Here is a 72,089-nt window from a genome sequence, read left to right on the forward strand (position 1 = left end):
GTCCAATTTTCAACATAACAACAACAAAAAGGCATATAAAGAAACAGAAATTATGTCCCATTCAAAGGTGGGGGGGGGGGAATAGGCAACCAAAACTGTGCCTTAGAAAGAGGAGAGGACAGATATCCTAGACAAAGACTTAAAACAGTTGTCTTAAAGGTGCCCGGGAGCTGAAGGAGGTTATGGAGAAAGTCAAAACAATATATGAGCAAAATAGAAACACCCAAAAAAGTGATATAAAACCTTTAAAAAATCCCAAATAATTCTACAACTTAAATATAACTGAAGTGGGAATTTTGCTGGAGAGAATCAAGGCAGATTTGAGTAGGTAGAAGACAGAATCAGCAAACTTCAAGATAGGACAATTGAAACTTCAAGATAGGACAATACTCAACAATTGAAATTGTTGAGTATTAGAAACAGGAATAAAAACTATTTTCAAAAAGTTAACAGAGACTAAAGGACCTATGGGATCAACAAGTGGACAAACATACCTTGTGGGAGTTCTAGAAGAAAAGGAAGAAAAGAAAAAAAGAAAAGGAAGAAAAGAGGAAAAAGGCAGAGAGATTATTTGAAGAAAAAATGGCCAAAATGCATTTGATGAATGACATGCATACAAACATCCAATAAGCTCAACAAACTCCAAGTAGGATGAATTAAGAGACATACACTTAGACACATTATAATCAAATTGTCAAAAGACAAAGACAGATCTTGAAAGTAGCAAGAGAGAAGCAATTTTTCACATACAAGGGATCCTCAAAAAAGATTATTTACAGATTTCCTACCAGAAACTTTGGAAGCCAAAAGGCAGTAGGTTGATATCTTTGAAGTGCTAAAAAGAAGAAAACAAACACCCTGTCAAGCAAGAATCCTATATTCAGCAAAACTATCCTTCAAAAGTGAAAGAGACATGAAGACTTACCCAAATAAACAAAAGCTGAAGGTGTCCATTACCACTAGATCAGCTCTGCAAGAAATGTAAATGGAAGTCCTGCAAGTAGAAATGAAGGACACTAGATGGTAACTCCAAGCTATATGAAAAAATAAAGATCTCAATTAAGGTAAATAATCGAGCAATTATAGGAGCTAGTATAATTGAAAGAAAATTGTAAGTCTACTGTCAGTTTTTCCTACATGATTTAAAAGACTAGTAAGTTTAAACAAAAGCAATTATTTGTCTAAAACCTAAACAAACATTTGCAAATAGTATGTGTGATAAAGAAGTAGTATCTAGAATATATGAATATTCAGAGCCAGCATAGAGAACTCCTAAAACTCACAACAACAAAAGAACAGTACAACACAAAAATGGGCAAAGATCATGAACAGACATTTCCCAAAGAAGATACGCAAATGGCCCATAAGCACGTGAAAAATGTCCAGTATCACTAATGAAAACCACAATGATTTACAACCTCACAACCATTAGGATGGTTACTATGTCAAGAAAAGATAGAAAATGACAAATGTTCATAAGGTTGTGGAGAAATCAGAACCCTGTGTACTCTTCATAGAAAGGTTAATAGTACAGTTCTGTCAAATACAGTATGATATTTCCTAAGAAATTAAAAATTAGAATTACCATATGATCCAGAAATTCCTCTTCTAGATACATGTTCAAAATACTTGAAAACAGGATTTTTGAGCATTATTTATAATGGCCAAAATGTGGGAGCAACTCAAATGTTCATCGACAAATAAATGGACAGCAAAATGTAGTATATACATGCAATGGAATATTATTCAGTCATAAAAAGGAAATTCTGACCTATGCTACAATATGAATAAACCATGAAGACATTTACTAAGAAAAATAAGGCAGGGGCAAAAAGGCAAATATTGTATTTTTCCACTTATATAAGGTACCTAGAGCGGTCAAAATCATAGAGACAGAAAGAGAATGGTGGTTTCCAGGGGCTACAGAGAGGTGGAAGGTATTGTTTAATGGTCATAGGTTTTCAGTTTTGCAAAAAAAGGAGTTCAAGAGATAGAAGTTGTGATGGTTATATAACACTATGAATGTATTTAATACTACTGAACTGTTAAAAATGTTTAAGATGGTAAATTTTATGTTATGTGTATTTTACCAAAATTTTTTAAAAATTAGTTTTTATGTAAATGTAAAGGAAAAGAAATTACATTGGAACAACTAGATATATATGAGGAAAAAAATAAAAATTTAACATTATTTTAAAAAAATAAAAATTTAAAAATAAAAATTTACCTCACTCCACACATAAGCGTTAACTGAAAATGAATCATATGCTAAATGTAAAAGGTGTTCCTTCCCCAGGAGTTAGGTACGTGCTTTCCCTTCATAATTACATAATCTGTTTGTCCTAATCTAGCAACTACTACATCTCCCTTTGCCAACCCATGATTCACTCACCCTCAGACTTTTCATCCAGATGGGTCAGAACCATAGGGGCTAGGGCACCATAGTAGAACTTCCATTGTTCAACGGAATCACCTATTGCTTCACAACTGAGCCAATGTAAGAGTACTCCAGGCTTTACAAATTTTGTCTACTGATTATAATTCTCATGCTGTGTGATGCTTTATATCCAGTTACCAAAACCAGGTAGTGTAGAAGCAACATCCTCTCCATGTTTTCACCAATGATGACACCTGATGATGAAAAGAGTCATGCTTCCCACACTTTAGGGTTAGTTGGAAAAAAAAAAAAGAGCAGTGGTTGGGTTATTAGGGTGGATTCATGGATATGAAGAGCCAATTTTCCCATACCCCAGTATCTTCTGCTTTAATCCTTTCCAAGCAATAGCTTCAAAGGGAATGTTCCTTATAAGCATCACCTGAATTAATGCTCACACTGTCTGGCTATATGAGTAGTGTGCAGTACTGATAACATGGTTTATCTAGAAAACTCCTCCAATCATTTCTTTTAAAGTTTATTCTACTTCTCGATGATGCCACCAGCGTCAGAATGAAAAAGAACATGAAATGTCCATTGAATTAGCTCACTGTCATTAGCTCACTGTCAGAGCCTCTTTGCTATGAATGGAATGACATCATGTGACCAGAAGTGATTCCCATATCTAAAATATATGGCACAGTTTAATTTCCGGTGCTACTCTGGTGTGGCCAGAATCCACCCCATGCACCGGGATGGCAACTCCTTATAGGGTTGTTAAAAGCCGAGAGATGCCAGAGTAGCCACATGATGGCAGTAGAGGACAAATGTGTTCAATTTGCTAGACATGGGCGGGGCCAAGCAGAGACCTGAGTCCTCGTTCACCTTCAGACAGACAGATCAACTGCTGACAGGAGCCAGTCCTGATAAGCCATTTCAGTCTCCTTGGCAAGAATAGGGAGGCCCATCTTTACAGCCTGTTGGGTTATGGCAGATTAGTATGCCCAGTCCAATAATGGGTGGAGATACTGATGCTGCCACATTCCTCCAGTGAGTCTGCTCCAAGCTTGCACCTTCCCATGGGCATCTGCCTGGGGGCATAGAAAATGTCATCCAAGCTTGCAGCAACAGCTTTCCAGAGCACTTAATTCCACAGAGGGGTGCCTACTGAAACTGTTATTGTCACCTACTGACAAGATTGCCATGCCAACCAGAGCCTAAGAAGAGGGGATAAAATGCTTTCCTGGTAGTTGAGTGTTGCCTAAGGGCTGTGGCTTTGAATTTAGCTGCTTGGCTGATGGGCTTCTACCACAGTAGGTCTTACAGAATTGTCATTGGCTTTAAAGGGCTGCTGCTACACCGTGGACACATCATCTTATAGGGGATGAGCCTTCAGTGAACCAGGCCCAGGCCTCCTGAGACCTTCCTGGGAGCCATCTCCAGGTAGCAAAAAGCTCCCGTGTGAGTGATCAAGGGAGATACAATGGTCCCTAAAGATGAGGCACTATCCCCTTGTGTGAAGAGCACCTGTCTGTGGGACCTGACTTGCTGTTCTGGAATGTTCCATTTCCATTTTTTATGAGAAATGTTTGCCTTCCCAGAAGGCAATGGGGAGGGGGCAATGCAGGATGGGGACACCTGGACACAATGATAACTGGCAGTCCTCCCTAAAGCCACTCGCTCTCCACAAGTGCCCAATAGTAGGCCACAGCAGTGTGTCAGGTACAGCACAGCAGGGAGCCATATGGGCAGGAAGTCAGACCCCAAGAAGTGACTCTGGGCAGAGGTGCCTCCACTGCCAGAGGTGCCACTCAACACACTTCCCAGAGTCAGAATCCTGGATTCCAGCATGGTCCTTGGGGTTAACAGGCCCTGGGGTAGCTGACCTGTGGTGCTGCCTTTAACACACCTGCTACCCAGGTCCCAGGAAAACTTGGCAGATTTTCTGGTCCATTTGTACACAGGACTCAACCTCAACAAAATACCAGGATGAAGCTCATATTCACTCTTATCCTAGACAGTCAAACTAAGTCCAGGCTTCCCACTTGGCTTGTGGGGACTGTAGGGGAGTAACTTTTCCTTTCCTGTATCAGGACCAGATCTTCAAGCCTCAGTCCACAAGTCCTCCTAAGACTGATTAGAGGCTGGTCCCTCAGGACTCTTCTCCTAAGTGGTTTCCACCTGCTCTTCCTGGGAGCCCATCAGCTTGAGGTCATCAGTGCAGTCACCCCTGAGGGAGGAAGACCTGTCCCATTACTGGCCCTGCCTTGGTGGCACCGAGTGTGAGCATCCAGGGTCCCTGTGGCAGGACAGGAAATGTGTTTGCAGGTCCAGATGAGCTTGCATACAAATGATCTTTGACACTTTGGGCCAAAAAGATCGAGCAAAAGGCATTAGCCATATTCGAGACAGAATCCGCCAAAATGCATAATCAATTTAGCTGCAGTCACAAAGTCTGACAAGGCCATGGTTCTAGAGGAAACAACTGAATTTAGCTCATGATAATCCACCATGGAAACCCCCATATTGGATTCTTGTGAGGAAGAATAGACGTTTCCGTGTGTGAAGCCTCCAACGTTAGGGTGCTACTGTTATAGCAATGGGCGGTACTCAGCTACTACCCTCTGCTGCTTCACAGACTCTAGGACCTCGTGAGTGGCGCATAATCTGTCTGGGCTTTATATAGGAACATCAGTAAATATTTGTCAAATTAACTGAATTGATAAATTTAAACTGATGACCTTTAACTACATTATCTCTGATACATATTCCTTCTCTCACATTCAATGATCCAAACAGTATTTGAACATTGGGCATTGGGACAATTACTGACCTTTTGAACCACCATCCCAGTATGTGAGGAGCATTTAATAAATGTCTGAGAGAGGTATAGGATCATGGATAGATGTTACTGCTTTGAATAAAATGGCTAAGAAAAATATAAGCATGAGAAGTTCCTTGCTATGTGTCTAGTTGCAAATATATTCAGGTCTCTGAGTTCCAGAATGATTGCAGTTTATAATCAGCTAAAGAAACCCTTTGAAAGATTTTTTTTTAATTTTAATTCCAGTATAGTTAACATAAAGCGTTGTATTAGTTTCAGGTGTAGAATGTAGTGATTCAACTCTATACATCACCCAGTAGTGTTCATCATGATACGTGTATTCCTTAATGCCCTTCATCTATTTTACCCATCTCCCACCCATCTCCCCTCTGGTAACCATTTGTTTATTCTCTATAATTAAACAGCCTGGTTTTTTGGTTTGTCTCTTTTATTTCCTTTGTTTGTTTTGTTTCTTAAATTCCACATGTGAGTGAAATCCTATGGTACTTGTCTTTCTCTGACTGACTTATTTCATTTAGCATAATACTCCCTAGCTCCATCCAGGTCATTGCAAATGGCAAGAAATCATCCTTTTTATGGCTGAATAATATTCCATTGTGTATACATAACACATCTTCTTTGTCCATTAACTTATTAATGGACACTTGGGCTGCTTCAATAATTTGGCTATTTGTATAATGCAGCAATAAACCATAGGAGTGCATATATGCCTTTGAATTACTGTTTTTGTATTCATTGGGTAAATACTCAGTAGTGCAATTACTGGATCATATAGTAGTTCTATTTTTAATTTTTTTGAGGAAACTCCATACTGTTTTCCACAGTAGCTGCACCAGTTTGCATTCTCACCAACAGTGCACGAGGGTTTCTTTTTCTCCACATCCTCGCCAACATTTGTTGTTTCTCGCGGTTTTGACTATAGCCATTCTGAGGTGATATCTCGTTGTGGTTCCCTGATAACAAGTGATTTTGAGCATCTTTTTATGTGTCTGTCGGTCACCTGTATGTCTTCTCTGGAGGAAATGTCTGTTCATGTCTTCTGCCCATTTTTGATTGGATTATTTTCCTTTTTTGTGTGTCGAGTTGTATAAGTTCTTTACTTATTTGGGATACTAACATTTATTAGATATGTCATTTGCAAATATCTTCTCCCATTCTGTAGGTTCCTTTTAGTTTTCTTGATTGTTTCCTTTGCTGTGCAGAAGCCTTTTATTTTGAAGCCATTATTCCATTTTGAGTTTGTTTTTATGTATGGTGTAAGAAAATGATTTAGTTTCATTCTTTTGCATATAGCCATCCAGTTTCTCCAACACCATTTGTTGAAGAGACTGTCTTTTTCTCCATTGCATATTCTTGCCTCCTTTGTTAAAGATTAATTGACCATACAATCATGGGTTTATTTCTGGGCTTTCTATTCTGTTCCATTGAGCTATTTTGTCTGTTTTTGTGCCAGTACAACACTGCTTTGATTATTATAGTTTATAGTGTAAGTTGAAGTCCAGAATTATGATACGTCCAGCTTTGTTTTTCTTTTTCAAGATTGTTTTGGCTATTTGAGGTCTATTGTGGTTCCACAAACATTTTAGAATTGTAGTTTCTAGTTCTGTGAAAACTGCTGTTGGTATTTTGATAGGAATTGCATTAAATTTGTAGATCGCTTAGGATACTATAGATATTTTAACAATATCTGTTCTTCCAATTCTTGAGCATGGAATGTCTTTCCATTTCTTTGTGTCATCTTCAATTTCTTTTATCATGATCAAGTGGGATTTATTCCCAGGATGCAAAAGTGGTTCAGTATTTGCAAATCAATCAACATGATACATCCTCATTAATAAGAGAAAGGATAAAAATTATATGATCATTTCAATAGATGCAGAAAATGTATTTGACAAAGTACAATATCCATTCATAAAAACCCTCAACAAAGTAGGTTTAGAGGGAATATACCTCAATATAATAAAGGCCATATATGAAAACCCCACAGCTAATGTCATACTCAATGGTGAAAAACTGAAAAATTTCCCCTAAGGTCAGGAATAAGACAAGGATGTCCACTCCCACCAGTCTTATTAAATATAGTATCAGGAGTCTTAGCCACAGCAATCAGACATGAAAAAGAAATAAAAGGCATCCAAATTGGTAAGGAAGAAGTAAAACTTTCACTATCTGAAGATAACATGACACTATATATGAAGGACTTTTTCCTGCCTGTGGAGCTCAAGTCTGATCCTGGTGGCATCTGGGAGGTCTTGTGACTGGTCCTTTAATAGTATTTTTTTTTTTACATTCCCCTGAAGTCATATATCTATCAATACTTTAGAAAATAGAGTTGGAAAAGACTTCACATTTATTAAAGACACTGATCATGTCTTTTTGTCCTTTCCATTTCTTTTTTCCTAATAGGTTTTTTTTTCATTTTTATTGAAATATTGTTAACATATAGTATTAGTTTTAAGTGTCCAACATAGTGATTCCACAATTATGTACATTACAAAATGCTCAACACAATAAATGTAGTTACCATTCTGCAGCTATACATAGTTATTACAATCTTATTGTCTGCATTCCCTATGCTATGGTGATCATTCTTGTGATCTATTTATTTTATACCTGAAGTTCAAGCCCCTTAATCCCCTGCACCTATTTTGCCTATTTCCCCAAGCCCCTTCCCTTTGGCAACCACCAGTTTGTTCTGTGTTTGTGAGTCTGTTTTGTTTATTTGTTCATTTGTTTTGTTCTTTGGATTCCACATATAAATGAAATTATATGGCATTTTGTCTTTCTCAGACTTATTTTACTTGGCATTATATCCTCGGTCAATTCATGTTGTCATAAATGGCAAGATTTCTTACTTTTTAATTGCTAAGTAATATTCTATTGTGTATCTATATACCATACCTTCTTTACCCATTCATCTACCAATGAATACTTAGGTTGCTTCCATACCATGGTTATTATAATTAATGCTGCAATAAACATAGGGGTACATATATGTTTTCAAATTAGTGTTTTTATTTTCTTTGGGTAAATATCTAGTAGTAGTATTATTGGGTCATATGGAGTTTCTAATTCTAATTTTTTGAGGAACCTCCATGTTGTTTTCCATATGGTTGTACCAGTTTCACCAACAGTGTTTCAAAGGTTCTCTTTTCTCCACATACTTGCTAATACTTGTTATTTTTTTTGTCTTTTTAATACTAGCCATTCTCACAGGTTGTGAGGTGATATCTCATTGTGGTTTTGATTTGCGTATTTCCCTGATTATGAATGATGTTGAGCATCTTTTCATGTGTCTGTTGGCCATCTGTATGTCTTCTTTGGAAACATTTTTATTCTCTGCCCATTTTCAATCAAATTATTTGGTTTTTGGTATTGAATTGTATGAATTTATATATTTTGAATATTAACCTCTTATCAGATATATCATTGGCAAATATCTTCTTCCATTCGGTGGGTTGTCTTTTCTTTTTGTGATAGTTTCTTTCACTGTGCAAAAGCTTTTTAGTTTATTTTTCCTTTTGTTTTCCTTGCTTGGGGAGATATATCTAGAAAAATACTGCTAAGGTCAATGTCCAAGAATTTATTGCTTATGTTTTCTTTTAGAATTTTTCTGGTTGCATGTCTTAAATTTAGGTTTTTAATCTATTTTGAATTTATTTTTGTATATGGTATAAGAATGTGATCCATTTTATTCTTTTGCAAGCCCAGTTTTCCCAACACCATTTATTTACAAAACTGCCTTTTCCTCATTGTATATTCTTCCCTCTCTTCTTATACATTAATTGACCATATATGTATGATTTATTTATGAGCTTTCCATTCTGTTCCATTGATCTATGTGTCTATGTTTGTGCCAATACCATACTGTTTTGATCACTACAGCTTTACTATAGTTTGAAATCTGAGATTGTGATACCTCCAGCTTTGTTCTTTCTCAAGATTGCTTTGGCTATTTGGGACCTTTGTGGTTCCATACAAATTTTAGGATTATTTATTTTAGTTCTGTGAAAAATACTATTGGTATTTTGATAGGCGTTGAGCATGCTCTATTTTTCCATTTATTCATATCACTTTCAATTTCAATTTCAATTTCATTCATGTCTTACAGTTTTCAGAGTACAGGTCTTTCACCTCCTTGGTTAAATTTATTCCAAGCATTTTATTATTTTTGATGCAATTGTAAATGGAATAATTTTCTTAATTTCTCCTTTTGCTAGTTTGTTATTTGTGGATAGAAATGCAGCAGATTTCTGTATATTGATTTTATGTCTTGCAACTTTACTGAATGCATTTATCAGTTGTAATAGTTTTTGGTGAGTCTATACTGTTTTCTATATATACTATCATGTCATCTGCAAATAGCTTTACTTTTTCCCTACCAATTGGGAAGCCTTTTATTTCTTTTTCTTATCTGACTGGTGCAGCTAGGACTTTTAACACTCTATTAAATAAAAGTGGTGAGAGTGAACAATCATTTTTTCCTGATTTTAGAGGAAAAGATTTCAGCTGTTCACCACTGACTATGATGTTAGCTATGTGTTTGTGATATATGGTCTTTATTATGTTAATTATGTGCCCCCCATAGCCATTTGTTGAGAGTTTTTATCATGAACAGATGTTGAATTTTGTCAAATGCTTTTTCTGCACATTTTAAGGTGATCATATGAATTTTATCCTTCATTTTACTAGTGTGTTGTATCATATGATTGATTTGTGAATATTGAACCATCCTTACATCCCTGTGATAAATTCCACTTGATCATATGACTGTTTCTTTTACTATTTTTTGAATTATTTTAGTTAATAATTTATTAAGGATTTTTCATCTATGCTCACCAAGAATATTAGTCTGTATTTTTCTTTTTCTGTAATGTTTTTGTCTTGTTTTGGTATCAGGGAAATGCTGGCCTTATGGAATAAATCTGGAAGCATTCTTCCTTTTCCTATTTTTTGAAATAATCTGAGTAGGATAGGTGTTTCCTCTTTTTTAAATGTTTAGTAAAATTCACCTGCAAAGTCATCTGGTCCTGGACTTTTGTTTGTTGGGAGTTTTTTGCTTACTGATTCAATTTCATTACTAGTAATTAATTTTTTCAGCTTTTATTTTTCTTCCTGTTTCAACATTGGAATATTGAAATATTATCCATTTCTTCTAAGTTTTATATGTTTTGGCATTTATTTTTTTGTAGTCTCTTATAATCTTTTGTTGTGCTGGTGTAACTTCTCTTCATTTCTGATTTTATTTACTTGAGTCTTCTCTTTGTTTCTTGATGAGTCTGGCTAAAGGATTATCAATTTTGTTTCTCTTTTTGAAGAACCAGCTCTTAGTTTCATTGATCTTTTTTATGTGGGTTTTTTGTTTGTTTGGTTGGTTGGTTGGTTTTGGGTTTTTTTTAGTCTCTAATTCATTTATTTCCGTTCTGATTTTTATTTTCATTCTTGTATTAAATTTGGGCTTTGTTCTTTTTCTGGTTCTTTCAGATGTAAAATTAGATTGTTTATTTGAGACTTTTTGTTTCATGAGGTAGGCCTGCTTGCTATAAACATCCCTCTTAGAAGTACTTTTGCTGTGTTCCAAAGATTTTGAACCATTGTGTTTCCATTTTTAGTTTTCTCAAAGTATTTTCTCATTTCCTCTCTTATTTCTTCATTGACCCATTGGTTGGTTAGTAGTATGTCATTTAGAATCCATGGGCTTGTGGGTTTTTGAGGTTTTGGGTGATTTTTGTTTGTTTGTTTGTTTGTTTGTTTGCTTGTTGTAATTTGTAGTCTTCTGTGTGTGATATAAGGGATCACATCCTTGAATACTGATGGCCCAGTGCTTAATGAAAAAGGAAAAGAGGAAGATCATTTGGTTCCTGCTCTTCCTGAAACACCTGAAGAGGCTTCTCACCTGGACAAAGTGTTTGGGTACTCCTGAGTTCTCCTGCTTATCAACGCACTAAGAGCCTTCTCTTACAACTAAATTGTTTAAAAATAAACCTAACCAAAGATGTAAAAGATCTGTATTCTGAAAACTATAGAAAGCTTATGAAGGAAATTGAAGAAGATATAAAGAAATGAAAAAACATTCCGTGCTCATGGATTGGAAGAATAAATATTGTTAAAATGTCAATACTACCCAAAGCATTCTGCACATTCAATGCAATCCCAATCAAAATTGCACCAGCATTTTCTCAAAGCTAGAACAAGCAATCCTAAAATTTGTATGGAACCACAAAAGACCCCAAATAGCCCAAGTAATTTTGAAGAAGAAGACCAAAGCAGGAGGCATCACAATCACAGACGTTAGCCTCTACTACAAAGCTGTAATCATCAAGACAGCATGGTATTGGCACAAAAACAGACACATAGACCAATGGAGTAGAATAGACATTCCAGGATTGGACCCACAAACGTATGGCCAACTCATCTTTGACAAAGCAGGAAAGAACATCCAATGGAAAAAAGACAGTCTCTTTAACAAATGGTGCTGGGAGAACTGGACAGCAACATGCAGAGGAATGAAACTAGACCACTTTCTTACACCATTCACAAAAATAAACTCAAAGTGTATAAAGGACCTGAATGTGAGACAAGAAACCATCAAAACCCTAGAGGAGAAAGCAGGAAAAAAACCCTCTGACCTCAGCCACAGCAATTTCTTACTCGACACATCTCCAAAGGCAAGGGAATTAAAAGCAAAAATGAACTATTGGGACCTCATGAAGATAAAAATCTTCTGCACTGCAAAGGAAACAGGCAACCAACGGAATGAAAAAAGATATTTTCAAATGACATAGCAGACAAAGGGGTAATATCCAAAATCTATAAAGAACTCACCAAATTCCATACCCAAAAAACAAATGATCCAGTGAAGAAATGGGCAGAAAACATGAATAGACACTTCTCTAAAGAAGACATCCAGATGGCCAACAGGCACATGAAAAGATGCTCAACGTCACTTCTCATTAGGGAAATACGAATCAAAACCACACTGAGATATCACCTTACGCCAGAATGGCTAAAATGAGCAAATCAGGAGACTATAGATGCTGGCGGGGATGTGGAGAAATGGGAACCCTCTTGCACTGTTGGTGGGAATGCAAACTGGTGCAGCCGCTTTGGAAAACAGTGTGGAGGTGCCTCAAAAAATTAAAAATAGATCTACCCTATGATCCAGCAATAGCACTGCTAAGAATTTACCCAAGGGATACAGGAGTGCTGATGCATAGGGGCACTTGCACCCCAATGTTTATAGCAGCACTCTCAACAATAGCCAAATTATGGAAAGAGCCTAAATGTCCATCAACTGATGAATGGATAAAGAAATTGTGGTTTATATACACAATGGAATACTACGTGGCAATGAGAAAAAATGAAATATGGCCTTTTGTAGCAACGTGGATGGAACTGGAGAGTGTGATGCTAAGTGAAATAAGCCATACAGAGAAAGACAGATACCATATGGTTTCACTCTTATGTGGATCCTGAGAAACGTAACAGAAACCCATGGGGGAGGGGAAGGAAAAAAAAAAAAAGAGGTTAGAGTGGGAGAGAGCCAAAGCATAAGAGACCCTTAAAAACTGAGAACAAACTGAGGGTTGATGGGGGGTGGGAGGGAGGGTAGGGTGGGTGATGGGTATTGAGGAGGGCACCTTTTGGGATGAGCACTGGGTGTTGTATGGAAACCAATTTGACAATAAATTTCATGAAAAAAATAAATAAATAAAACCAAAAGCAACCTATCTCAGGGAAAAAAAAAAAAGAAATTGTTGTTTATATACACAATGGAATACTACGTGGCAATGAGAAAGAATGAAATATGGTCTTTTGTAGTAGTAACATGTAGTAACATGAATGAAACTGGAGGGTGTTATGCCAAGTGAAATAAGTCATACAGAGAAAGACAGATACCATATGTTTTCATTCTTATGTGGATCCTGAGAAACTTAACAGAAGACTACAGGGGAGGGAAAGGAAAAAAAAAAGTTAGAGAGGGAGGGAGCCAAACCATAAGAGACTGTTAAAAACTGAGAAGAAACTGAGGGTTGATGGGGAGTGGGAGAGAGGGTAGGGTGGGTGAGGGGCACTGAGGAGGGCACCTGTTTGGAGGAGCACTGGGTGTTGTATGGAAATCAATTTGACAATAAATTTCATATTAAAAAAATAAAAAATAAACTCAGGATTCTGCCACCATTGCTTTCTTTTATGTAGACCCCAGACCCTCTGAGGTTGACTGGGACCCCCTATTAAGGGAGGCTGCCAGTCACAACAGAAGCTACTCAAGACCACTAGGAGCTTATTGGGTAAATACCCAGAGAGGGGGAAAAATGGTCCTCCAGACAGGAGAGGAAAAAAAAAAAAAAAGACAATTTTAGTCTTCTGGAGATATGTCATCCTAAAATATTTTGTTTAAGAGAAAAAAGAGGGAGTAGAGTGAAAGGGATGACTAATTTGCAGGCAGAGCTGCCACAGGGGGAGGATGCTACCTGAAGGCACTGGCCCCTCTCCTTTCCCCTTTTTCTCCCATAAGCCAGAAACAGAAACTGAAAACTGTGGCTGTAAGCAACTAAAAGTTTAAACAAGCAAACCAAAAAATCCCTAAGTATAAGTAGAGAGAGAAAAAAGGGTAATTAAATAAAAAATATATAAGTATTGTTATGTATTGGTGTAATGGGATTTCGAACCCATTTGTTCATGACAAAGACAGAAAGATGAACTTGTTTTTAGAAGCAAAGTTGTTCCGATACAAAAATGAAGTAAGCCGTATGAGATTGTCATCTTATCCTTTGCCCTTGATAAGAAGTCAGCAGCTCATGTGGTGAGGGGCCCCACTGGAGTTCTATCAAGAAAAACATGAAGAAACCATTATGGCAAGGGGACACTTTAACTCAACACCAAGAGTTTGTGAGGACAATCTGAGAGTGTTTGGTCTGGGCAAGGCTACACTTTGCTGATATGAAAGAGCTTTCCAAAGACATGGGGCAATGAGTTCCTGCCACAGTAAAGGCCACTATTTACCTGCAGTGGCAAAAGCCTCGCAGCAGCCTGGCTCTAAAAAGACACTTTTGCCTGTCAACACCAGCACCTTTGTTCCCTAGCAACGTGTCTAGTAATGAGAGACTTTTACTTTGTACTGGCCGTTGAACTTCTCTCTCTAATACCAACTAGTATAAAGGTCCACCCCAACTAAATTTGGACTTTATTCCTTTCATCGCTCCTTGCCTGAAATGACAATATGATTAATCAGTCATTGGCTTGGGGTATGTTATTTCTTTACAGCCTATTAAAAGACATTATCCTGTATGCTTATTGCCTTGTAAAATTCTTGCACCAAACTTGAGTTAAATCATTGGCAAAGACAATCCCAGTCTCTGGAAGTTAATCTGCCTCTCCAAACAAAACAAGGGCCAGAGACTTATTTTAATTTTAATTGGATAAGTGGCTCTATCTTCATATTTGTTATAAACCATTGGCCCATTGCCTAAAAATTGTCCCCTTCAGGTTCAAGAACTCGGGATTCTCTTTTCTCACGGATACCCAAAACATCAATCAAAATCATGACTCTGTGTATACTAAGGCCACAACACCAGGCCATGCCAGGGCATTCTACATTCCCGTCAGAGTTACAGGCTTTACAAATACTAAGACACACATTTTATTTCTCAGAATACACAATGCCAGGCTCCTGGAAGTAAATAAATGAATAAATAAATAATAAATCTGCTATGTCCCTGACAGTTCCCAGGTAACCAATGTAATTGAGAGACACTTCTCAAATAACTGGTTTTACTATTCCAGACTAGCAACTAAACCTCTAAAAGAGCTTCTATTTGTACCAGGCCTTAATCTATTTTAACAGATTTTCTATCTCGCCCCCAGCCCCTAAGGTTTGGAGGTCGGATCCAGGGCGCATATTCTTCTGAAACCCATACGCCATATGTTTTTCCAAAGTCAAGTGGTTGCTCATGTGACAATAGGACTGATTTGAATCTATACTTGCACTGAACACAAAACTGGTCTAGTGCAGCTGTATACCTTCTATGGATGGTGGTTTTATTACTCCTGGTCTCGGGTTTTCCTGGGCATAATCTAGAGGTCCAAATACCCCAAATAAGCCAATTTTTCGATCCAACATGGAATATGCTCAGACCCATATCAATTCAAGTGGGTTCCTACTTAGAAAGACATCCCTGTCCCACATCCCAGACGACATCACCTGGCCCAGCTCATCCCTGGAAATGACACGGCCTCAGTTGACATCACCCTACCCAAGACTTCACCTTAGACTCCAATCCAACCCCTGTGCCACAGACAACTTCATTTTAATCTGAAATCTATGCCCATGGGCTGCCTATCCTAAGGTACAAATTGAACATGGTACATTTTTTGCTTTTCTTCCTTTTATATTAGGGATCTATTGTGTTTCTGAGCTCATGTGTTTAGCTCATGATCCTGTTACACTCCTTGCTCTTTGCCAAAATGAAACCCCTCTCCCCAGTATCTAAAAGGAAGTCTGGTAAAGGTTACTACTGCCTGTGCCATTCAAGAAATTAATGAAAATTATGGTTGTCACCCGGAGATACCTGCCTCTTGTCAGTCAAGACCCACTGGGTAAAGGACCACCCACCCTTCAGTGCCTTCTCCTACTATCCCCGCCAGCTTAGCACCACTGCCTGCTGCCTTGGTCTCCAATCATGATCACCATACGAGTCCTTCCCCTTAGTTACACACAGTCCCACTAATATTTACATATACTTTACTAACTTATCAGTTCATACCCTCCAACAACATAACTGCTGGACTTGCCACCTTGACCCAAAAAATGCACCGAGATATTATTGTCAAACTTACACTTTTTAACAGCTCCTAATTCCACCAAGGTATTGTTGTTAGAGACCTCCCAAAACTCTAGATCTATTTTCTTGGATTATGCCATATAATAAAAAGCATATTTATGGGCTGGCCTACAAGGACTCCATATACCTCTACTTGTGTTCCTCCATACTACTTTCATAATAAAATATTTTCTTTGTTATTTGGGGCAACTTATGCCCTACTCCCTAAAAGTTTCCATGACCATCACACCAAGATTTCTTTAATATGATGTCAAAATATCAGATGATAGATTGAATTAAGTATGCTTTAATATTCTGTATTTTATGACGTTTTGATATCTTGGAGGGCATTACAAACTTGAGGATGGACTGCCCCTCCCAGGGCTAGTTATTTCCTGATGACAACAACTGGAAGAATACTTCTCACGTGCAAGTTAAGCTCTTCTTTTATCCCAAGCAAGATGGACCCTCACATAGCAAGCTCATATTCACCCCACCCTAAATCCACCCAAAGCCAAGTACCTGACAGCTAGGAACACCTGTAGGCCCCAAAGCCCCCCTGAAATTATTCAAACTGGCCAATCCAAAACTGTTTACTTTGCCCAGCCTGACCTTTCCCCTGGAAACCATAATAAGGGCTCTGGCTCCAGCTTCCCCCTCCCTCTTGATTCTACTTCCTGACCAAACCAGATGCTTCCCTGTGTGGCCCTGCGTGGCATGGCATGCCCCCTTCTCTTGGGAAATGTAAGCTATAATTTTTTCTTTCAATTCCATTGGCCTCTCCTACAGCCATTTAGTCACTCCCATAAATTAAAATCTCAAAGGTACACTTTGAGACAGTAGTCCTACACAACTCTTACCTTCCATGAGTTATAAGAAACTTCTAATGAATTCCCAATTTTGTTTCTGCTTTTTTCAGTTTTCTTCCTATTATTACAATCAGAACAATATGATAAATGCAAAATTCAATTAGAACTAATAAGTATGTACTAAATGTTTTCTAAGCTTCATATTTGAGCTCTGGGCTAGAGATGTCACTTCCCAGGATGACGGTGGCACGTACATGAATGAACCACAACAAGGTGACAAATCAACTATAATAATGGTGAAGTCTGTGAAAAATTTTAAGAGAACCCAGATGAAAGAATATTGAAATCTGTCAAGGGCTCAGGGAGTCAAGTACTGGGAGAATTTGCCAGGTAGATAAGGGTGGGATGGAATCTTAGGCAAAGAGCAGTTGGGCAGAGGTAATGTGTCCTGAAACAGCCTGATATGTGGGGAGAAGAGTGGATAGTAAGATACAACTGAAGCCCAAGGACATGTGTGTATAGTGTAGTGGGTATTGACCTTGAAACTGACTGGGATCGAGAAGGGAAAGGCCACATATATCAGACTCAAAAATTTGGACCCCATTCTATAAGCGGATAAAAAACTATCAGAGGCTTGAGGCTAGAAGTGACACTATGTCAACACCATAGCAATCATCAGATAGTGAGCCAGAGACTAAGCTGGCAGTCTCAAGAGTAGGAGACAAATCACACTCATCTTGCATTCCCCACCATGACTAATATTGCATTTTGCATAGGGTGGTTACTGAGTGATGATTGAATAAATACTGTTCTTTTTCCTCCAGCTCTTGAGTGTCTCTTAGCCAGTTTCAGGCTCTTAAGAAATTCTCTCTGCCTCTGGCTAGGTTAGATGTCCTCACCCAGATCACCCCAGCTTTCCCTCCAATATAGCAATTACTCCTATATTGTCATGATTGATATCCTTGTCTTCCCCCCATTGTCTGCCATCATTTTAATGAAAAAGACATGTCACTCTGAACTGCATTCCAGCCAATGACAGAGAGAGCCTGACACCTTAGACGCTTCGTGAGTGCTCTTTGTGTGAATAGAAGAATGAAGGAATGACAGAATGAATGAATGGCATTCTGCATGGCAGAATGAATGATGTTTGGTTAGAGGTCAGCCCTGTACTTCCTAGAGCCAACCAATGTCAGCATGTGAGAGTGTTTGGTTCTCTGGGCATGGGTGCCATTGACCCCAGGTGCCTTAAAGTCCTTTTCAGAGCTGTTTTCCGATGACTTTCATCTAAATATCTTCACCTCTTCATGTGACAGAAGCAGCAATTCCTTTGCCCAAGTTCATGGTGACTCACAGCAGTAACACAGAAAAAGGGAAGCTTGTCTTCTCCCTTTGCCAGCTTTCCAGCGTGGCAACTGGCACGCTTTGTAACAAACATCAGTTAGAGAATGAAAATTTAAAAGGGAGAACTTTCTGCCCCGAGATACTGAGGTGGCAGGTGTGTATACATGTGTATACCCACATGTGATATAGGTGTGTGTGCATGTGTGTGCATGTTTCATAGGTGCACAGCCATCTGTGTACTTTGGCAATTTTATCCAAAAGGATCAGACTTTTTTAAAAGATGTTTGCAATGTTTTGGAGTGGTATTCTGTTTTTTTTTTAAAAGGTATGAAGAACACGAAAATGATCAATGAACTTTCCTTCTATGGAATATTTGTTATAAGACACTAAAAAAATTTTAAGGAACATATAAAACATTGAAACAGCTCTGTCACTTAAGGTAAAAGCCCTTAACTATTATTATTAGGTCTATCTATGAAAAATTTCTGGTCCTCTGCCAATTTTACCTACCACGAACAGCAATTTCTTTTGGCTTAATTTAATACAAAACCATGAGTTACTTTTTAGATGGATTCAGAAAAAGAACCAAGTTTTGCACATGGAGCTCAAAATTCTGTGACAGGATTTTGGTCATTTCCATTAAAAAGTACTGACTAAAAACTAATAATTTAAAACTGCCACACACACACACGCTCACAAATGCTCCACAAAACATTCTCCTTTCTTTTTGAAGGTTTTACAATACATTGTCATCATTAACCAGTCTCTTACTATCAAACTTAAATGGCCAATTGACACAAACATTTCTGAGACCATTCTTGCACCACTGATTAAGACTAGGGTGTCAGGTATGGGGGATAATATTAATTTAGTCTTCTGAGCTTTCTGGGCAGACTTGGTGACCTTGCCAGCTCCAGGTGCCTTCTTTTCCACTGTTTCGATGACACCCACAGCAACCATCTGTCTCATGTCACAAACAGCAAAACAGCCCACAGGAGGATAGTCAGAGAAGCTCTCAACACACATAGGCTTGCAAAGAACCATATCAATGATGGCAACATCACCAGATTTCAAGAACTTGGGACCATCTTCTAGCTTTTTTCCAGAACAACGATGAATCTTTTCCTTCAGTTCAGCAAACTTGCAGGTAATGTGAGCTTTGTGACCATCCAGCAGAGGTACCTATCCAGCACTGACTTGGCCTGGACGATTCCAGATAATCACCTGTGCCACGAAGCCAGCTGCTTCCATTGGTGGGTCATTTTTGCTGTCACCAGTCACATTGCCACAACGAACATTTTTGCAGATATATTCTTGACATCGAAGCCCACGCTGTCCCCAGGAAGAGCCTCACTCAAAGCTTCATGGTGCATTTCAACAGATTTTACTTCACTTGTAACATTGACAGGAGCAAAGGTGACCACCATGACTGGTTTAAGAACACCGGTCTCCACTCGGCCCACAGGGACAGTACCAACACCACCAATTTTGCAGATGTCCTGAAGGGGCAGATGCAAGGGCTCATCAGCTGGACGAGTTGGTCCAGAGCTTCAAGCAGAGTGGTTCCATTGGCATCGCCCTTTGTACGGTGACTTTCCATCCCTTGAACCAAGGCATGTTAGCACTCGCTCCAGCATGTGGTCACCTTTCCAACCAGAAATTGGCACAAATGCTACTGTGCCAAGGTTGTAGCCAATTTTCTTAACATAGGTGCTGACTTCCAGGGGCTCAGTGGAATCCTTTTATTAACACCAACAATATGTTGTTTCACACCCAGTGTGTAAGCCAGAAGGGCATGCTCACAGGTCTGCCCATTCTTAGAGAGACCTGCTTCAAATTCACCAACACCAGCAGTGACGATCAAGACAGCACAGTCAGCCTGAGACGTGCCTGTAATCATGTTTTTGATAGTCTCTGTGTCCCCGCACACCTATGATGGTCACATAATACTTGCTGGTCTTGAATTTGTACAGGGAGATATCAATGGTGTTACCATGATCACATTGAGCTTTCAGTCTATCCAAGACCCAGGCATACTTGAAGGAGACCTTGCCTATCTCAGCAGCCTCCTCAAATTTTTTGAAGTTCTTTTGTGGATCCCACCACATTTGTAGGTCAGATGACCAGTAGTGGTAGACTTCTCAAAACTACACGTTCAAGGGCGATGATGTTGAAATGAGTCTTTTCCTTTCCCATTTTGGTTTAGGTTTAGTGGTGGCTTTCATGACACCTGTGTTCTGGTGGCAAACCCACTGCAAGAAAGCTAGGATTAATAAACTTTAATAGATTGTCAATTTGCATTCATACCAAATGCTATCCCTTATCAATTCTGCAGGTTCTTATTTTTCTAAAGTAAACCTTTAGCACTATGCACCACCTGATTTGCTAAATAGGAATTCAGAAATCCCATGACTAATGAGCAGTTTAAGCTTGGAATGCCAATACTGTTCAGCAGGTCTAAGATGAATGTTTTTTGCCACCTAATTAGCTTTCAGCTGATGTTGTTTAGCCAACTTCCTCCTTTTCTGCCATTGATTAAGTTTTCAAAGCACATGATGTGACAGATTAATATCACTTTGATGCAGCAACTCAGCATTTTGTCTAAACATGAGGTCACTTTTGACAAAGGGACTGATTTTCTACCAAGTATGGCCTGGTATCACTGCGGAGTTAAGATTCAGCTCAGAACAAAATCGCACCCAGTAATAGAATGATGACTGCACTTACAGGTGCCAGCCCCCTATGTCAAAGAACCATATTGCAGTACCAAACAAATGAGAGTAAAAAGTAAAATCAGATTTTGAACTTAAAACCACCTGCCAGTGACCAGAATGCATGAGGCATGCATTCAACTACCAGCCTTAATCTGTGGGTATCACCAATTATGTTCAGACTTTATGGACTCCCCCCCATGGAAACCTGACATCCATCATTTAAATCTTTGATGAAAAGAAGAATGACATAACCCCAATCATGAGAAAAACCCCAGGCAAGCTCCAAAAGAGACACAGTCTCAAAACACCTGTCCAGTCCTCCTGAAAACTCTCAAGGTCATCAGAAAAGAAGGAACAGCTAAGAGTCATCACAAGCAAGAGGAACTTGAAGAGTCATGATGTTAACTGTCATGTGGAATCTTGGCTGGGATCGTCCATTAGGGGATGAAAACTTATGTTCACATCCAAATTCCCACATGAATGTTTATAACAGCTTTATTCATAACTGCAAAAACATGTCAGAAGAAACCGATATGTCCTTTGGTAGGAGAATGGATAAACTGTGGTCCATCCAGACAATAGAAATATTATTTAGTGCTAAAAAGAAATGAACTATAAAGCCATGAAAAGACATGGTAGGAATTTGAAATCATATTAGTGAGTGAAAGAAGCCAATCTGAAAAGAATAAATTTGGTGTGATTCCAACTGTATATTTGTGAAAGGCAAAACTATGAAAACAGTAAAAAAGATTGAAGATTACCAGGGGATGGGGGCAGAAGAGATAAATAGGCAGCACACAGGATTTTTAGGGCAGTGAAAGTACTCTGTATGATGCCATAATTGTGGAAACATGTCGTTATACATTTGTCAAAAGACATAGATTTACACCAAGAGTGAGCTATTTTGGAAACTGTAGACTTTGAGTAGTTATAATGTGCCAAGAAAGGCTCATCAACTATAATAATTGTACCTCTCCAGTGGACGATGTTGTCAAGTGTCATTAGCTGTGTCAGAGAGTGACAGGGTATATGTGGTAATTCTCTGGGAATTTTTCTGGAGGGCTGGACAAAGGATGAAGTTCAACCAGTAATAATATATCTATATTGGCTCAATGGTTTTATAAATGTAGCACTATAATGTAAAAGATGAATGATAGAAAAACTTGGGTGAGAAGTGGAGCAAGAGAACCAACTTTACAATTATTTATAAGGCTAGGGGTGCCTGGGTGGCTCAGGCAGTTAAGTGTCCAACCCTCGATTTCGGCTCAGGTCATGATCTTGCGGTTCATGGGTTCAAGCCCTGCATCGAGCTCTGAGCTGACAGCACTAGGCCTGCCTGGGATTCTCTCTCTCCCCTTCTCTCTGCCCCTCGCTTGCTCAGGCATGTGTTCTCTCTCTCTCTCTCATAAATAAATAAACTTAAAAACATACCAATTATTTTGTAAGGCTAATAATATTCTTATATTTGAAAATACGTGAATTTAGAATGAGAAGAGAAAAAAATGAGAGTTTACAATTTACCAAAGTTTGAGAGCATTAATTTCTTTTTAATAAGAACATTGGAAGTGGCCTCCATTTAATTCTTCTCCAGTGGTGTGACAGGCATGTGCTCTGCCCACCTGAGCCTCAGCTCCATGTCTATACCTTGAAGATCCACATGTACTTCCTCCTAGGGTTCATGTGGGAAAAAGTCAATGAGCCTCACATATTTCTCCAGGAGTCAGTAATCCCCTTGGTCCTGGGAGCATGGGGAGCTGGAGGGAACCCGTTGTGGATAGACTTCCTGGGGCCCCAAGCCTCTCCAGTCTCCCCAGTGCACTGTAGTACAAGTGTAACATTTTCTGAGTATATAAACATGTGAAATAATAGCTCAGCCTCAGCACAGTGCTGGCACACTGTATACACTAACTGGCAATGATGGTCTACTTCTCTCCATGAACATCCATGAAAGGGTGGAGGGCATAACTAAGGATGAAGGGACCAATGACACCAACAGGGAGGAGATGACATTTGAGCCAAATCTTGAAGATAAGCAGGTGTGTGCCTGGTAAAGTAGGACTGCGGGCATTCCATGTAAGGGGAACAGCAGAATCAACAACTGGAAGGAAGAAGCAAATGCACCAAATATTCAGGAAATGTTGGTGGGGGGGGGGGAGGTGTTGAGTGTGTCCAGAATGGAGAGAGAGAGAGAGAGAGAGAGAGAGATAGTGTGTGTGTGTGTGTGTGTGTGTGTGTGTGTGTGTGTGTAAATGAGTTTGGAATGACAGGCTGAGCCGAAAGGGGAAGAGCTACACAGCTTAGGGTAATATTTTCCATCTGGTTGGAAAAGAACAATCAAGGCAGAAGTTGGAATGAGATCACAGGAAGGCTGAAGGTCCATGCAAAGACAGTGGGGGGATGTTCCATGCTCCCTAGCAAAGACCAGAAACAATTCTCAGAAAAATATTCTGGGGTCCATGTTTCCTTATAATATACTTCATGTTCTGACCTACAGTCTCCTTCCAGAAAGAACATGGCTGCCACCCGAGGATCAAGACAAATTTCTTGTTTTGTAGCTCCCTGGGAAACAAAGCAGTTTCATTTTTCCTATTTCCAAATAATCCCCCTAAATACCACATTGTGAGCGTGTGTATATGGAGGTCATGGTTTAATAAGGTGTATGGGGATGGATCTTGGGGTGATCTTGTTTTATAAGAAGCTTGGAGTTTGGGGGAAATAGCCACCTCTGATGGAATTCATGAAGAAACTCTTTGAACCTCTGAGTGATCCAGTCAATATCCCTATCTCTGTGACCTTGGAATTCCCAAACAGGTGGATTTTGAATGGAAGCCAATCATAGTTATGACCTTTGGTATCTTTATTGTGGGCCAGGACAGTGTTTTTAGAAAATTTCTATTAGATGCCAACCCAATTTCATATGTACACGTCTGGGTGTTAATGTACCTCTTAGAAGTACATGAAGTCTCCTCTTTTATTTTTACAAAACTATGTGTGAAAAGAATTCATGAGATCTGAAAATACTGACTCTCATGCCAACATGTTCTTAGTCAACTGTTGCTGTGTGTTAACACTTAGATATCAGGAACCATCCAGTTTGTCACACTCCTTACTGTTTCTATTATCCCTGTCCCAAAGGCAAGGGTCAATTGGCATTTACTATCACTCTGGTGTTATTGTTTCTTTATACCTGACTTATAAAAATAAATAAATAATTTTTTGTGCCCGAATAACATGAAAAGTGGGGTGACAACATGTAGCAATGTCCACACCTTCTTTATGACATGAGTCTCCTTCAATATACTTATTATAAAAACCAAGCATGTCTGTTTTTAACGAATACAACTTGAAACCCCAATATGAGCCAAACTTACTCTGCTTCACTTTCTGTGAATAGCTCAACCCCATAAAATACTTAGCATGTAGCCCCATATAAACTACTGTTATTGTCAGCAATCTGTAGATGAATAAATGGAGATTCAGAGAGGTTATTGTTTGGGGTAAGGTCACAGAGCTAAAAGAATGCCATCTCCAGATTCCACATAGGTCATTCTGGTACGAGACCCTGCCAATAGAAGGCCAACCAGAGAGAAGTCCTTTTGTGGGACCTGAAAGTGAATATTTTCAGCAGAAACCCCCCAGACCAAGAACACACTCTCTATCAGCCTCTCAGAGCCCATGGATTCCTCTGCCCACACAGTAACTTCAGGTGCCTCAGTGAAAATGGGCTCAAACTGAGATGGCTTCCCCAGCCTCAGTTAATCATTCACCAAGTATTTCTTGAGAGAGACAGGTAGGAAAGTTCACACAATGCATGCTGGTAGTCCCAGGGTTCAACTCTGGGTTCCTCATCCTCCCAGCTCTGTGACTTTGGACAAGCCCTGAATTATCAATATACTCCAATTTTCCAGCTGTAAAGCAGTAAGAATCCTAGTTACCATATCTTGGGGGTGGGTGTGATGGGAATTCAGGGAGAGCTTTAGATAAAATGGGCAGCACAGGGCTTGGAAGCTATGATAGTTTTTGTTATTGTTTATCACTCTCCCACAGATACTGCTACTGGGGTCCTTATCCCATCAAGGAGGGTCTCTGCAAGGCTGAGCTGTCCTCCTATCCTGGCCCTGGGGGAAAGGGGAGCACTTAGAAGAAGCAAGTGTAATGCTCTGCATGTACCCCACTCGCATAGGATTACATCAACCACTTTCCTTGCAGGAACTGGCTCCCTCCCAAGGGGCGTGGCTGGGAGGCGTGCGATAAAGATTGACAGGTGTGTGTGTTATAAAATCCCTTTCTTCCAGGGCTCCCTAAAAGAAGGGCCTTCCGTGGCTGGCACTGCAGACGAGACAACTGAGGGCCAGCAAGCTCACTCTCACATCTGGGATTGCATTGGATCTGCATACTGAGAGCAAGGTAAGAGCCTGGCTCTTTTAAGAGTTTCATTCTCCACCTTTTTTTCCTCATACCCCTGAGGACATCAGGAGCCTGGGCTATGGATCCCATCAGGGACACATGGAGGCAGAGTCCCAATGCTCTAATAAACAAGGGGGTATTCACGTGGTATACCTGGGCCCCTGTCCGCCCTTCATTCAGGAGACCACACACCTGTGACTGTCTCCCTCTCTCAGTCTTAAGGAGAGGCCACATGCCCAGGGTGGAAATAAGATCTCAACCATTTTCTGGGCCTGCTCCTTATACAAGAAAAATCTGTGTTTTCTTTTAAAATGGAGCAGGGACAATATGAATCATCTTATCATGAACGACACCAAATGAAACCCTGAGTAATCCATAACTTTTCTTATTTGTTGTCAATATTTTCCAAAGGACAGAGTAAAGTTGAAAGGCAAGAGGTGAGCAAAGTTGGTCGTATAAAAAGACCAAAGAGATCAGGTCTGGCTTCTTTCCCAGCCTTTTCACTTGCCCAATATGGGATATTGAGCAATTTATTTGCCAGGATGAGCCTGAACTGTTACATCTGTTACCTGGGGGTGATTTATTTTTACTTACCAGAGACAGCTGTTGAGTGGATTAAACAAGGTGAGAATCAAATAGTGGTTGAGGGCATAGCACATAGTAGGTGTCAAGTAGAAGCACTATTTCTCTTCTCCCCTCAACATTTTTTGTAATGCTAACCTGATAAAGTCCATGCAGTTTAGTGTAGCATTCAAGGTCATCCTAGTTATTCAGTTATTTATTTTTAAAAGCATTGGTTAAGAGCTTTCTACATGGTCAGCACTGTGCCACAACAAGGCTCAAGAAATCGATTAGGTATCACCCTTCCCTTCAACTTCCTAGTCTAAATGCTGTGGTAGAAATTCACCCCATCCATCTGGTTTACTTTGTACAGTCAAATTGGATTACCTCTGCTCCTTCATGCCTTTCCTTAGGCTCTTACTGCCCCCTCTCACAAACCCATCTGTCTCAGAGTGGCCAAACACCACACATCTTGAACTTTCGGCCAGTCATCACCTTTCATGCCACTTTCCATGTTCTTTCTCATTGTGATCACCTGAGTCCATGTAGAACTGGGTTAGAAATCCAGCACATGGAGCGAGAGGCGACTTTGGCAATTATTTCATCTAACACCTCGATATCCAGGGGAACTGAGATCAGAGAGGAGAGTGACTTGGCCAAGATCAAGTTGGGGGCCGAATTGGGCCAGACTACTTGTTAATGCTATTTAAATTCCTCAAAAAGTTTCTTCTAATCTCTAAGATGCGACCTCCTCATTCACACTGATAAATCCAACATCTAGTCTAGTGCATGGTATATAGTAGATGTTCCATAAATGCTTGTTTAATGAGTGAATGAAGGAGTGAGTGAGTGAGCAAATGCAGGAGTAAAGGACTAGTGAGCGACGGATAAGAGTTCATTTGGCTCAGGACGTGGTGAATGAAGGAAGGAAGAGTAGGTTTTTGACATTCAGGACTCTGGTCAAGCAGAAATGTGAACAGATGGGCTGCTGGTCTAGTAATTCCAGGATCCAGAGGATTCTTGACCTCACTCTTAAGCAAGGAGACACATGTCGGGATGAAGGGAGAGTCATCTGCAGCCCTGCATTGCTGAACTATTGCCAAGCACTGATTCACCTGTTCTTGTCAAACAGGTTCCCACCACACTGAAGCCATGAGGATCCATAGCCTCACCCTGTTCTTCCTTCTTCTGGCTGCTCAGGTGTCACTGGTGAAGAGCAAAAAGGAAGCAAAGAATAGACATGTCAGCAAAGGCACCACAGAGAAATTGCATACTCTGGGAGAGCCCCAGATTGAGCCACCCAAGCGCCTGACCAAAGGCAAATTTGTCACCCAAGACCATGCCAAATGTAGATGGGAGGTAACTGAGCAAGAAAAGGGCATAGTGCTGAAGGTCGAGTGCACCCGACAGGACAACAAGTTTTCCTGTGTCTTTACGGGCAATCCAACTTCCTGCCTAGAGTCAAACAAGAAGAATGTCTATTGGAAACAAATTGGCCGGAACCTGCGCTCTCAGAAGGTCCTCTGTGGGGATGCCAAAACCATCCTGAAAACCAGAGTGTGCAGAAAGAAGTTTCCAGAATCCAATCTCAAGCTGGTGAATTCCACCCTGATTTGGAACAAGAAACCCAGCCAGGAGTTAATGGAACCCTCATCCAGGGAGCAGAGCAAAGCCAGTGAAGCCTCCCTCATGGAGCCTAACAAAGCCAAAGGGTTATCCCTTACGGAGCAGATAAAGGTCAAAGAACACATCCCCTCTGGCCCAGCAGAGACCCAGACCACAGCCACCAAGGATCCCAAGTGTGCAGAGGACCCAGACTTGATAAAGCAGAAGATGGCCCTGGACTACTGTGGGGAATCCTGGAGCTCCATCTGCAAATTCTTCATCACCATGATCCAGGACAATACGTGCTAATGAGATCAAAAGAGAACAGAGTCCTTTAGGAGGTGCTATGTAAACCTCTTTAGCATGTGGTAAAGCTCTCCGAGTAAGATGAACATTTGTGCTGTGAGAGTGCAGTAGAATATTTAAACAGATTTTATAATTTTTGTTTTTGTGTTTTGGAATTTGCTTTATATTCATTTCCTTAAATTTTATTTTCAGGGGTTGTTTCCCTCAGCATATGTTTCCATGGCCCACAAACCTATGTGTAGACGAGCAGCAAGGACCATTTTCTGAGTTGAATGAGCCAGAGTGATGATTTCAGTGCAATGCACTTTCTGGTGAATTAGCAAAGTTAATAAAGCTCTGGATGTTTTTCAGAAATATGTTCAGACAATTTTTTTGTTTCTTTATGTCAACTTTCAATGAACTCATAAACAGTCCCCGTATATCCGTGGAAAAAAAATATCTAAGTAATGATGTTTTGTTTCCCACCCATCCTAAGTCATCCCCAAAGATGACCCATTCAAGAATCCTTATCTTTGTCTTTTCATCCATTGGTCCATGGGGTTTGTGGCTAACTGCACTGTAATAATTAGGATCCCTGATTTCAAGTGGGACAAATAAGGCATGGAATAATTAAAAACACAAATCAGGGTCTCACAGATGGTAAGAAGGGAGGCAAGATTTGAACCCAGAACTTCTGTACAGCCAAGTACACAGCTAGAGGAATGCCCTCCACTTAGGTCAGGGCTGGACATTACTTCTTGCTATATTTGGGACCCCAGATTTTGAGAAGCTCATTTCTGGCCTGGGGAAAAGGGGCTTGGTTAAGTACAGTGTCCTGTGATGAAAATTCCAAAGGAAAGAGGAAAAGGCAATGTGGAAAACCAGAGCGAGGAGGTGAAAGTTACTGGAAAAACTCTGGTTGAACTTCACGGAGGAGGTATTATGGAGCTGGAATTTGGAAAGGGTATCCTTGGGTAGGAAATAGGGCAGAATGGAAGCACTTTGGACAGATGACAGCATGTGTGAAAGCAAAGAAACGTAAAAATCCTAGAAGCTGGGACAAGACCTGTGGCTGGAATATGGTGGGATGTAGGGATGACACTACTGTTAGTCATTCACGTGTTAGTAAGAAGGATCTGGAACTGTTTTTATTCAGGAGCTGGGGAGAAAGGAGGATTGTAGCTCCAATGTCTTGTCACAATTTCACTAAGAGCAAAAGGAGTAAAAGATGGTTAAAAAAAACCCTGCACTTTAGAATCTCTGAAAGTTATAAGGAGGAATGGCATGTGGGATGGAAGAGTGGACATTTACACTCACCAAATTACCAGGACCTACAATGAGGATTGTCAGTGGCCAATCCAGTGTGACAGCCTCAGAGATACGTTTGAATGTCATTATTCACATTATCACCACTAACATCTCTCTCCCACTTGCTATGTTCCAGACACTGGGCTCTTTCCATGGTGTCTGCATACATTCACTCATTCACTCCTTCATTCAACATGTAAATTATTAAGCACTGACTCTGCCAGAGTCTGTTCTAGGCACTGGAGATACATCAGTCCACAGCGTGATATTCTGCATCGTCCCCCATGCAGCTATCAGTAGAGAAAGTGATGACAAAATCAAAAACATACAAGAGACAGGGAAAGTAAAGGAGAACAGGGTAACAGTGATGAAGGGTACCCAGTCTTAGGCAAGACGGTAAGGGAAGACTTCTCTGTGGAGGTAACTTTTGAGACTAGACGTGTATGAAGTGAAGAAGCAAGGCTGGTAACTCTCTGGGGTAAAGAGGTTCCAAGCGGAGGGAACAGTCAGTGCAAATGCCCTGAAATTAATTAGTTTATTTATTGCCTACTGTGAGCTCCTACTATATGCCAGACACTGTTCTAGGGCTAGAAAATGGCAGCAAACAAAAAGAAAAAAAATCTTTCTTTTTCATGGTTCTTATATTCCAATGACTAGCTCATGCTTGGCATGTTCAGAAACATCAAAGGTTGCAGAACCATTGCAGGACAGAGCCCAGGACCTGATTTATGAACCTTACCCCCATTTGCAAGAGAACTGAACCACCATCCCAGTCTGTCCCAAGCTTCTCTTAGCCACTCCATAGGAGGGACACAGGTTGTGAACTTTCTGGATCTTCTCCCCTACTCATACACTTTGGTTCTACATAGTCCTGTTGAACACTTCCAGGGGTCATTAAAAAATAACACTATGTTATGAGTGACATAAACATTGAAGAACTGACCAAACTAGATTCAAAGACTTTTAAGGTCATTTACAGCCCAGGAGGTGGTGGTTTTTCTTGTTCACTCATGGACTTTGGCCTCTGGAAAAACTGGGAGGTGGTTTGTTTCCAACATGGTGGAGTCATCTAGACTTGGGCTGGAGGTTTGCCTCTAATGCTTCCTGCACAGCATCACTGTGCCAAGTATTTAACTCTTCTGAACTCCAATGAACTCATCTCAACAATGGAGACAATGAAACCCACCTTTAAGGGCTGCTGTAAGACTCACATTGGTCAATAAATCTCAAGCACCTAGTGACCCACTGCTTGCTCAGGAGCTGTTCAACACAAGTGATTGTCTAAAGTTCACAGCACTAGTCGTGGAGGGAGTTGAAAAGGTCCTTGTCCTTTAAAAGTTAGAGTTTATTATTTTTTTAGTACAAAAAGGGAATAGGAACCAGTATATTGATAACCTAATATGTGCCAGTGGCTTTGCCTCTTCTTTTATGTAATACCCCCAACACCCCCGTCTAGTAAGTGTGATCCATCCTTATTTCCTAGATTAGGAACTTGAAGCCCAGAAAAGCTGAACAACTTTCCAGGGTCACAAAGCATGAAATGGCAGAGGCTGTAAGTGAGAAAGCCAGGTCCAGAAGTCCCCCCGCCCTTTCTGTGTCTGAAGCTCATGATTTTCTTCGCTTGATGGGAGAAGAATGAAATTTGTGGTTTTAGACTTGGACCAAGATGTGAAGTGAACAGGATGCCTGTCACTTCCATGCACGTATCCCCTTCCATGCTCTACAAAAAGTCAGTTCCAGAAGCTAAAGCTTTTGTTCATGCTCAGCCTTCCTTCATAGTCATATCCCAAGGCAATGTTTTAAAAACACAGTAAAAAAAAACAAAAAACAAATTTAAAACACAACAAAGATTTTTCATTAGCTTCCATCCAACTTGCCACTCAATATTTTCTCTCTGGAGACTTTCTGAATGTGAAGCAGAGAGGCCAGCTTGTGTGTGTGTGTGTGTGTGTGTGTGTGTGTGTGTGTGTGCACACTTAAGATACGATTCCCTCTTAATAGCAAGAGACAGGACACTTTCAGATAGGTAAGAGGTGTTTCAGGATGGCATGTCTGCATTCCCTAAGCAGCTCAGCAATGGGATTGTCTTATATTCCTTATAAAACTACCTCTCAGCAGAAAGAGAGCCTCTTCCCTGCCTCCAGCACTGGCTCTGTGTAGTAATTCACAACCATACCAGTACTGACTTGAATCTCTGGAGTCCGGCCCATCTCACCTGGCCTCCTACCCATTCACCTCTTTCCCCAGGCTCCCTCTGGAATTGTTCTTGGCAGAACAAGGAAAGGAGGCAAAAGTGTTTGGAGCCGACAAACGCGAGGATAGCCGTCATCTGTGGTGTTGGTTCTCATAATGCCACATACACAGTACTCCCCGTGAAATGTCTCTCATGAAGTGAGACTTCATGAACAATGTGCAAGAAAACATCCATCAGGAACCCTGCTAAATGAGGGATCGGGATGAAAAATGGAAGAGATTCCAGAAAAAGGGTGTTTCAGAATCTCATGAACTTGATGTGGGTTATCCAAGGGGAATTTTCATCAAGGCAGTTGGATATGTGGGAAATCACACAGCGAAAGTGGTCTCATCTATCACTACAGCCCAGCACTTAGGTCACCGGCCAGCATATAATCGATCCTCAGTAAATACTGGTTGAGTGAATAAAACAGGAGAGAAATCGGGGCAAGGGCAAAGATTATGGGCTTCAGAGTAAATGAAACTGGGTTTGAGTTTCTAGTTGTGTGACCTGAGACAGGTTATTTTTTCTTAGTCTCAGATTCCCTGTTTATAAAAGGGGTCTGAGTATCCACCCAATAGGAATTAGACATGATTTAACTAAAGTCTAAAGTGAGATCCTTACAACATTAGATTTTCACTAAGATTTGGTTATAAGTGAATGAATGAATGAATGAATGAGCCAATTAGTTGAGAGAGAAGACAAGGAGGAAATGTTCTAGGAAGGCTACATGAGACTCAAGGCTCACTATGCCGGCCAAATGGAGCCTGGCTGCTCCTTATCACCTCCCAAAGACCATCCTCTACCTAACGGCCCTGGAGGCATCCCACACACATGGACGGAAGCACTTTCCAAGAAATAGGAGGAAGAAGAAGGCAAAGCTGTTCTTTGGGGCAACGTTTGAGACTTTCTCAACCTGCCTTTCAGGGACCCACCACGGTGCTACCACTTCGTCTCACACACGTCTACAGCTTGAGTGCTGCAAGCCTCAGTGCACCACTGGCTGCCTGGGTCCTGTCCCTGGGGGGCGCTGTTCCACATGCCATGTGCACACCAGTGATTCCCACATTTGCATCTCCAGCCAGACCTCTCTCTTGACCTCCGGCCTCATTCAGCTTCACTGGTTGAATCCCCAAAAGGTGCCTTCAACATCATATACCCAAACACTCTGCCGATCTTCCCCCCACCTCCCCCACTAATTCTTACCCTTCCATGTCCTTCCCAACTTAGTTTATGGTAACTCCATCCCTCCCATGAGTCAAGTCAGAACTGTTGCTGGTCATACTTGACTCTTCTCACTGAGCTCATCTAATTCATCTGCCATCTCCACCTGCAGAGGATAGTCTGAAACAGAACATTTTGCCACCTAATCGCTGCCAGTCTGGACCAAGCCCCAACCTGTCCTCTGGATAATTGCAGTAGGGTTCTAACCCATCTCCCTGCCGCTGGCCTTGCCTCCGTGGGTCTGTTCTAGCACAGCAGCAATGATATCCCGTCCAAAGTACTTGTAGGAACACCCCCTTCTCGGCTAAAACTACCCAGCTCATCATCTCACTCAGAGTAAATGCCAAAAATTGTCGCAAAGCCTTACAGAAGGCTATAAGCCAGACCCTCACTACTTTCGGACCTAGTATCCTATGATATAATCCCTGGGGTGCTCTGCTCCAGCCATCCTGGCCTTGCTGTTCTTGGAGTTCACTCTGTACTCTCTTGCCTCAGGCCCTTTGCACTTGCTATTCTCTCTACCTAGAGAACTCCCTTCCTTCAGATGTCAACTCAAATGTCACCCTGGTCCTCAATTTTGCTTTATTTTCCCCATACCACTTCTCTCCACCTGACAGGTAACTATATTTACCTGTTTCACTTGCTTATCGGTTTCTTGCTGCCTCCCCTCAGAATATAAGCTCCCTGAGAGCAGACTTTGTTTTGGTCACTGCTGTTCCTCCAGCATTTTGCAAAAAGTGTAGCTCTAGATACCTGTTTAACTCTAGGGCAAAACCTTGGTTTGCGAGCATAATTCATGCCGGAAACGTGCTTGTAATCCAAAGCACTTGTAGAGCAAAGAGAATTTCCCCATAAGAGATCATGGAAACTCAGATGATTCATTCCACAACCCAAAAATATTCATATAAAAATGATTACAATACTGTAATATAATACAAAAGAATAAGAAAATACAAAATATAAAGAAAAATAAACACATTAACATGTACTTGCCTTTGAAAACCTTTGTGGCTGGTATGAGGGAGACAAGAGAGAGGAGTTTACTGCGTAAAACGACTTTCACTTTCACTAACGGAATCACTGCTATCTATTGGCTCAATGGAATCTTTTTCTTTTTGTGCAACTTTAACAAGGAGTCTATCCAATGACAGTTGCTTCTGCCTCCTGTTGCGGATTTCATGGAAATGTGACATCGCATTGTCGTCAAATAGATTCATCACTCGCACTGCTACAGCCTTATTCACGTGGTGCTTTTCTACAAAATTTTGCACGGTTTCCTACATTTTACACCTCTCCCTAATCTCATTTGAAGTGAGGGATTCCTCTGCCTTTTTCTCCTCCTCCTCTGCAGACGAGGTGCCGACATAGACTTCTTATAAAATCTTGCAATTTCGGCCACTCGCCCACCTCGTTCATACCTCTCGATGATTTCCTTCTTAACTTCCACTGTAAATCATCTCCTTCTTCTTACCACCTTTCTTTTCAAACTTTTTCTGCATGGGGGCCGTTGTGTACTCTCTCATAGATGGTGACCTCACTCCAGTATTAACAAACTCTTGTCATATACTGTTATTTAGTGTAACTGGCAATTAGAGGAAATAGCAGAGGAAAGGGTCTATATCTGCAGGCATCACCTGACCTAAAACGAAGCAAAGCATTCCTAAGCTTCCTCTTGTATGGAAAAGCAAAGGACTGTCCAGAGGTGCTTTGAAGGGACAAAAAATACACTACTGCCAGTTGTGGAAACCTTCCAACGTTCTGAAAAATCACTGATTTCTGCCAAACACTGTGGTCTGAGACTGAGTATCCGAGCACAGAAGATAATCACCCACAATCCCACAGAGAGAGAAGAACCATTGGCTCGGTTGTGATCATGTGATACTTGGCATCAGGTACTACTCATATTGTAAGGCATCGCTCGTTTCTCAAGTTAAAATTTATTAGAAATGTTTGCTCATCTTGCAGAACACTCGCAGAGCAAGTTACTTGCCATCCAAGGTTTTACCGTATGTTTGGAAAAACAATGTAACCACAAGAGAATCAAGAGACAAGTTGTCTGTCTGTCGGACAGCCCTCAGCCTCAGTTCCCGTTCAGGTGAAAGGTGATTGAGGTTAAAGTGCTTCCATTAATAAGTCTAAGTGTCCTTAAGTGGAGAATAATACTTAAGAAACTCTTATGAATTAGATGAGTCAATAAAGGGGCGCCTGGGTGGCTCAGTCGGTTAAGCGTCTGACTTGGGCTCAGGTCATGATCTCACAGCCCGCATCGGGATCTGTGCTGACAGCTCAGAGCCTGGAACCTGCTTCGGGTTCTGTGTCTCCCTCTCTCTCTGCCCCTCCCCCACTTGCAATCTGTATCTCTCTCAAAAATTGCTGGAAGCCGAGCTACCCAGCCTGAGGGGCAGGGCCGGGGCTGTGGACGGATTGGTGACTGCAGGGCGGCCCGCCGACAGTGAAGCTTCTGTACTCCTGCCTTTAGGTAATTTGGCCTTAAAACTACCTGGGGTATTGTCTGTCAGGGAATTGCCCTCGGCAGGCCCCCTGGGAAAAGAACCATTAGGAAGAAAATAAGGTTCCGCAAGAAATTGCGTGGCCTTACGTTTAGCCCTTGCCATCCCCTATGGAGACTCCTCTACTTACAGAAAGGATAGCCTCATCCCTTTGCCAGCAAAGAGGGCCTGTAAAGGAGAGACATATGGATTTGAAAGCCCTACGCTGACAACTAAGGAGTGTATCTCTGGGCACAGGTGACTTCAACCCCAAGGCCCACCTGGCCCCCCGGAGGCATTCCAGATGATGACTGAACCTAGTGGGTTAAGCTACAGAATGGTTCATTGGTTCCTAGATGCATTGTCTCTCTCGGAATGTATGAGGCACGGGTTTCTAAGGTTTTTTCTGGCCCCTTTCTGGCACCTCGGACCGAGGCAAACACATGGTTCTTCTGGCCTCATGGGGTTAGGAGGTCATGTCCCTGTAACTGTTCCACTTGAGGTGTTGAGAAATGGAGGGCCTTTCACGAGAACAGCAAAGCGAATGCTTTGTACATTATAGATAAACGCAGATGCATGATGGGATAATGTAAGAAATTCATCTATAATCAAAGGGTATGCGGGAAAGTTAGGGGAAAATCGCCATGTTATTTCTTAAAGGTTGTTTACACATAGGAACATTCTCAAAATTAGGTAATGTAGAAAAACATAGATGGCGTATGTTCCAAGGAAATCGCTAGCAAATATAATTTCACGTTTGCTACAATAAATCGGCCAGTTCAACACACTGCTGTTGCCTGTGTCCATTTTTATTTTCGTTTTAGTTTTTTATTTTAGTTTTTTATTTTCCACTGTTTTATTTTATTTTCACCGACGCCGTTCTTCCTTCGGGAACCCCTGGACCTGCTGGAGCTGGACTCGGGCAAAAAATAAATAAACATTAAAAACGAAAAAAGGATAAGTGAAAGAACACATCGGTGTAGCGTGGACCCCAGATAATCTGATTGCTGAGAACAGGAAAGAAGCTTAGCCGGCAGAGGGGCCAGGACAGAGTGGGGGTCTGCAAGGAGAAATCAGAAAGGACCAGAGCAGGCTGCCTTCTCTGGTAGGCAAGAAGCAAAGGGCCCTGTTTTCCGGAAGGGGTGCCAGTTCTGCCCCGTGGCTCAGAGCTCTTGCCGGGCTTACCATCTCCTCCAGGTGAGTTGGGCGGGGAGGGGGGGGAAGGCTCAGAGGAGCTGTGCACTTGCAGGCAGACCGGCTTGGAAGCAAGAGCCTGGGCGCTGGTTCCTGAGATATGGATTTGGATCCTGACTTTGCTGCTTACTAGCTGTGCGACACTGGCGTGTTCCTCAACGTTTCAGAGACCCCGCTTCCTTCATCCAGCAAGTGCGGCTGAGTGCCTTCTGTGTGCTGGCCACCAGGGGCAACGGGATAAGTCACCAGAATAGCCAGTGTTTACGGAGCGTGTACCGCAAGCCAGGCCCTGCTCTACCCACGTGTATTATCTCCTTTAATCCTCAGAATCCCTCACAAGGAGGCACTACCCTTCTTCCTCTGAAGGAGCCGAGGAAGTTAGGAAACTCGCTCGAAGTCATAGTAAGTATCAGACGTGGAAGTCAAGTCGAAGCGTTCTGGCTGCAGGGGCCCTTCATTTGGCCACTAGAGCACTTTCGAAAGCTGGAAGCTCCAGTGTAAACATGCCATGGGGCTGGAAGCATGGTGTAGGGCCAACTGGTGGGGTGGGAAGTGCAATCCGCTTAGGCAGCAAGTGTAGCCAAAGGAGGGAGAGGAGTGGTCGCAAGGTCAGAGAAGCTTTCCCTAAAGACATGATGGTGGAGATCAGACCTTTAGGGAAAGGGGGTTCCCTGCGCAAACCAAATGTGCACAGAGAGTGGCCCCTGCGGAGCTTGGAGAGACTCTCTCAACCGTCATCATAAAAGGACCAAAACATTGCTCAGCAGTCCTGGCCACACGGGGGTCTCTGATTCAATCCCTTGTCTCCTGCAGCCTCGCCTGCACAAAGAGGCAGCACGCCTTTAGGTGTGGGGGTCCTAGGTGCCCTGGGGACAGACTCTCCCCTATTAGAGAACGACTGGACAACAGGGAAATTGTGACACATCCTCAGGGTGCACAGTGCATTCCATACCACTCCACCTGGGGTGGAGACAGAAGTGTCCAGGTGAGAATGCAGCAGGTGGTCCGCAGGGGTTTCCACGCGACGTGGAAGAGGTGACTTGGCTGTTACTCTGTCACTCCCAGTGTTGAGAATTATCCTGTTTATTTCAGCTTTAAATGCAAACCAATGACTTCTTCTGGCACTCCGCCAAAGAAAGTCCATAAGGGCATTTTTTTTAAAAATAATAATTTTTCAATGTTTTATTTATTTTTGAGAGAGAGAGTGAGAGTGGGGAAGGGGCAGAGAGAGGTGCAGAGGATCCAAAGCAGGCTCCGTGCGGGGCTTGAACTCAGGAACTGTGAGATCACCACCTGAGCCGAAGTCCGATGCTCAACTGACTGAGCCACCCAGGCGCCCCAAGGCAATTTTGACTAAAATGAATTTCTACAAAGCAGGTACTGACCCTAGAACCTGACCGCCATGTGCAATATGACTCGGCAATGGCAGTGGTGTGCTGTATGCAGTCAGAACTGGCTTCCAAAGTCAAGTGACAGCCCCCATAATGACCCGCAGGGGAGGGGGTGTGTCTGCTGGACCACAGAGGGTTTCCGGAGCATCTAGGGTGCTCAAGCCTCAACACCTTCTGCACGCCCTTCTGGCAGCACAAATGCTCTGGAATTGTCTTTCCCAGAACTGGGCAGGGGGGTGTCTCTGAGCCAAGTACTGGGAGCCCCAGGGCAGGCTGGGGTTCAGCAAAAGCAGGAGTCCGAGAACCCAGATGGGTTCCAGGAGGAGCCTAAGAACCCAGAAGAAACACACCACTGTGGTCCGGGAAGCTTGAGCCTGGAACCTCGGACTCTGGGAACCAGGCAGGGCCAGACACAGAAGCAGGTGGGAGGACCAGACAGGGTGCTTTCTGATACTAGGAGCTGTGACTCCCAACCCTGCCTGCAGGTCAGGATCACCCGGGGAGCTTGAGAAAACCGCACTGCCCGGGCTGTTCCCAGACCAGTGTCATCGAAGCACAGGGATTTTTCAAGCTGCGCAGATGATTGCGATGCCTGGTTAAGGTTGAGATCTGCTCCGCCCAGCACTGTTCACCGTGCTTTCCCTGCATGATTTCATTTCATCTTAGTGACCGCCCTGTGGTCAAGACCGTCCTACAGATAGGGAGCCGGGGATGCAGGGAAGTTCGCCATTTACCAGGGTCAGAGTGGGAATGAGGCAGAGCCTAGAATCTCCCCCAGGCTGCCTGCCTCCAGAGCCCACACGCACAGGCAAAAATACCGGCACGAAAGCAACTGCCACATAACGGAAAGAGCGAGGACCTCGGTTTGAAACCCACTCCAGCCCCCTAGTGCCTGGGCGGGGTGGGGGGAGGTGCTTGGGGAAGTCAGTTCATTTCTCTGCTTCTTTCAGTTTCTTATCTGCCGAACAGGGGGATGTTGTCACTTTTACAGAGCACTGGTGATTTAATGAGATGGTGTTTGTGAAGCTTCTTATAGTCTTTCTGGCGCATCATTTATTTCTTGGTTCTTTATCATTATTAGACTACAAAAATGGGTCAGCAGGTGGGATGGCAGATATCAAGAAGAGAGCATCACTCGAAACAGGAGGCATCATGTGCTGAAGGGCAAGCAAAGGCAAAACCGAAGCCAATCCCAGGCAGGGGGACCAGTAGTCTGATAGACAGAGGCATGTAAGAGGGGACAAGGCCAGCATAGCCAGGATCATGTGATGGGGCCATGCCAGGCAGTGTCTGTCCCTGTCATCCACAGCTTCTCACCCCTGAGTCCCCGATCACAGGTGTCAGCCAAGTGTGGAAGCCACTGTGGTCGCCCCCATCTCCCTTAGCACCCACTGTTCTCTTCCCTCCCTCTGTCCCCAAACTGCTCATTTTCTCCTAAGCCCTGCCTGGCAAAGGTTGACAGATAATTGGCATTTGCTAGAAAGAAGCTAAGGTGTGACCCCCTTCCTCTCCTTATCACAATGAGTGCACACACACCTTCCATCCAGGGCAGTGTCCATTTGAAAGGGGCCATTAAAAAAAAGAAGGGGCTGGGGTGGAGGGGGGCAGAGAAAGAATGTGCTAGTCATTTTTGGTAATTCCAAAGTAGTACATCATAACAAGAACAATAACAAATGAACCAGAAAGTGCACACAAGTAAGGAAGAAAGAACACAGCCCCATCCGTCGAGAGACAATACTGATTGAGGTACCTGGGTGGCTCAGTCAGTTAAACATCCACTTCTGGATTCCAGTTCAGGTCATGATCTCACAGTTTATGAGGTCGAGCCCCACATCAAGAGCTGGGCTCTGTGTTGACAGCGTAGAGCCTGTGTGGGATTCTCTGTCTCTGACCTTCCCGGTCACCCCACATTTCTCTCTCTCTCTCTCTCTCCTCTGCCTCTCTCTCTCTCAAAATAAATAAACTTTAAAAAGAGAGAGAGAGAGACAACACTGATCATACTTGGGTATGGATCCCTCACATCCTCCCTTAGACACATGTAAAAATATTTTCATTGGATTACAATATCTCATGCTTTTATAACTTGTTTTGTTTTTTTACTTAAATCGTCACGAACCAAAAAAAGACAAGAACATCTCTGATGATAGACTTGCTTCTGTAACATCTTTTTTAAGCTTAAACAGTTTGCAGTATGTGATATATTAAAATTACCAGTAGAACCTTTCCACTGTTGAAAAATTAGATTGTTGCCAATTGTTTATTATAAACAAAGCTGTTAAAAACTATCCTTAGAGGCTGGGTGGCTCAGTCTGTTGAGCATCAAACTCTTGATTTTGGTTCAGGTGATGATCCCAGGGTCATGGGATTGAGCCCCACAACTGGCTCTGTGCTGAGTCTGGAGCCTGCTTGAGATTCTCTCTCTCTCTCTTTCTCTCTCTGGCTCTCTCTCTCTTCCCCTCTGCCCCCCTCCCCTAGTCTCCCTCACTCACTCCGTCTCTAAAACAAACAAACAAAAAACTATCTTTAAAGATATTTATTCGTCTTTACATTGAGGAACTTGTTTTCTTTAGGATAAATCCCTGGAAAGTAGACTGCAATGCCCAAGATTTGGCTTTTGAAAGACACTTTTTACTATTGAAAAATTCAAACATTCACAAGGAAGGAGATGGGCGTAATGAATGTCTAAGTATCCTTCACCCAGTTTAAACAACTATCAACCCAAATCTCATTTGGTCTACACGATGTCCCAATTATTCTCCCCCCTGGATTGTTTAGAAGTCAGTGACAGACATACATCATTTCATTCATAAACATTTCAACACATATCTCTAAAAGATAGGGCAAGAGCACACTCATTTTTAAAGCTCTTGGAACATATTGCCAAACTGCCTACCAAAAAATTTTGCAACTGCTTCCATTCCTACCAACAGTATAAGAACATGGCCATTTCTCCTCACTTCTGCCAACTCTGGGTGTGCCGGTTCAGCGTCCAGTTAAGGGGTGGGGTGGCAGGAAGGAATCAAACACACAAAACTAAAGCAAATAATTCCATAGAGGTGATTTAGAATGGGGAATTAGTTACAAAGATATTGGAAGAGCTAAAAGGACAGACAAGGCATAGTGAGTCCAGGAGCCAGGGCAGCCATCTGGAGCTGGGACCCTGGAGGAAGGAATCCTTCGGGGGAACTAGCATCAGTGACTACTGGGAATGACAGCAGAAAGAGAGAGAGAGAGAGAGAGAGAGAGAGAGAGAGAGCAGTGTCCTGGCTTCTTCCCTCTCTCTGCTCCACTGGCCAATCCTAACAGGAGCCAGTGGGCAAGGGAGTCTAGAAGACGAGTTTGCTTCAGCCCCCCATGCCTTCGCTTCTCTTATGTTGGAGAGAATGTAAATTGTATAAGCCATTTTGAGGGGAATTTGTCAGGATTTCTCAAAATTTTAAACCTTAAGCCCTTTAGTCTAATAATTTCCCTTTCAGAGATTTAAGCTACGTCTACTTACACGTGACAAAGATGCGCATGTGTGGATGCTTGTACAGCATTGTTGATAATAGCAAAACACTGGAAACAATGGACATATCCATAGGCACAGTTTAAAAACATGAATGAGCTACCTGGAATGACTTCTAAGAGATGCCACTAAAGAAATAAAGGTTTAATGAAACAGCATGCTTATCAGGCCTCCATATGTTTATAAACTAATACGTGTGTAAAGCTTGTCTCAAATTGTATCCAGTGGTTTCTCAAGTCACTAGCAGCAGCTATGGCCTTTGGGGAGAGGAAGCAGGTGGTTGGAATAGGAGAGCGATCTCTTTACACTTTGTACTTTAAAATTCGTTCACTGTGCTTTGGAATAATCTAAGCCACATGAAATTGCCAACATTCCGTCGTTTTTGACCCACAAAACAGCAATTTCATGTGGTTTATGGTACTATTCCTTTATGAATAAAAGAAGTAACTAATTTTAAATGGTCAGGAAGAGCTATTATATTGGAATGCGACTTTGGAGTTGACATTTTCAGTAAGAAGGTGACCAGTGATATATCACCCCCTCCAGTATCAGGGCGATTCGTTGTCCTTTCAGAGTTAAGATGAAATTCAGGCAACATCCCATGAGCTCGATTCTTTCAGAAGAGTCTCCAAGAATGGCTTCTTGATTCTCAGACTCTAAGGACTGTTAAATGCACTTAAGACGAAGGAGAGTTGAGAGCCAGGCCAGGTCTGCTCTCCCGTCAGCTCCACATGCTGCCGAAGGCACAAAACAAACCCAAACTCGGAAGCCAATCATCCCTCCGCCACTGACTGAGGTGGGAGCTATCTGTTCCCAGGGCTTCTGTGCAATTTTTTTTTCACTTGAAGCGATAAGAAAGAAACTTAAGCAATCTCGGCAGCATCTGATGAAAAACAGCCCGAGGCTCTTCACATTCCAGAGCCTGCCAGGGACTTGGATGGCCTCTCACAGATGGCTGAAATTGTTCTGATTCACCAGGAGCATGTCATATGGGTGGGTGTTGCAGCTGGGACACCACAGCCCTGAGGCTATAACTATAACATCAGGAAAAGCAGGAGACAACCGAGAGCCTTAGCACATTAGCTCATAACATCTCCCTCAGAAAGGTGCAGGAACTTGTGCCATTTTACAGGGGAGAAAAATGAGGTTTGAGCAAGTCCAATAACCTAGAAGTAAGTCCATCTTACTCCAAAGCTCCTTCTCCCAACGGTCACCCTGGATGTGACAAATGTCAAAGATGCTAGCTGGTGACAGATGATGCCGGCTGGGAGAGGCAGACGCCGGGCAGGTGTTGTTTGCTTGGCATGGACTGCTCAGAGACCAGGAAGGGTGGTGGGCAGCACATCTGGTCAGGTCACTCCCTTGCTTCAAACTCCTCAGTGGCTCCCCATCGCCTTCAGAATAGAATGCAAATGTAGGGCAGCATACAGGAGGTGCTCGGCCCCACCTGCCCTGCCAGTATCCCCTCTTCCCACGACCTTCAGCTCTTGCTAGATAACCGTCCAACAAAATCCAACCACTTTCCCTTTCCAGAGTGCCCTGTGCCCTCTCAAGCCAACTGCCTCTGTCCACTGCCCATGCTTGTGTCTGCCTGGAGGACCCTCCCCCTCCACTGTGCCTGTGGCCAACTGTAAGAGTCCTTTTCTAATGCTCCTCCCCGCCCTCTGTTCCCTTCCCGTCTCCAGCTGAGCGAGGATTCCTTTTCTTGACTTCTGGTGCCCTTGTGCTTCCCTCAAGTCTGGCATCCCTCCTTTTCCTCTCTCTTTTTTAACCTTTCCCTTCTTCCTCCCATCTTTTATTCCTTCTTTATGTCAACAATTTTGCATTGAGCACCCACCCTATGCCAGTCATTAAATCACATCTGGGCGAAGAAAGTTGACGAAGTAAAGATCCTTTTCTTCATAGAACTGATTCTCAAGGGCAAGAGGCAGACATCGGCTAAAAGCTCACAGTTAGCGGACATTGCTACGTGCCCGGCATGGCATTATGCATTCAGCGTGTGTTACTTCACTTAACCAACACTGCAATCTTACAAGGGAGGGACTTCTGATTTTCAGAGGGAAAAATCGAGGCAGGATGGGGGTTTGAACCCAAGCTATCTGTCATTAAATCCGATGCTCTTAAATGTCAAGGTAAAAGACGAGTTTAATAAGAAAGCGACAAATACAATGAAAACACACAGAACCTTAAACCCAGCTTGGACACGTGGATGCCTTCTCAGATGAGGTGATGCCTCAGGACTTAGACACGGGGTTAGCATGGGCAAGGGCATGGTGGTAAGTGAAAGCGTGGCTCCATGGAGAGCCTCAAGCAGCGGGATGTTGCTGGGGGGCAATGCCTGCGGATGGAACGGAGAAGATGAAGCAGTGGCCAGCCTACAGAAAGCCTCATCTGCCACCAATCGAGCAAGTGCTTGACAGATACAGGTGTAAGATGCAGGGCAACAAAAGGGAGTTTAATGAAGGGACTATTGCAAGATGTTGCCACAGTTGAGGGAAATCACCAAGGAGTAGTGGGATACCTGGGCCAGCAAATCCGAGCCAGGCAGCCAGCACTCACCCAGAAGGAGCAAAAAGAGAGGATTTTACTAGAACCCAAGGTGGAAATGGTGACTTTGACCCTAGAGACTCCACCCCCCCCCTCCCCCCCCCCACCCCCCCACTGGATGTGGAGCCGTTGGTAAGAGAACCTCTGGCCAGTCCAGAGGGAAGCAGGAAAATATCCAGCTTCTTTCTCCTCTTGCCTCCTGACATCTTTCTGGTGCTTCCCCATGGCCAAACCCAAGCAGAGGCCAGAGGGTGAATGAGCCCAGCTGAACCAGTCTATGAGGTCAGTCTCCTAGGTCAGAGAAGGGTAGAGAAAGGTGGCAAGTCGATCTGGAAGGACAAATGGAGACCACCCAGCACTTCCAGGTTAAGGCGTTTTATCCCATTAGTGATGAGTGCCATTGAAGGGTTTTGCATAGGGAGGCAATCTGGTCAGATATGGGTTTTCACAAAGACCTCTATGGCAGTAATTCAGGGGACAGAGCTGCAAGCAGTGTGGCATGAGCTAGGGAGACCTGCTGGATCAGAGAAAAGAAGGGCCAAGGTGAGAGATGGTGAAGAATAAGAGACATAGAAGGAGATGGAATGTATCCAGGTGAAAGATGACAAAGAGCTGGAAAAGGGCATAAATAGAATGAAAGAAAGAGATTAAGCTTCGATTTTAAAAACAGAAAGATATGGGGCGCCTGGGTGGCGCAGTCGGTTGGGCGTCCGACTTCAGCTCAGGTCACGATCTCGCGGTCCATGGGTTCGAGCCCCGCGTCGGGCTCTGGGCTGATGGCTCAGAGCCTGGAGCCTGCTTCCGATTCTGTGTCTCCTTCTCTCTCTGCCCCTCCCCCCTTCATGCTCTGTCTCTCTCTGTCTCAAAAATAAATAAACGTTAAAAAAAAATTTTAAAACAAGAAAGATAGAAATTGGTGGTTCTTAGTGAAGACAAAAACCAGGATCCTCTTGGATGACCAAGATTCATTCAGGACAAGTTGAATCTAAGTTGTTTATGAAAAATCAAAATGTAGATATCTAGCAGATATTCTGATTTGCATCCAAATACTGATTAGTCTCTATCTACAGCTTTAGATAGCAAAGCCATCAGTAGGTAAATTCTAGTTTAAAACCATGAGAATGAATAAGATGTCCCAGGAAGAGGGATGTCCAGAGAAGAGAGCCAAGTTGTCTGGGAGTATTAGCACCGAGAAGCAGGTGGAGGAGAACCACTACAAAGGAGACAGACAAGGAGAAAGACCAGAGAAGACAAGGAGAGCCCGGAGAATGAAGCTGCTGAGAGCAGAGGCTAGAGGACCAACACCATTAAATACTGTAGAAAGAAAAAGATAAGCGCAGCTGCTGGTCAGAACATAGTAGGTCATGAGTGTCTTCAGAAAGAGCAGTAATGGGCCTTGCAGACGCTGCCACCCCAGAACCACCCACGCCGCCCAGGCATGGTCAACCCCACTGTGTTCTTCGACATCGCCGTGGACGTGGAGCCCTTGGGCCGCATCTCCTTCGAGCTGTTTGCAGACAAAATTCTAAAAACAGCAGAAAAATTTTGTGCTCTGAGCACTGGGGAGAAAGGATTTGGTTACAAAGGTCTCTGCTTTCACAGGATCATCCCGGGATCTATGTGCCAGGGTGGGGATTTCACACGCCACAATCACACTGGTGGCAAGTCCATCTACGGGGAGAAATTTGATGATGGAAATTTTGTCCTGAAGCACACAGGTCCTGGCATCCTGTCCATGATGAATGCTGGACCCAACGCGACCGTTCCCGGTTTTTCTTCTGCACCACCAAGACGGAGTGGTTGGATGGCAAGCACGTGGTGTTTGGCAAGGTGAAGGAGGGCACGAACATCACCAAAGCCACGGAACGTTTTGGGTCCAGGAGCCGCAAGACCAGCAAGAAGATCGCCATTGCTGACTGTGGACAAATCTAATAAATTTGACTTGACTTTTATCTTAACTACCAGAACGTTCCTTCTGTAGCTCGGGAGAGCGCCCTTCTGCCCCCATCTGCTCGAAATCTCCTATAATCTTTGTGCTCCCTCTGCAGTTCCACGGTCCCTTGTTTTCCTCACTCCCCTCCAAGTTTAGTTGGGTTGCAGAGCGAAGAGTATGATCATGAAATAAAAGCTAAACAACGATAACAACAACAAAAGAGCAGTAATGACTGAAGTTGGTGAATGGAGTGCCATGGGTTGAGGAATGAAGGGAAGAGGTGGGCACTGAGAATGTAGATTCTTCTGCTTACAAGTCTGAATGAGGAGGGAGAAAAGTAGAATGATACCTAGAAGGACCACCAGCTCAGTGTGGAGCTTTATGATATGAAATAGGCTTTTAAAAAGAACTGGTAGAGAAGGAGAAGCAGAGAAGAGGGAGAAGCTGGTCACACTTCAGAAGAGAGATCGCTGATGGAGTCCAGACCTGGAGGGACCAGGGCCAACCACCCTTTACACTCCTTGCCTGATTATTTGTCCAGACCCCCAACAAGAAAAGATGCTTCTCTCTGCAACTTGCAGGAGGCTAAGCTTCAAAACGTGAACTCATCCAACAGAATTCAAGGCACCTTGAGCAACATAATGGTCTTCAATGAGGAAATTTTCCAGATATACTTAAAAAACACATACCCGTAAACAAAACCCCCAACCCTATCAGGCTGAATGAAGGCCTCTAGTGAGAGTTGTTGGACTAGAGCCAGACAGGCTGGAAACCAGCAATCTTTATGTTTAGATGAATTGAACATTTGAACAGCACTGGTGTTTATTAGCTCGTTTAATTTGGCTTGTAAGAGTCTATTGTGATGTGTGTTATTTCACTTTTTATCTTGAGGGGGGTGGAGGTGGGAGGAGTCTGTTACTTTCTCAGGGCATTTCTTTTGGTCTCCAGTTGAATTTCTCTCCCAGAACAACTAAAGGTTTGGCCACTTGCAAAAAGAGCTGAGGAAGAGATTCTTGCTTCACTTGGGCGAGGTCTCAAAGACCATGTCCTCCAAAGCTCATCCCTCCTATCTGGCAATAGGACTATTTGGGGCCCACAGTTGGCTGCATCAACCAAGAAGTCACATAGAAGATGTGTGTATACACACACACACACACACACACACACACACACACACAGTGGAATACTACTCGGCAATATAAAAGAATGAAATCTTGCCATTTGCAACAACACGGATGGAATAAGAGGGTATATTGCTAAGTAAAATAAGTCAGTCAGAGAAACATAAATATTATATGATTTCCCTCGTATGTGGAATTTGAGAAACTCAACAGATGAACAAAGGGGAAGGGAAAGAAAAATAAGATAAAAACAGAGAGGGAGGCAAACTTTAAGAGACTCTTAAATATGGAGAACAAACTGAGGGTTTCTGGAGGGGATTGGGGGGGGATGGGTTAAATGGATGATGAGTATTAAGGAGGGCACTTGTTGGGATGAGCACTGGGTATAGTGTGTAAATGATGAATCACTGGGTTCTATTCCTAAAGCCAAGACTACACTGTATGTTAACTAACTTGAATTTAAAAAAAAAAAAGATAAAAAGATTTTTTAAAAGTCAACTGCATGCTGATTGGCTCAGAACACACTGAAAGACAAAACAAGAAATGTCATTTGGGGAAGAGGGTGAGGGTAAAAGGGGAAAGCAAAGAGCCGGTATTTTCCTTTAAGAAGGAACAAAACACGCTCACTCCTTGGATCCCAGCTTCGTGTTCCCCATCGGCAGGGGCAAAATCCCCATGAACCTCATCTGTAAAATGGAAATTTATTCAATTAAAAGTGTCCCCTGCAGTGTGCCAAACACTAAGCTGGGCACTTAGAGGACATCAGTGAACAATAATACCTCTCCTTCTGAATGTTCTAAGAAGTATATGAGATAGTGTCTATAAAATTACTTGGTGGCAATTTACGAGAGGTGCTGAATTAGAGGTAACTGCAGTGATGGTGGTGCTTCTCATACATGGAATATAATGAACAGGATGTGGCAGAGGAGGAGGGTTCACAGAATCATTGAATGTCTCATCAGCTGGGCTGTGAGTTCCATGGAACTAGGAATCACATCTGCCTTCTTTACCTCTCTGAATCGCTAGCACAGTCCTTGACACAGAAATAGCAGGTTATTAACAAGAAGTCGTTCTCAATTGATCGTTGCCAATTAAGTTGCCAAATACCGCCAAAGTTTGTGTTCTTCGTCTATAAACACCTCACGACCTAGAGTCCTTCTGACAGCTAGAGATAATGCAAGGCACTGGATACGATGCCTGGTCCATAGAGGCGCTCAAGGAAGCCAACCCATCCCCAGGGGTCTCTTCCTACTTGTAGACTAGGCCCAGTTGTTGAATTTACTCACCTGATGGCCATGGGTGGGAGAGTCTTCAGAGCCCCTCGAGTGACTCCCCACATGGATAAGGGAGGAATTAGGCACAGTGATGCGAAAGGAGGTGCCCAGAGCCACTGACTCAGTAAGGATGCAGGAAGCTGAGGCTAGTCAATGCCCATGAGGTAGGTCTGGTATAGTTAGGGAGATAAGCTTCTCACCAGGGAAACAGTTAAATCCATGTGGGGGGAGAAGAGTGCGAATAGGAATACAGGAGCAGGCAGTGTGGAAAAGCAGGGACTTCAGCTGGGCTCTGAGAGGAGTGTGGGGAGGAGGTGGGGAGGGATTTATAATCAGGGAGAACATCTTGAGCAAGATCTCAGAGGTGACAGTGGTTGTGATCATTCCAGGGTTTCAGAGGAGAGCAAAACCGGGAAAGAGACAAGGCTAATTGACCTACGCATGCCCGCCAGGGCTCCCCACCCTAGCTTACTTCACCTTTCCCATAAATTTATAGGACAGACTATTGTTATTGTTGTCAACTGGGACTCCATGGCAAACACCAAAGTTGGTATTTGAATCAGGTCTGTCTAATGACAAAGTTTCTGTGTCTTTCATTCTACCCATGTGTCTTCCTGGAAGGGCCAGGTGTGGCCCCCTTGGTGATGAGGTCTCCCACTGGAAGCAGGGAGGTCTGGTTCTACCCCTGAAGAGCAGAGTGACCTGGGTAAGAGCCTCCCTCCCACTCCCCTCCTGCCATACGAGGTGTAATGGTTCCTGTTTTGTAAATGGGAACAGTAATTCCTACCATATGCCTGTCTCACATCAGCCCTGGGGGTTTCTTCTGTGAGGTTCTCACCCCAGAGGATGGCTTGGGGACCTGCCAGGGTGGTCTTACTCCTGGAAAAGAAGAGTGTGGCAAATGAGGCATAGATTTTTAAAGCTTCCACCCAGTGATACACTCATTTCCACTCTTTGGCCAGTGCAAATCCAGCAACCACACCCAAGTTTAAGAGGCAGGAACATGCCCTCTTACTGTGTATCTGGGTGAGAGAAAACTGGAAAGAGTAATGACTACCACAGGAAACTCATACCTGTATCACTCAGAATGTTTTGCAAGAACTTTTGACACACCTGAGTTCTTTCCATTTTTCAAACTCCCCAGGTGACTTAAACCCTCGGGATGGAGAATGTAGATGGGATTCTAGGCAATGGGGGGCCCTTTCAGATTTCCAAGAAGGAAAGGATAGAACTGCTAAAGTTTGATCAGTCAATGAAAACTACCATCCAGGTGGTGCTGGAGATCAGTGGCGATGGAATGCAGGCTACATTTACAATGGGACAGCCTGGAAAGATGGGAGCTGTGGAAAAGACACTGGAATAATCCAGGTCCATCCTGGACTTGGGATGTGGTGATGGGAAGATAAGGCAAATCCACGGAGACATTTTCATGCAGTAAACACTAATTGAGCACCTACTATCTATCAAGAACTGTGCTGGGCACCAGAGGCAGGGGATGGGTAAGGAGTGAGACTCAATGCTCAGAAGAGTAAACCTGAAACATGCCATTGATGAAGGGTCTACCTTTTACTGAGGGTGTCATGGAGAGTCTGAAAAGAGTGCTCTGTCGCATGTCACAGAGAAGAACGTACTCTGCAATCTCCATCCAACCACGCTCTTCTTCCCCTACCTTGTGCTGTGGCCACAGGGGCCTCACTTCTTTGTTCCAGGGCTCCAACCCCTCCCCTCCCCCATGCTTCTAGAACTCTTCCTTCTTTTTTCCAAAATGAGTTCATTGTCTCCCTGAGCCTCTCAGAGGTTGCAGGCTGGCACACACCGGGCAGGTAGTCAACCCCCCCTTAGAACTCACCCTCTTTAGAAGACGAAATACAGTGAAAATCACCATCAGCTTTCTCTGTCTTCCCAGTTGCCTTCCCTGACCCTCTTGTTGGGGGACAACTGTGGCTTCAGGCAATCTGTTACCTAATTCCCTCTCAGAGGGCTCTGAGAAGACAAAGCAGGTCATTCATTTGTGCCTGGCCTCACCTCTCTCTCTCAGGCACCCTCCCCTCTTCCTGTTGGCTCTGCTGGTCATTTAGAACTCTCCCAGCTGGGCCAGGCCGGCCTCCCCGAGGGTCCACGGGCTTCTCCGGAGAACCCGGGGACTTGTGACTTTCTCTGCTTCTGCACACTGGTGCTGGATTCCAAGGGGCTTGGGGAAGGGGACAGAGACGCCTACTGGGAACCTTACTGACCTTTCTCCTTCACAGATGCTCTCTAAAAACTCAGCTGACGATGCCACAATGATGAATATTGATAAATGCTCTTTCTATGGGGCGCCTGGGTGGCTCAATGGGTTGAGTGTCCGACTTCAGCTCAGGTCATGATCTCATGTCCCATGAGTTCGAGCCCCACATCGGGCTCTGTGCTGACAGCTCGGAGCCTGGAGCCTGCTTTGGATTCTGTGTCTCCCTCTCTTTCTGCCCCTTCCTCACTCATGGCTGTCTCTCTCTCAAAAATAAATAAACATTAAAAAAAAAATTTATAAATGCTCTTTCTAGCAATGGTATTAGCAACGACTAAGTATTGTCCACATTTTAAAATATATACATAAACAAAACAATGCTGACACACTATACTAATGAATAGTGTGCCTTCACCCAATGATGTGGGATGCATTTCTTACCACTTCCCATCAGAAAGAGGTGAATGTGAGCAAGGTGCTGTCTCTCCCAGCCCCAGATGGGGTGAGGGCTCAGTTTAGAGCAGGGCAGTGGTGGTGGAGAGGCTGTATGGGACAGACAACACTGGTGACCGTTCCTCCCCTGGGGAAACAAATAGAATTAACTAAATCTGAAGCAAGTCCACCAACCTCTGATGTGTCCTTTTCCTGGAAAACAAACAAAATGAAATGACTATGAAAAAGGAGAAAATGCTCTGCCTACGGAAGTTCTCACAGCCAGGCTTCTTGCTGGGGAGGTCGTCCGGGCTGAGTGCTGTGTTTCTGCTACAGAATAGAGAGGCAACACTCACCCCTGCTGCGCTGCAGTGCAAACCACGTAGGACAGCTGAGACTCCCGTCCCAGAGGGCGTGACAGGACTTTGGACATCTCACACCTTCCATCAGCTGCTCATGGCTGCAGAGCTTGGCTGTGCTCCGCAGCCCAACCTCTCTGAGGGCATCATAGAGCCAAGGTCACCGCCCCACTATATTAATCATGTTTTTTTATTTTCTACACTCACTGACGCTTTGACATCTTCAAGCCTTGCTGACCCAAGAGGGACTCCTCCTCCCCTGGCTAGCCAGTTTCTAGAAACATCAAAGGACCCACCACCAAGGGCTCCTTTTACGTGCAAAGCCCACACCCCAAACATCTCCTCCCTCAGGTTCTCACAGGACTGTTTCACTACTGGCTAATATTCCCTTGCAGTCATCATCCCAGGCCAGGCATCATGCAACTCAGGACAGCCCCTACGCCCCAGAGCCTGCTGAAGTTATTCAGACTGGCCGATTTCTGAGCCTGCTTAACCTGCCTTGCACATCGCTTCTGCAGAAACCACAATACAGACTCTTGCCATGAGTTCCTTGCGCTCTCTCTGCCTCCTGATCTGCCCTGGCGCCTCCCTGAGTGGCCTCGAATGGTATGATGTGCCCCCTTCTCTTGGGGAACTGGGAATAACAAACTATTTTTTCAATGGCAATCATCTTCTGGCCTGCGGGCCTCACCGAACCGAAATAAAGATGAAACCTACATTTTAAAACACCTGCCTTGGGGGGCCCCTGGGTGGCTCAGTCCAACTACAGCTCAGGTCGTGATCTCCCAGTTCATGGGTTCGAGCCCCGCATCGGTTCACTGGCTGCTGTCAGTGCAGATCCTGCTTTGGATCCTCTGTCCCTCTTTCCCTCTGCCCCTCCCCTGTTCAAAGTCTCTCTCTCTCTCTCTCGTTCTCTCTCTCTCTCTTTCTCTCTCTCTCTCAAAAATGAAAAATAAACATTTTGAAAAATAAAATAAAATACCTGCCTTGGGCCAAGGGCTGGAAGTGGTGTGGACGGTGTTTGAATGTTGCTTAGTTTCTCTTGGCTGAGGACAAAGGGTCTTTGACTATTTCCAGTCCTTGAGTGTGCTGAAACTTCTGTCTCTCTGAGATTAACACACTGAAGGCAGGGCCTGGGGCACAAGGTGAGTCACTGGCAATTTGACAGTCCTAAAACAGAGACAACTAACACTAGTTAGGGCTTCTCATGCGCCTGTGTTTTGCAGTGCGGCTTGTCTGTATATTCTTTCCATAAAACCCCACAATCTCACACGCCGGGCTCTGTGCTGACAGCTGCCCAGAGCCTGCTTTGGACTCTGTGTCTCCCTCTTTCTCTGCCCCTCCCCTGCTCATGCTCTGCCTCTCTTGCTCTCTAAAAAAATAAATCACACACACAAAAAAATTAAAACGAAAAAATCCCACAGCCTCCTTCAATTAAGGTGTCCATAGCGCAAGTTAAGGAGCATAAAGGTCTGGGTCAGAAAACCCACCCTTTCCCACCTGCCCCACCACCTTTGCTCTGATACCAATACCACACTCATAACATTTCTGACACTGGATGTGGGGGGTTCTCCTCATCAAGCAATCCTGCCACACCCGTGGGTGCCCTACAACTTTACTCCCACTACGCAGAGACAGCATCTGATCCCACAGGTAAGGGCTCAGTCCCATGGGACTGCTCCCACCCCCTCCTCTCCCCCCCTTCATGCCAGTCACAAGTACTAAGTCCCAGGGTACCCACAGTTTCTGTCCCATTCGGCTACAGATCGGAAGGTTCCCACAACCCCCTCGTTGGGCTCCATTTATTTGCTAGAGCAGCTCCTAGAACTCGGAGAAACACTGAGTTTCCTAGCTTCTTAAAGATATGATAAAGGACACGGGTGAAACACCACATGAAGAGACCTCACATAGGGTGAAGTCTGGGAGGGTCTCAAGCGCAGGAGTTTCTCTCCCCAGGGAGGTGGGGTATGTCACCACCTGGAAGCTCTCAGAACCCCATATTTTTGGGATTTTTTATGGAGGCTTCATCGTGGAGGCATATTCGCCATCAACTCCATTTCTACCCCCTCTGCCCTCGCTAAAAAATGGGAGGTGGGGCTGAAAATTCCAAGCTTCTAATCATGGTTTCGTCTTTCTGGTGACCAGCCCCATCCAGGAGCCCACCAAGAGTCACTTCATTAGAACACAAAACGCTCCTGTCACCCAGGAAATTCCGAGGGGGTTGGGAACTCTGGGTCAGGAACTGAGTCATAGACAAAGGAACAGAAGATGCTCCTAGTATCTGGGGAAGTTACAAGGGTCTCGGGAGCTCTGTGCCAGGAACTGGGGCAGAGACCAACATACGTATTTTCTATCATCTCACCAGGTCCAACCTACAAAATTGGAATCCTTGTGAATAAATGTGTTTGAAAATAAATTCTATACATTTCCGCTCTCTTAAGTTCATTCAAAGGGGGGTAGGGCAGGCCGTAGAGCAGGCAACCCAAATAAGAATATTTAAGCTTTTAGTGAAGGCTGAAGCATGTATTCACTTGTCAGTACATACAAGCTTTAGTGTCCAGTTAATACCTATTTCAATGGTTGAAGAGACATAGCTTTCTGGAAAGTTAAGGGATACTAATTTCTATTCGTATAATTGAGAGTCGGGTGTCTTTACTCTCTCCTGTTCTCATGTGCAGGAGGGGTGGGCAAGGCTTAAAGACAAGCTAAGGGCGCCAAGACTGATGGCTGGAAACTTACGCAGCAGGGCTCCGAAACTAGCTCCATCGGGCTCCGGAAGGTGATTTCTTAACCTCATTCCTGTCCGGACTGAACAACCAACATTGTCAGGTCAGTGATCTCTGGTGACCAGCGTGTTACCAAGTTTTACCGAGAGCAAGGCTGACCGGTATATGCTGCTGGAATGGAGTGAAATGCCACGGAACTTGCCCGGTAACAGAGAGTCGAGCTCCAGGCGGCAGATCCCGTGATACGCTTCTGATGCAGTGTGATGCCACATCGTTGCTCATTTAGGGAGAGTTTACTCCACAGACATGGACGCCAGGAACCTCGGAGGATTCCCACACAACCACTGAGACCTCCCCACTTTCTGGTGGCCTGAGATGTGCCTGTGCGACTAGAAGGCGAGGTTCTATTCCCAGCGGCTGCTGACGAGCTGTGTGGTCCTGGGCACGTCATTTAAGCTCTGTGCACCTTAATTTCAGTCGACTCACTTAGAAATGACTCACTGAGGTCCTACTAAGTAGCAGGCCCGAGCTAGGTTACATAGTGTTAAGAGTTCAGGTTTTGGAGACAGACTGGATTCACATTCTAGCCCATTGCCTTTCTAATTGCGAGGACTTGGGACACTCCCTTCTCTTATCTAATTAATATGAGCCGGCAACCCAGGGCTGCACGCTTTCTCCATCACCCCAGGAGAATGGGTTAAGCATATATCACGCATCATGTGTTCAACCCTGGGGAAGGTAACAACGTAGCAAACCAGACACAGGAGAGTGCTTACCACACCCAGACACTGTTACAAACTGTCGGCATATATTCATCCAGTCGAGCCTTCCGACCGCCCTCCACTCTCAGTATCCCTGCCCTGCAGCTAGGATTTGGGGCACAGAGAGATTAACCAACTGGCCTAAGGTCACACAGCAACTAAGTGACAGAGGCGGATTCAAACCCAGTGGCCTGGCTCCAGAGTCCCTGCCCATCATCCTGCATAGGTTCTGGCTTGCTGTGACCTCTCAGAACTTCCACAACAGATCCCTGTCTGGTTTTCGCTACCCTTGTCCCCTTGTATGGTCTTTCCATGCAATAGTCAGCCCACATCCTTGTTCCCTGCGGGACACCCTCCACGCATCCCCACCACCTTCAGGGGCAAGACCAAACTTCTCCAGAGCCCAAAGTCCTGCCAGTCCTGACCCTGAGCAACCTGCTCACTGAGACATACCTCCCCACCCCCTGCCCACTGCCACCACACCAGCATCTTGGGACCTTGCATGTCCCTGCTTTTGCTTACCTCCCCCCCTCTGCTCTCCTCTCCCCTGCTCCCCACCTCCCAAACCGGGCCAAGCACAGTGGATTTCCTGACATGACACTTACTAGGAGTTTTTTTCATTGGTTAAATGTCCAACTCTTGATTTCGACTCAGGTCATGATCTCACAGCTGTGAGATCAAGCCCCACACTGGGCTCTGCATGGGGCTCCACACTGGGCTTGGAGCCTGCTTAAGATTCTCTCTCTCTCTCTCTCTCTCTCTCTCTCTCTCCCTCTCCCTCCGCCCCTCCCCCTCCTTCTCTGTCTATAAATAATAAATAAATAAATAAATAAATAAATAAATAAATAAATATGTTAAAAAAATAACTCCACTGGGGCGCCTGGGTGACTCAGTCGGTTAAGCGTCCGACTTCAGCTCAGGTCACGATCTCACGGTCCGTGAGTTCGAGCCCCGCGTCGGGCTCTGGGCTGACGGCTCAGAGCCTGGAGCCTGCTTCCGATTCTGTGTCTCCCTCTCTCTCTGCCCCTCCCCCGTTCATGCTCTGTCTCTCTCTGTCTCAAAAATAAATAAACATTAAAAAAAAAAAATAACTCCACTGACTTTCTGAGAAGTATATAATATATATATCAAATATACATATAAATATATATTTCAAAAGTAATACATTCACATGGTAGATGAGTCTGCTCGGGCTACCATACAAAGTACCACAGACCAAGGGGCTTAAATAACAGAGTTGTGTCATCTCACGGTTCTGGAGGCTGGAAGTCCAAGATCAACGTGTCAGCAGGTTGGTTTTTCCTGACGCCTCTCCTCGGCTTGTTGATGGCCACCTTCTCCCCACATCCACCAAGCATATCGGGGTCTCAGTCTCCTCTTCTCATAAAGAGAATAGTCATGTTGGGTCACAGCCACCTATATTATCTCATTTACATTTAATCACCTCTTTAAAGACCCTGTCTAAACATAGTCACATTTTCAGGTACTGAGGGGTTAGACCTTCAACATAGGAAATTTAGGGAGGACACAATTCAGCCCATCACACAAGGTCAGACAGACTCCAGCAGAACAGAAGATGCAAAATAAAAACAGAATGCGGGTTGTTGGTTTGTTTTTTTTTTCCTCTTTCCTATGGCTTTCCCAAAAGGGACTGCTACGGACAGTTTCTTGAGCTTCCCACCCACCCGATCTATAAAGCACAGACCAGCATATCCACCTCCTCCCCCATTAAACCCATTTAGAGAAAGGGATGATGAGTTACATGGTTTTGCATCTTGTTTTCTCCACTTACTATATCTTGGCTATTTTTCTGTAGCAACATATACAAACCTGCCTCTTTCTGGGCTGCACTCATTCCAGCACATTCCTTTCTTGAACCCAGCCCTGGGGATTGTTTCCTGTGCTTTCTCGATGACAGACAAAGCTACCGTGAACACCGCCGCACCTGTCTCTGGGCAAGCTTTTGGGAGGAAATCATAGACTAAAATCCCACGGGGTAGAGACCTCGGCCAGGGGATATTTGCAGTTTCACTTCATGGCTTGTGACAACTCTCCACCTTTGAATAGCATCCCAATTTATGTTCCCATCAGGAGTGGATGGGGGAACCCACTCGACAGGTGTTAACTCAGCTTGAAAGCATAGTTCCAGGCTCTTTGTCAGTCCTCTGCTAACCCCTGACCCCTTCAGGCCAGTGGAGTGGTAGCCCCCTGACACCCCCCAGTGCCCCTCCATCTTTGTTATGCTGCCACCAAAGGCAGGTGCTGGCAAGTTCCCAGTTCCCTAAGGGCAGAGTGAAGCCAGTTTCACCCCTGCAAGCACCCAGTGCCTGGATCCCAGTAGGTGCTCATTAGTTGTTTGAATAGCTGACTCCTTATAGCCCTGTGAACCTAGGCTGGGGAGGGTGGTTTTTCCGTGTTTCCCTGGGCCTGAGCATAGCACCTGACGTGGGTCAGGAATTCAAGGAGAGGATTCTGGAATGGAACACGTTCCCAGGAAACCAAGTCAATCATGATGAGCTAACTCTGCTTGTTTCCACAGCTGACCTCTCTGTCCCATGAGAGAGTCAGAGAGGAAGAGGGAGGGAGAAAGGGAAGGAGGGGGGCAGGGATGGAGAAGAGATAAGGAAGGGGGTAGGGGAAAGCAGAGAGGCAGGTGAGAAAGGTGGGGATAGAGACTGGGGGAAGGTGAAAAGGGAAGTTGGATGAAAGAAGGGAAAAGAGAAAGAGGTGAGGGAGAAGGAGAAGGAGGGAAATGGAGAGAGGGAAGGGAGAGAGCTAGAGTTGCAGAGAAATAGGTGAGGGGTGACAGGTGGCCCAGTGGTAGAGGCACTTCTATCTGCCCTGGGATCCAGCAATCTCACTACTGGGTATTTACCCCCAAAACGCAAAAGCACTAATTCAAAGGGATACATGCACCCCTGTGTTTACTGCAGCATTATTCACAATAGCCAAGATACGGAAGCAGCCCAAGTTGCCATCAGTTGATGAACAGATAAAGAAGATGTGGTATAGAGAGATACACAAAGGAACGTTACTCAGCCATAAAAAAACAGAATGAAATCTTGCCATTTGCAACAACATGGATGGGGCTGGAGAGTACAAGGCTAAGTGAAATCAGTCAGTCAGGGAAAGACAAATACCATATGATTTCACTCAGATGTGGAATTTAAGAAACAAACAAGCAAAGGGGGAAAAAAGACACAGAAAGAAAGCCAAACGCAAAAACAGACTCTTAATTATGGAGAACAAACCAATAGTTGTCAGAAGGGAGGTGGGTAGGGGGAGGGAAGAAATAGGTGATGGGGATTAAGGAGGACTCGTGAGGAGCACCGGATGATGTATAGAATTGTTGAATCACTAATTGTGCACCCGAAACTAATATAACACTGTATGTTAACTAACCGGAATTAAAGTCAAAACTTAAACAAACAAACAACAAAGCAAAACAAAGCCAAACATTCTAAAGATGGCTGTTTCTCATCACAAGAAAAAAATGTCACTGTGTATGATGATAGATGTTAACTAGACTTGTGACCATTATTCGTGGTATATCATCATAATAGATACACCGATACATGTATCGAATATGTATCAGATATACATTGTAATATATACATATATCGAATGGCTATGTTGTGCATCTGAAACTAATATAGTATTACATGTCAATTATATTTCAGTTGTAAAAAGAAGATGCTTTATTAACGGAAACTTAACAGTCTTTAAAAAACAAAAAATGCAGGCTAGCAATTCAGTCCCTTCGGAGGCAAAGAGCTGTGGGTTGGAAGCCTGATTCTGCCCCTTGCGGACTCTAGAGGTCTGGGTAATTCTTAGCCTCTCTGGGGCTCAGTTTCCTCATCTATAAAGTGGGAATTTAAAACACTCCCTGCGTTTTAGGATTGTTGTGAGAATCCACTGGGTGAGCACGTAAGATACTCATCACAGCGGCCAATGAAATGCCTCTTTTATAGGGCGGGTTCCCTCTGGAGGCGGCCACCTGTCGGTCCGGAAACCTTTATCATTCTTTCTAAATTCGCTCTCCTTTCCCACCAAGCTGACTCAGTCACCCACTTGGCAGCTGGCGGGGCGGGGGGGGGGGGGGGGGGGGGGGGGGGGCTCTGTTCGCACCCGGGGAAGAAGGGAAGCAGGGCAGGGGCCGCGCCCCCGGCAAAGCGGGCGCCCCAGGCTGGCCGCGCCCGTCCCCCGCCCCACCGCCTGATGTCGCCCCACGCGCGCCTGCCAATCAGCGCGCCCGCCGCTCTCTCCTGCTACCTGGCTGGCACCTGAGCCTGCAGGGCGGGGCGGGCGGGGTGCGAGCGCCTTTCCGGCCGCACCTCCTCTACCTGCGCTCGCTTGCCGGGCCGGCCGCCGGAGCCTCGACGTGCCCACCTTGTTCTTGCCCGCCCCGTGCCTTCTGACGGCCTCTTTTCCTTAATTCCTGCGGGAGGGGTGGGAGGGAGGGGAGGGGAAGGAGAGACAAGGAGTCACTGGCAGGTAGGGCAGTTCTTACCAGGTTGGCCTTGAGCTAGCTTTTATTTTATTTATTTATTTTTTTAAGACCCAAACTGGCTTTTTCCGCTTTGCTGGCAAAAGATTGTCACGGGAAGGTGACTTCGCAGAAGAGGAAATGCAAACCTGGGGGAAATCTGCAGGTGCAATGAGTGTGCAGTGAAAAGAGGGTGTCCTGGGTGAGAGCCCCGAGGCGTGATTGGCAGGCCACCCCCACCCACTTCTGCCATGAATTTCCGTAGAGCCAGGAGCTTCCCCTGAGTTTTGAGGCCCTTCTTGAAGATGGTTCTAGGAGAAGACATAATGTCTCTGTTACATATCAGTAATTGATTAAAATCTCTTAAGTACTTACAAAGTAGGCGTCCTACTAAAATGCTTTTTATGTTTTCTTATTTAACCTAGGAGGTTTGTATCATTGCCCCCAGTTTGCACTGAATCAAACAGGAAAATGAGGTCCAGGGAGAGTGACAGAACCAGAAGCGAAGTTATTGGTACAATCACTCTGCTTTTCCCTCTCTGACTCCATAATGGATAGGTTGGCATCCAGTTGAGAATCAGAATAGAGATACCAATTTTCTTATCAGACACACAAACAGGGCAAGAGAAAATACCCATTTTGATGGTGACTGTCCAGCCCATTCTGTCTTCATTAGCAGCTCATCGGAAAATGCCATGATTTACTTATTCATTCCTCGAACGAATATATGTTGAGTCCTTCTATGAGCCAGGCACCATATTAAGGCAGTGCAGTGATCAGACCTAAATTCCTGCCCTCGTGGACCTGATATTCTAGTGGGGCAGGGGTTTGGGGGAGCCAGGCAGTAAGCAATAAATGTAAGAAAATCATGATTTTATTATATAGTAAAGTAAGTGCTGGGAGAAAAAGAACATGATACAGAGGGTTGGGATCGTAGGGTAGGACTCATTGAGAGGGCAGCAAGGGTATGAGCTTGCTACTGTCTTAGGGAAGAATTTTCTAGGCAGAGGGAGCATCCGGTGCAATAGTCCTGATGCTGGAGTGTGCCAGGAGTTAACTAGGAAGCTAGTAGGGCTGGATAGAAGGGAAGGAGTGAATGAAGACGAGAGAATGACAGATATGAGATCTGGGGAGAGACAGGAGGGACAGCTCACATCCTGTAGCATCTTGTCATTACAAGGACTGACTTTCACTCTGGGTTCCACGGGAGGCCATCAGAGTGACATGATCTGACTTTCATTTTAACAGGATCCCTTGACCTCTATGTGGAGAATAGCAGGCAAGCAGTCACGGGTAGAAACAGAATACCCAGCACTCGAGCTGAGAGATGTGGGAGCCGTGAAGGTAGAGACAAGAACTCGAATTTTGGATCTCTTTTGGTGATAGAGTCATTAGGATTTGGCGATTGCCCGGACACGAACGAGAGGAGTCCACGGTGATTTGAAGGTTTAACCAAACAAAGAAGAGAGCCACCATCACCTGAGGCAGGAAATGCTATGGAAGGAATGTCAGGTTAGGAGTTCACTTTTCTCAGTGATCATGCCAACAAGTGATAAGGCACAACCACATTGGGTGTGGGGGCTTTCCCCGTGCCCCAGTGTGATGTTCCATTACGTGACTTGGGCTTTCACAACACCATATGCCCCCAGGTTCCTTCCTGCCAGCCTCGCCTGGTAAATTTCTACTTCTCTTGAAAATCTTAAGGAAACAGCACCTTTCTATGAATCCTCTGCTGAAACCAAGTGCCTGGTGTCCGGCCTCCCTTCTCTGAACCATCTCAGCCCTATAGTCCACGCCACCCAGTACGACCCTGGATTATATGCTGTCATTTGTAGTTTGCTACTTCCCTGAGGTTTGCTAGCTATGGTTCTTAAAAGGTCAAGGCTCACGCTTTATCTTTTTACCACCGAACGCATGACGATGGCTCATAAGGGGACTTGATCAGAGTGTATGGATTGAGCTACTTTACACATTGTGGTGAATGACCATCGCCATATTGGATAGGAGTCACATGGGTTCGTGGAGTCAACATGTCTCTAGTTCAAACGTCTTGTTATCAGATGAGAAACCTGGGTCCCAGAGAAACCTGGGTCCCAAAAATAAGTGGTCCAAGGTCTTTAAAGGAATGAGAGAGCCAGAACTAGGGCCTATTTGCTCTGATTTTTAGACTGGTGCTCTTTCCCTCACACTCAGAAACCTGGCCTATCTCCTAAAATAGACTCTAGTTCGAGATTCCAGTTGCCTAAGAGTGGGTAAAAGAAGGTGTTTTTTTCTTTTTTTTTTTTTTTAATGTTTTATCTGTTTTTGAGACAGAGAGAGACAGAGCATGAGCAGGGGAGGGGGAGAGAGAGAGAGGGAGACACAGAATGTGAAACAGGACCAGGCTCTGAGCTGTCAGCACAGAGCCCGACGCAGGGCTCAAACTCAAGGACCATGAGATCACGACCTGAGCTGAAGTCGGACGCTCAACCGACTGAGCCACGCAGGCGCCCCAAAAGAAGGTGTTTTGAAATAGACACTCTCACACTCTGTTGGCTGGGACTATAATTGCCACAACCTTTTTGGTAGTATCTAATCAAACTTGTAAATAAACAAACCCTTTAACTCAGGAAATCCCTTTCTAGATATTTGCCCTAAAACAGACTCAGATGTGTGGGAAATGCCATTTATGCAAGATTAGTAATTACTTCAGGATTGTAGTAGCAAAATCTGGAAAGAACCTAAAAGAACATAAATAGGGAGATAGCACAATAAATCCTTGTCACCCATGCAAGGTGTGCAATTGTAAAAGGAATGTGGGAGATTTTACATGCTGATATGAAGTCAGGTCCAGGCAAAATATGGAATGGTGTTTGTATAGGATGGTCTCATTTGTATAAGATATAGGCATGTCTACATAAATATGTTGTGGAAACAGAATATTTTTCTGGAAGGATACATAACAAATTGATAACAAGGAGATGAACTGACAAGACAATCAATCTCCTGTTTCTAACAAGGAGAACTAGGGAAGGAGGCTTATCTTTTACACATTTGAATTTTTTCAACTTTTCTACTGCCTTTTTTAAATTAATATAATCAGTTAAAATTCACATTTTTAAATTCATATAATTTAAATGCTAAATATTGGAAAAAAATTTTGTCAGCCCCTGCTTTTTTTTTTTTTTTTCCTGGCAAATGACCTGGATGAAGAAGTTTGCTGTCTCCCACGGAAGTAAATCTGTCAGTGACCATTAAGTAAATCTGTCAGTGACCGTTTCCCTGAGGAAGCTCACCGATTTTGACTGTCACCTGCATGTTCGTTCTTGCTGGCGACTATTGGCAAATGGGGAAATGACTCCACCAACTAGGTGCCCTTGAGAGGCCAGACCTCAGAAGGAGATCAAGAAAACAAGCTTCTACCTGTAATCTCCTGCCTGTTTCCTCCAAAACTGGGCCCCAGGCTTGGGCAAGGGTGATTCACCCACTTCTGTAGGAGGAAAGAGGACGTCGTATGGCAGCTACCAGCCCTGACCTAAGGAATCAGAATCTTTGGGGTAGGGTTCTGGCAGCTACATTTTTTTATCCCCTCCCTCGCACACCCAGGTAGCTCTGTGCCCACATGGCTTTGCTAACTGCTCTCCTCTCCATTATTGAACCCCCTGAAACTTGGCTTTACTAGTAGAAGGACAGTTTCCTAATGGGGCTTTTGTTCTGATGACCCACGAAGTATCACCTGTGAACTTGTGGTAGGCATGACACGGATCCCCACCAAAACGCCCGTGTTCTAGTTCCTGGAATCTGTGCATGTGCTATCTTCCCTGGCAGAAGGAGTTTTGCAGGTAAGTGCTTACCCTGAATATCCAGGTGGGCCTAATCTAATCATGGGAGCCCTTAAAAGAGAACTTTCAGAGGGAGAGGTGACTGCAGAAGAATGGCCAAAGGGATACAATGTGACTTTGAAGGTGGACGAGGGGGCCATGGCCAAAGAACGTGAGCAGCCTCTAGGAGATGAAAAAGACCAAGAAACAGATTCTCCCCGAGAACTTCTGGAAAGGAACACAGCCCAGCCGACACCTTAATTTTAGCCAGTGAGACCTGAGTAGGACTTCTAACCTCCAGAACTGCAAGGTAATGCATTTGTGTGGTTTTAAGCCACACAAATTATTTGTAATAATTTGTTACAGCAGCTATAGGAAAGCTAAGTATTCGGGGAAAAAGTATTTAATGTGAATCTAGTCAAGAATCTGTATATCATCAGGAGTGCAGGAAATACAGGGGCTTAAGGAACAACTTAAATGACACCGGGAGGAAACACTAGACAAACTAGGAATATAGCAGTTTCTGGGGGCGCCTGGGTGGTTCAGTCGGTTAAGCGTCCGACTTCAGCCCAGGTCATGATCTCACAGTTCATGAGTTCGAGCCCTGCATCGGGATCTGTGCTGACAGCTCAGAGCCTGGAGCTTGCTTCGGATTCTGTCTCTCTCTCTCTCTCTGCCCCTCCCCTGCTCATGCGCTGTCTCTCTCTCTAAAAAATAAACATTAAAAAAAGTTTTTAAGCTGTAGAGTCTGAGACTAACTGCAAGAGGTTGGCCTCAGATCCAAACTGAATTGTAGAACAGCTATTTGGTATCCAGAAAGTGGAATTGGTTGGTGTGGAGGGGGAAAAAACACACGCATTTACTGTCAGAAGTATTATGAGTAAAAACAGATCATAAAATACTCTGTGATTGATCTTGCAAACACTTTCCAGTCTCAAAAGACAACCAACAGAAGTTCGCCCTCATGTGTAAAGGATCCAAATATACATCTACTTTACGGCCACAGGGTGATCTTGAATCCACCCAGTTCACTGTCATAATTTGGTCAGAAGGGATTGGATTTGGTGCAAGTCCCAAGTGTAATATATACTATATTGATGATGACTTTATGATAATATTGGAAACCTAAGAGCAAGCCAGGGCTGACTTGAACACTGCAGTGACTCACATGAACGTGCAAGGTAGATTAATAAATCCAACAAAGATCCAAGGACCTACTCAACCAGCGATATTCGAAAACTAATCTGGGCAGGAACCATCCAGCACATTCCACAAGTGACTGAAAACAAACCGCTGTTATTTATTACCCACCTCTAGGACCAAACAAAGAGCCCTGCATTTGGTTGGTTTATCTGGATTTTGGAGAACACATATTTCACATCTGGAAATATTGCTAGTTTCACAAGACTTCCCTAGAGAAGGCCATGTTTGAGCCGGGAGCTGACCAAAAGTAGGCCACGTCTCAATTATATAAAAGGATAACTCTCTCAGTGCTTTTAAGCCCTGTGATCCCTGCTCAGATACAATTTTAGAAGTATCTGCTATTGTACATGCAGACTGAAGCCTACGGCAAAAACCTGTGTGTGTCTCCCAGGGACAAGCATTGAATTTTGGACCAGAAAATTCCACATGCCACTGCCCAGTACTCAGCATTTGGGAGACAATTACTAGCTTGCTCTTGGGCATTTGAGACTGCCTGTATGACTGAAAGATGTGCAACAACCACGATCCCTGAGATACCCATAATGCCTTGGGTGACATCAGAGAAGCACTCTAATAAGGAAGGCAGGGTCCAGAGGAGTTCCAGAAGAAAATGGAAACAGTTCCTACAGGAGCATGCTACCAGGGGAACTGAGGAGGCACCTGCCTCTACACCTAGGGAAGTAGCCGCTTTTCTCCTACGACTGACTGGGATCACCTCAGAAATTGCTGAAACCTATCGCATGAACAGCACTCAACTGACCAACCAAGCCACTTGGTTCATGTGGCAGTTCCAAGGCGAATGGAGAGTATCCTGTTTGCAAGGCTGCAAGTCTAAGACCAGCAGACGGAAAGACTCTGAAGGAGGGAAGAATAAATAAGCTCAACTGGCTGAACTTCATGCCCTTTTCGTAGTGGCGATGGCAGAATTGAACAATGATAAAGGTCCCTGTGTTTGAGTTTTCACCAACTCATGGGCAGGAGCCAATGGCCTGGCCACGTGGTCAGGTAAACGAGCAGCAGAAAACTGGCCTGTTCAAGGCTGCCTATATAGTGTGCAGCCCTATGGAAATCACTCTGGGAATTTAAGAAGTGTATTAAAGTGAGACATGTTGATGCCCATCAGAAGAACTCTTTTCCAGGTTCAGAAGGTGATTGGAACCACCAAGGGGCCTTTCTGGTGTTCTCCCGGGAAGCGACTGCCTGAGTCCATGAAATGAGAGGGCAGGGCAGTGCTGCAGCAACGTGGAGATGAGCTGTGGCTAAACTCATTCCTCGTGCACCCTCTCGAGTCCCAAAATGCCAAGAACTGTTCTGTCTGCCAACAAGAGAGGCTGCAAGTGGTAATGGGGAAAATTCCCCGGGGGAAAAGTCCCACCCACAGGTGGTGAGTGGATGCATCGGAAAAATGCTGGTGGCCCCAGGAGGCTATACGTGGGCCCTGAGCGGAACACTCTTACTCCAGACTGGGCCGTGTGTGCCCAAGTGCGTGCAAATGCTGACACCACTATTAAAGGATCGGAACAGAATATACTGGATCAATTGAGGTGGCTGAGTTACATGTCTTCAGACCAAAGGATGCACTTTATAGCCCATAGTGTCCAACAGCAGGCAAGAGGTATCACATCAAATGGGCATATGAGCTGCACATCATTTCTCCGAGGAGAGGTTTAATAGCGAATTCAAATGGACAGTTGAACATTTGCTGTCTAAATGGGGAGTGGAGAGGGGCGCCTGGCCGGTTCAGTTGGTAGAGCACGCGACTCTCAGGATTGTGAATTCGAGCCCCACATTGAGTGTGAAGATTCCTTAAAAAGAAAATCTTAAAGAAACTTGTTAATAAAATGGGGAGGGCAGAGATAAATGTGTGAGTGGCTGGCTTACACAACCTCATGACTGTGTGTTCACACTCAACACGAGTGGGGCTAAGGGTCCCCACTGGATGGATCCCTCTAATTTTCTGGGATATCTGGGAACAGGGGTGAGGGGGAATGCTGGCCCAGTCGTACAGTTCTCTCCCATGACTTTCTTTTTTCCTACATGATGCAGTGCTTCCAGAGCCAGGGGTCCCACGGCAGTTACTGGAAGCAGAGATGATTCCTCAGTAGGAAACCATAACAACGTTTTTAAACCTTTATGTCAGAACTCCTCAAGGCCCGATGGGTAGATTGTGTCTGCACCCCGTCTGGGAAAGTTGGAGTTGAGAGTAAATGCTATTGTGCTGCCTGTGGTTGAGATGGCCCACTAGTTCTGTCCATGTGTCACCCTACCCTACATGAATGGGAGTGGACTGAAGGGTAGGCAGTTGCTAGGCTAGTATTACTGCCAGATATCTGGACCAATGTCCCTTCCAAAGGTGAAAAAGTTTGTGTAAAAACAAAACAAAACAAAACAAAAAAAACAAAGTTGCCTGGGTGGCTTAGTTGGTTAAGCATTCAACTTTTAATCTAGGCTCAGGCCATGATCTTATGGTTGTGGGACCAAGCCCCATGTCGGGCTCTGCACTGACAGCATGGAGTCTGCTTGGGATTCTCTCTCTCCCTCCCTTTCTGCCCCTCCCCCCCCCAAATAAATAAATAAACTTAAAAAAATGGAGAGAAGGAGAAATAATAGCTGAGAGTAAAGAAATGATAAGTGAGCTATGCAACAAGTGAAATCCAATATTATATTAATGCCTCTAAAGAGACTCAGAGCAAAGGAATAGTATTATCTCTTAGCACAGTTATACTGGAGACCCAGAAGTGTGAAGCTAGTGTTTGCCAAGACCACTCCTGCTTCTGGAATCTGACAAGGTCAAATGGCAGTCTGCAAATCTGAGTGAGATCACCCTGGAAGACATTCTGGCCATATGATGTGATATGAGAATGAACTGGACCATCCCTTAATGACTAAATGTGTTACGGAACCAGGCTGGAACGCTGGCGGAAAAACCAAGCGGCACTCAGACATCTTGGTGGATTGGAGATTTATTTTACACCGGCAAACTCAGAGGAGGCTGTCTTTCCAAAGGTCTGAGCCCGGAATGCAAGTGAGGAGGGTAATTTATAGCCGACAGCCTCCATATCTGTGGGGGTTTTCGCTTGCACGGCAAACAAAGGAAGAAGAAACGGGAGGAGGGGTCTCGAAGCTAGAGACCAGAGTTTGTTTTAGTCCAATCAGCCATCTTCGGTGCCCTTTATCCACTTCTCCAACAAAAGGAGCTCTGGTAACACAACTGTATCTTTGGGCTTCTATTTTTCAGATTTTTCATGGTACCAAGTTGTACCGTGACCCTACTGCCATATGGCGTAATACTGATGTTGTCGGTAAGGCTAGTACTTCATGTAGTCTTGTGATAACACTGATATTGGTTATCAAATGTATTGGGGGATTGAGTCAAAAGCTCTTCAGGACAGAACACCTACAGAAATTGACTGGCCTGCGGAGGAACTGGATCTAGCTAACCATCAGCTGATTTCTATGCTAAGTAGTTCTGCCCAGGCTCCTGAGAAGCACAAAAGGCGGTAGATCATAGGGGAAAAGAGCAATGCAATTAGCAATCAAATCTTAAAATAACCAAAGGGCAGCCCCATGTGCCACAGTGTGCTATGCAGAAATACATATCACCCCGGTTTTTGTGCGTGGAAAACTTTTAAGCAGAGTGGAGAAAATGCATGTAATTGTCAAGAATATGAAAGTGTATGTAATGGCTTTATGAGACAAATTAGTTATTTCTTTAAACCTATCTCTAGCTTACATTGGCTTCTCCAAATCTGTTAGGTGTATTCATATTGGTACTATTGCTGTATCTGTTTTTAAAATACTAAATCAGATGTGAATGCTCTGACAGGTATGATCATTTTGCTGTGAGGGATCTGTCACCAAAGACTAGGGGGTAAGCTGGTGAAATAATAATAATAAAAATAAATTTGGTCATCGTCCCCAGTTCCTGGCACAGAGCTCCTAAAACCTTTGGAATTCCCTGAGTGACAGAGGGATGATTGGGGCAACTTTTGTTATTCATAAAGAGCCCTTGTGAACCTTACCTGAGTTTACGCTAACGAGGTAACTCTTGAGAGCCTCAGGGTAAGGGCTAGCTGTCAGAGGAAACAGCCCCAGGATTTGAGGGTTACAACCTTCAGCCCAATGCCCCAAACTCTAGGGAGGGGACAGAAGCTGGAGGTGGAGTTCAATCACTAATGGCCAAATATCTAATCAATCACGCCTACATAATGAAACCCACGTAAAACGCTTTAAACAATGGGCTCAGAGAGCTTACACACTGGCAGTCACGTGTGCCGGCAGGGTGATGCAGTCCAACTCCACGGAACAGAAGCTCCTGTGCTCAGGTGCCTTTGGCCTTGGCCTTATATGCTGCTTCGTGTGGCTGTTCATTTTCATCCCTTACAACACAATGTGATAGTAAGCAGAGCATTTCCCTGAGTTCTGTGAATCATAGAAGCAAATTATGGAACCAGGGGGAGGGAGAGGGGTAGGAACCCTTGACTTTGTAGCCAAACTTTGACCAAAGTGTAGGAAGCTTGGGGACTCTGACCCTTCCCCAGCCAATTGGCTAAGGCCACGACCATTACCCCACCAACTGCCCCTAGATCCCTATAAAAGCTTTGTGCTTTTGAAACCCGCTCTCTCTCCAGCATCTCACCGCTGCGTCTGTGCAGGTAGGGAATTGAGCTCGAGCTAGCTCGAATAAAGGCTCTTTGCTTTTGCATCGGACTCGGCTCCCTGGTGGTCTTTGGGGATCATGAATTCTGGGCATAACAGAACCAAACTGAATTGTCTGACACCCCATTGGGGTTGCAGGACTGGCTGGTTAGACAGAAAAATCATTAGATGTAGAAGGGTGCCTGGGTGGCTCAGTCGGCTGAGCGTCCGACTTCAGCTCAGGTCATGATCTCACACTCCAAGAGTTTGAGCCCCGTGTCGGGCTCTTGCTGATAGCTTGGAGCCTGGAGCCCATTTCAGATTCTGTGTCTCCCCCTCTCTCTGCCCCTCCCCTGCTCATGCTCCCGCGCGCTCTCTCTGTCTCAAAAATAAAAACATGAAATTTTTTTCTTAAATCATTAGACATAGAGAGTGCCCAGCCACCAGACCTGGAGGCTATGATCAGAAATTTGAATTCCCTTTTAAGTACTCTTATATTGTATTTTTTTTGGAATACCAACTCCATAGCCAGCTTCTTACATTTATGAATTCCCTTCAATATTTGCAATGATCCTTTGAGATCAGTGTTATTATGCACATTTTATAATTAAGTTAAAAGTTAGGCTCAGAAAGCAGAGGTAACTTACACATGGTCACACATATGGGGATGCAAGAAACACAGTTTGAATTCAGGACCGTCTGACAATGTCTGTCTGGCAAAGGCAGGAGCAGACTGAAGCAGAGCTCCCCCCCTCCCCCGCCCCCACCGCTGTACATGGACTGTTTGAGTGGTTCGAATGTATGGAATGAGAGATAACTGCTCTGATATGGCCGGAAAGCCCACGAGAAGTAAGAGCAATTATTTCATGATACTACTCCAGGCAGTGTTGTAAGAGGCCAGACAAAAAGGAGATAATGTTATTAAAATAGTGTGCCTGAATAAATAGTTGTATTTTTCATTCTTTTTAGAGAATATTGCCCTGTGGCTCCATATCACACTGAATGGATGGATGGATGGATCCTGCTTTGGAAGAAGAGCTAATTAGAAGGTATTTCGGATTAACTTCATACACAAGAAGAACAAATTTCCAGTTATGAAATAAATAAGTCATGGGGATGTAATGTACGGCAGGGTGATTAGCATTAATAGTATTATATTGCGTATTTAAAAATTGCTAAGAGAATAGATCATAAAAGTTCTCATTAAAAAAAAAAAAACTTTGTAACTGTGTGTGGTGAAAGAAGTTAACTAGACTTAGTGTGCTGATCATTTCACCATATATACAAATAGTGAATCATTGTGTTCTACCCTTGAAACTGATACAATGTTGTGTGTCATGTATACTTCAGTTGAAAAAGAGAATATATGATATATCAATATAAGAACATTCATGAATAGAATGCATCACATCAATGGATTCAAGAAGAAAAACATGTTACTATTTCCATAAGTGCTGACTAACTTCTGACAAATTTCAACACTCATTCCTTTAAAAAAATTTTTTTTTTCTTAGCCTTGACTCTCAAAGTTGACTTCCTAGGGACACAGGAGGGTTAAATACCAAGTTTGTTTTTTGTTTTTGTTTTTTTTTTTTTTTCAGGAAAGTCTTCTCTATATTGGAAAAGTTCTCCTTTACTTATGTAGAACCAAGGGTCACAGAATCACACCACAGGCCAGAGGGAAGACGCCTGGATATGACGTAAGTGATGTGCCTCTGCAGGAAAAGGAAATTCAAGAAGAATAGGGCAAAGGGGTCAGAAGGAAGTGTCCTGGCTATGCCCACTCAAGATAAAAGCCCCTAAATGTAGAAGGGAGTGAAGGACAATAGAAATATCTACATGAGGTTGGAGTCAATATAAGGGAGGAACTTCATTCTTGCTCTCCTCTCATCTCTAAGGTAAATGGCAAGACCCTGAGAGAATGCCTTCATTTAGCAAGGCTCCCACATTAAGATGGCCATGGCTGAGGGATTTTGAAAGGGCAGTGAAAGACCCCCAGAGCGCTGTGCTCCCCATCCTGAGAAGGGAGGCCTCAAACATGCAGCAAAAGAGGCCTGGGAGGCTGACAAAGGCCAAGAGCAGGAACAGTGCCAAGACTAAAGAACCATCCGTCAGGAGCCACACACACCAGAAAAGACCAGAACCCAGTGGCCCCACCCCTGCCCCATATATTCCCTCCTGCCACCAGAGCCTTTTTGAGAATAAAGTGGTGGAGGAGAAATCCCTTGAGAGAGGGAAAAATAACGCTGATGAGCAGTTCTACCTTTGAACTTAGTACTGACCCCAAAGACATTGAGTTACTCCCGGAGAGAATAATTAAAATCCAAAAAAAAGGGAAGGAATCTTGAATCACCCAACCCCCTCTTCCACCATCATTAGCAGGAGTGAGGATTTCAAAGCACAGAACCAGTGATCCACAGAAAATGTGTGTTTTGTAGATCTGAATTGTAATGCGCTCAGTTCTGCTTGTGGGCTCTGAGAGCTTGCCTTACTCAAAGTCTGAGGACCTCTGACATATCGATCGCTCAGTCTTTCCGGGAATACTCACTCTACCTGGATGCCAGACATCATACTCCTGGTTTGCCTCACCTTACGGGTCATCACTTCTCAGTTGCCTTTGGCAGTTTCGTGTCTTCCCAACCTCTCTACGTTGGAGTGCCCCAAGGATGGGTTCTCGGAACCATGCTTTTGTCATTTACAGTTCTGCCTCCCAAAGTGTCCCAAGACCAATCTGTCCTCTGGGTTCAGACCCTTTTGTCCAAGTGCTTGACACACTGCGTGGACGTCCAGCAGGCATTTCAAAGGAAGCATGTCCAGAACTCTGACTCCCAGCCTGCTCCTTCCCCAGGTGCCCCCACCTCTATAAATGGCACAATTATCCCTGCATCCAGGCTGTAAACCTAGTACCCATCCTTGACTCCCTTGTTTCCTTTATGCCTTACATCTGGTCCATGAGCAAGTCCTGCTGATCTATCATCAAACCCCCCTCATCTCTCACCTTGTATCCTAATCCGTCTTCCTGCTTCCATTCCCCTATAGTGAATTCTCCACCTAGAATGGTTTAAAACATAAGACAGACCTGTCACTTCCTTGCCCAAACCCTCCAAAGTCTTCCTGTCACATATGGAATAAAGTCTGACCGCTTGTAAATCTCTGTATAATCCAACCCTTGCTTCTCTCTCTGGTCTCATTTCTAATCTGCAGCATCTCCAACTCATTTCTCTGCTTTGCTTACCCTTTCCAATCACACTGGCCTGCTCCCAGTTTTGTACACCCCAAACTTATTCCTGACTTGAGGTCCTTGCCCCTTGCCTTTTCCTCTGCCCAGAAGGCCTGCCCTAGGCATTCACATGGCTGATTTAAATCCCTTCTTCCTAGAGACAGTCTTGGTCTGTCTCTCTAAAATAGCACCCCTCCATCATTTTCCATGGTACTACCCCCACAAGTAGAGGGGGTTGGGTTGAGAATATGGCT

General features: G+C 44.0%; 1 protein-coding gene and 2 pseudogenes across 1 annotated transcript; 2 read left to right on the plus strand and 1 right to left on the minus strand.

The window, feature by feature from the left end:
• Positions 1-18,885: 18,885 nt before the first annotated feature.
• LOC102962479 lies at positions 18,886-20,388 on the minus strand (annotated as a pseudogene).
• FGFBP1 (fibroblast growth factor binding protein 1) lies at positions 19,257-28,050 on the plus strand. The gene is made up of 3 exons (XM_007093753.3): positions 19,257-19,339; positions 25,202-25,313; positions 27,007-28,050. Exon 3 carries the CDS (start codon positions 27,027-27,029, stop codon positions 27,786-27,788), a length of 762 nt encoding a protein of 253 aa, XP_007093815.2. The 5' UTR covers positions 19,257-19,339; positions 25,202-25,313; positions 27,007-27,026; the 3' UTR covers positions 27,789-28,050.
• A 17,046-nt stretch (positions 28,051-45,096) lies between these two features.
• On the plus strand, positions 45,097-45,657 carry LOC102954890 (annotated as a pseudogene).
• Positions 45,658-72,089: the final 26,432 nt, after the last annotated feature.

The sequence above is a fragment of the Panthera tigris genome, chromosome B1 (genome assembly GCF_018350195.1).
Source record: "Panthera tigris isolate Pti1 chromosome B1, P.tigris_Pti1_mat1.1, whole genome shotgun sequence".
Taxonomy (NCBI): Eukaryota; Metazoa; Chordata; class Mammalia; order Carnivora; family Felidae; genus Panthera; species Panthera tigris.

Bases quoted from the DNA above. Each gene is read 5' to 3' on its own strand.
- FGFBP1 (XM_007093753.3), top strand. From the start codon at position 27,027: ATGAGGATCCATAGCCTCACCCTGTTCTTCCTTCTTCTGGCTGCTCAG.